The 72089-nt window shown below is 41.4% G+C and overlaps 1 protein-coding gene and 1 non-coding gene across 2 annotated transcripts; both read right to left on the minus strand.

The window, feature by feature from the left end:
• Positions 1-3517: 3517 nt before the first annotated feature.
• Golga7 (golgin A7) lies at positions 3518-21980 on the minus strand. The gene is made up of 6 exons (XM_048330659.1): positions 21907-21980; positions 21559-21690; positions 15163-15315; positions 8599-8700; positions 7155-7217; positions 3518-4883 (listed from the first exon to the last, which is right to left on the minus strand). The coding sequence occupies exons 2-5, from the start codon at positions 21667-21669 to the stop codon at positions 7170-7172; spliced, it is 414 nt and encodes a 137-aa protein (XP_048186616.1). The 5' UTR covers positions 21670-21690; positions 21907-21980; the 3' UTR covers positions 3518-4883; positions 7155-7169.
• LOC125339763 lies at positions 19886-20016 on the minus strand. Its single transcript, XR_007208613.1, has one exon. It is a non-coding gene; the product is annotated as a small nucleolar RNA SNORA51 (small nucleolar RNA).
• Positions 21981-72089: the final 50109 nt, after the last annotated feature.

Below are 72089 nucleotides of genomic sequence, written 5' to 3' on the forward strand. Positions count from 1 at the left end.
AAGCTAAAGCCATTCCCTTTAAAATCAGGAGCAAGACAGGGATGTCCACTCTCTCCTCTCCTCTTCAACATAATACTAGAATTCCGAGCCAGAGCAATTGGGCAAGAAGAAAACACAAAGGGGATCCAAATAGGAAAAGACGAAGTTAAACTTTCTCTCTTTGCAGATGACATGATCCTATACCTAAAGAACCCCATAGACGCCACTCCCAAGCAACTAGAGCTGATCCAAAATTTTGGCAAAGTAGCAGGATCTAAAATAAACCCTCAAAAATGAATGGCTTCTCTATATGCCAATGACCTGACGACTAAGGCCGAAATCAGGAAAGCAAGTCGTTTTGCAATAGCCTCAAAAAACATAAAATACCTAGGAATAACCTTAACCAAAGAAGTGAAAGACTTCTATGATGAGAACTTTAAAAACATGAAAAACGAAATTAAGGCAGAACTAAGGAAATGAAAAAAAAACCCCATGCTCCTGGATTGGGAGGATTAATATAATCAAAATGGAAATGTTGCCAAAGGCTATCTACAAATTCAATGCAATACCCATTAATATCCCAACACCATTTTTTAATGAAATAGAGGAAGCAATCCAGAAATTCATATGGAACAATAAAAGACCTAGAATAGCAAAAACAATCCTAAGCAGAAAGAACAGTGCTAGAGGAATTACAATACCCAACTTCAAGCTGTATTATAAAGCTATAGTAATAAAAACAGCTTGGTATTGGCACCGGAACAGGCCTGAAGACCAATGGAACAGAACTGAAGACCCAGAAATGAACCCGCAGAACTATATCTACTTAATCTTTGATAAAGGAGCTAAAAAAATAGGATGGAAGATAGCCTCTTTAACAAATGGTGCTGGCAAAACTGGTTCAATACCTGCAACAAACTAAAACTAGATCCTTATATGTCACCCTACACCAAAATTAACTCCAAATGGATCAAAGACCTCGAAATAAAAAGGTACCTTGAAGACACTACAAGGAGGAGGAGAAACACTTGTTCTCCTTGGCACAGGACGAAACTTCCTTAATAAAGACCCAGAATTGCAACAAATCAAAGGTTGGACAAATGGGACTGCATCAAACTGCAGAGCTTCTGCACGGCAAAGGACATAACTCCCAAGATAAACAGAAAGCCCACAGATTGGGAAATGATCTTTACAGGCCATACAACAGACAAAGGACTCATATCTAAAATATACACAGAACTCAAAAAGTTAAATTCCTCCAAAACAAAACCTCAAAGAACCAGCAGCCCCCTCAACAAGTGGGCTGAAGACTTAAAAAGAGACTTCTCTGATGAGGAAATGAGAATGGCCAAGAGACATATGAAAAAGTACTCTACATCACTGGCCATAAAAGAAATGCAAATCGAAACAACATTGAGATTCTACTTCACCCCAGTAAGAATGTCCATTATCAAGAAAACTAACAATAACAAATGTTGGAGGGGATGTGGCCGAAAGGGAACCCTACTTCACTGTTGGTGGGAATGTAAACTGGTTCAGTCACTCTGGAAAGCAGTATGGAGATTTCTCAGAAGGCTAAACATAGAGCTCCCCTACCACCCAGCAGGCCCACTTTTGGGCATCTACCCAAGACTACAAACAAGAACACACTAGAGCCACCAGCACAACAATGTTCATCGCAGCACAATTTGCCATAGCTAAAATATGGAACCAACCCAGTTGATGAATGGATCAGTAGATGAATGGATCAGGAAAATGTGGTACATATACAGAATGGAATTTTATGCCTTTATCAGAAAGAATGACATTGTCCCATTTGTAAGGAAATGGAAGAACTTGGAAAAAAATTATACTAAGTGAGCCAGACCCAAAGAAACATGGACTCTCCCTCATAGGGAATAATTAGCACAGGTTTAGGCTAGTCACAGCAGAGGATGACAAGAGCCCAATAGCTATACCCTTATGAACACATAAGATGATTTTAAGTGAAATGAACTCCAAGTTATGAAAATGAGTGTTATATCACTGTTGTAATTATTTTTAACATGCCATGTGAAACCATAGCTTCTACTGTTGATGATCCTCTTGTATCCCCTTCCTATCGTTGTCCCTGCGCTATCACTGTATCTCATCTGAGTACCCTGGATACTGTATATACTGGTATTAGAACTAGGGAAGTGAAAGGGAATATCACAACTGAGAGACAAAGGATAAAAAGACAAACGACTCCAAAAGCAATACTTTCAAAACCAATTGGTGTAAACCAACTGAACAACTCATGGGGGGAGAGGGAAATGGGAAGAGGGGAGGGGGGAATGAAGGAGGGGGTAATGAACAGTACAAGAAACATACCCATGGCCTAACGTATGAAACTGTAATCTCTCTGTACATCACAAAAAAGAAAAAAGAAGCCAGGGACAGTGCTCAGGCCCTGAGTTTATGCCCCAGAACTGGAGAGCCTGGTTTTAAAGTCAGCCCAAGTAAAAAGCTATGGAGATCCTATCTCTACCCAAAAATCCTGTCATGGTGAAGCTGACTTGTGATTCCCGCTAACACAGGAGGCCCAAAGGAGGAAGACTGTGGTCTGAGGCCTGCTTTACAAAAACGAAAACATACAAAAAATACCAAACTGAGGCAGGGGCCTGTGGCTCACACCTGTAATCCTTGCTACTCAAGAGGCTGAGATCTGATAGTAGTTCAGTCCGCTTGGGCAGAAAAGTTCATGAGACTCTTACCTGCAATTAAGCACCAAAAGCCAGAAGTGGAGCAGTCTCTGACTTCAAGCCCCAGAATCTACCAAACAAACAAAAAACTAAAGCAAAAGGGCTGGAGGTGTGGCTCAGGTGGTAGAACATCTACCTAACAAGTGTGAGTTCCAAGTTTGGTATTACTACAAAAAAAAAAAAAAAAAAAAAAGAAAAAAGAAAACTTTTTTTTTTTTAAATCTACACGAACATATATCTATTTGTTCTTTTTTTGGCCAGTCCTGGGGCTTGAACTCAGGGCCTGAGCACTGTCCCTGGCCTCTTTTTGCTCAAGGCTAGCACTCTGCCACTTGAGCCACAGTGCCACTTCTGGCCATTTTCTATATATGTGGTGCTGAGGAATCGAACCCAGGGCTTCATATATATGAGGCAAGCACTCTTGCCACTAGGCCATATTCCCAGCCCCATGGCCTTTTCTACATATGTGGTGCTGAGGAATCGAACCCAGGGCTTCATGCATGCTAGGCAAGCACTCTACCACTAGGCCATATTCCCAGCCCCCTCTATCTGTTCTTAAAGCATGGAAATAACTGGAAGGTGTTTTAAAATCTTTCTCCATGGAAATAGTGCAGTGATTCAAGCACCAGGCTTGAGCAAAAAAGCTAAGCAACAGCATTCAAACCCTCTGAGTTTAAGCCCCAGAACTGGCACAGAAAATAAAACAAAACAAAAAATCCTACTGTACATTGTACCAGTTGTTACAGTATTTTTATCTGCCAAATGGAATGCCATATTATTTCATCAAGTCACACCAAGTATTTACACAGTGACAATTTGTTTAAGAAAAGTTTTACTAATATGTTATTTCAGCAAAGTTAGTTATTGCAACAGGTTTTAAAGGCAGACAGACAGACTATTACAGGCTATAAAGTAACAAATGAGTTTTATACAATTAAATATTACACAGTCAGATGGGATATATTAACTACCAGACTCAGAAATTAAATTTGTAAGACTAAATCCAGTATTAGCACCTACATTATCTTTGAAAGTTGGAACTTTTAAACTGCTTCATTCTCTAATATACTTAACTTTCTCCCAAATACAGTGCTCTCAAATCCTGAAAAAAAGAGGACATAAGAATCTCCAATACTAAGAACGTAGAGACAGAACTAGAAATCTTGACTGAAGACTTGAAAGTTTCACATGGAAGTCAGTTAGCTCACTTTACTTGAACCAAACTTAAAAGTTTCTGTGTACTGAATACTGTATATGAGGAGAATATGGATCAGAAAGTTTGTGAGTAGGATTAAAAATTAGCAATATACAGTATTATCCCTATCAACCTTTTTCTCATAAGTTATATTTATAACAAAACTATAATTAAAGTATTTATTATACCATGTATTACACATTCAGGAACAGAGCAGGGACATCTATGTATTTGACAGCTTGGCATCCATTTCATTGTGCTTACTTATTTGTGTAAAGGAACAAGCAACACATACCACATCTTCCCAACATCCAAAGGTAATGCAAATCAACCTAAATCTCCCAAGAAGAGAATGAACATTGCATTAAATACTGATTTAATTAGCAAGAACTGCTGTAATAAAACAAACAATATTATACTTTTTTTCTTTTTTCATTGAGCTTCGGCTTGAGAAACTGAACGGCAGAAATAAATCTTAAGATTTGAATCATGGCAGAAATGGTAGTTCTCTGAAATCTGGGAGATGCATTGGCAAAACCGCAGGCATAATACACCCCTCACCTAGAGAAAAGCTTTTCATCAATCTGAATTTTGGCTAAGATATGACTTCTTGAAGTTTTAACCTACTAGGGAAACTGGCTCAAGGAAATGGAAATTTCTTACCTGGTAGCAGGTAAGAAACAAACTTTGCATTAGGCCCTCTAACTGCAAACTTTATTAAATGACTGTGGATTAAAAAAGTGAACTGCTTCATTGTCTTTTCTCAGAAGTTAATCAAAAGATTACAGAATCCTACACAATTTGGAGCCACACAGTGGATGCTGAGCGAGGAGAAGTCACTCCAGGGGTGGAATTTAGAAAGTTAGTCCTTGGCGTAGGTGGCACCATGGCTCTGGCAGCAGATACAAAGGAATGACGCTCTGGAGAGGAGGTAGGGACACTGTGATCGCCCGAGGACAGAGGAGGGGTCCAGCCGGAGGTGGAATCTGTAATTAGAGGTGAAAAGTAAGTATTTTAGACCTCTAAAACGACACTTACTATGTCAAAATGTTAGGTTTGCCCTGGAGAAATGGCCCCCTCCCTCTGTTCTCCTCCAGTGCATGCCCTGGGGTAGTGGGTAGCCCCCCAGGCCCTGAGGCCCTTTCCCCATCCTCGGATAGGAAACTCCCACAGGGTTCAGGCAGAGGAGAGTGTATTAGAAGAGAGAGAACACAAGATGGAGGCACGAGGAGCAGGAAAGCTGATGGCGGGAAGAGGGAGATTATATAGGGAGGTTAGGGGGGTAGAGGTGGTGTGGCCACAGCAGATGAAGTGACTGCACAAGATGGGGAAATGACCTTAGTTGCTTGGGTTACAGGTGCTAGGTAGGGACTTCGAAGGGGCAGGGAAGAGAACAAAGGGAAGAGGCTATTTCTCCTGGGTGGACCTAACACAAATGATAACAGTTTATGCCAGGAATGTAAGCTATTGTCCCTTAACCCAACATTCTAAGAAAATTCTGGGATTTAGCTTAATAGTCTAAAACTCCAGTCATGTACATTGAAATTGCCAACACACCAGGAGAGGTTGTGCCAGCTATGGAGCGAGGATGCCTTGGTAGCTAGCTACCTACTAGCTGTTTAACCTTGGGCAAGTAGCTTCAGTTCTCTGTGCCTCAGCCTCATTTTAAAAAAGGAAGTAATAGGGGCTGGGGATACGGCCTAGTGGCAAGAGAGCTTGCCTCGTATACATGAGGCCCTGGGTTCGATTCCCCAGCACCACATATACAGAAAACGGCCAGAAGTGGCGCTGTGGCTCAAGTGGCAGAGTGCTAGCCTTGAGCAAAAGGAAGCCAGGGACAGTGCTCAGGCCCTGAGTCCAAGGCCCAGGACTGGCCGAAAAAAAAAAAAAAAAAAAAAAGGAGGTAATAGTATGTGTCTAGCATAGTTGTGGTGATTAGTCATTTAGTAGTGCTGGCACTAGTGCCACCAAGTTGGACATTTTTTATTATTGTTCACTACTATGTTCATCATTTCATTGTTTTATAAAGATAAGTCTTAAAAAGAAACATTATCAGCCTATCTAATAATATAGCTATGGCTACAGAGACCTGACTTTAAAAAGATAGAAGGGGAAATACTTTAAGAAATGCCTTGGTTTAAAACCTTTTTAAAATACAAAGGCCATGCCCATAGTTGGTATACATTTTAGTTAAATTGTTAATCCCAGTAACACATTTCAATCTGCAGACACCTGTAGACTTAAGAAAATAGGTAGAAATGAATGTTATTGTTACAGTCATCCATCCTCTGAGATCTCAGCCCACACTGGATGCTGGAACTCTGGAAACACGCAACACTGAAAACTAAACTGAGTTTAACAAAAATATTTGCATTCATGAAACTCTCCAGAAGTCCCTAATGTAAATCTTTCCCATTTCAAAGTTTCACAGTTGTTTGACTATTGATTGATTAGTCTCTGGTGTGTAATTGCTCAAAACACCAAACCACCTCTGAAACCATCCTACGAAGCAGCAATAGCTGCAGAATGAGTCATGACATATAGGCGTGCCAGTCACTGCAGCTGCAACGGATAAAACAAACTTATCCAATGTCACAGAATAAAACCACACAGTTCCTGGCTGCTCATCTGAGAAATAGCAGTTTAGAAATTGTATGTGAGAAAATATATGGACAAGTAAGCCTATGTGTTCTAAAACAAATGCTTTTTAAACAAAAATATGGCAGATGTCATGATTTAGATCTAAGAGAAGGTATTTTAGAATGTTGAGGATTCAGTAAATGAACATGGGAACAGAAACAATGTTTTAAAAACAGCTACTGAAAAAGTTGAGAAGGGAATAATCATCTCCCACACAGAGGAACTCTTTCTTTCTCTATGTTCCTCCCGCTGCTATAAACACCGAGAGGAAGGAAAAGGCTCAAAACAGGCCTTTTAAAAAAGCCTGGCACCAGTGGCTTGCACCTGTAATACTAGCTATCCAGGAGGCTGAGGTCTGAGGATCATGGTTCAAAGACAGCTGGGGCAGGAAAGTCCGCAAGACTCTGATTTCCAATTTAACACCAAAAAGCCAGAAGTGGAAATGTGGCTCAAGTGATAGAGTGCCAACGAACACAAAAGCTCAGGGGCAGCCCAGGCCCTGACTTCAAGCTGTAGGACTGGCACAAACAGCCAAACTTGTTAGCCAGCACTCTGGCTATTTAATGCCAATATAATGCAAGGAAAGCTGCCTATAAATCATGTGAACTTACATTTACCTTTAATTCTATGGCTTATCTTCCAGTGCTCAAACCTCTGTCTTCATAAATGGTAATTTCAATCTAAGCAGCATGTCTGTTAAGAAAATACACTCTAGAAAGATAATACATAAAAGGGAAAAGGGAAATACAGCCAGGTATGATGGTGCATGCTACAATCCCAGCATTCCAGAGGTAGAGACAGGATGATCACAAGTTCAAGGACAGCCTGAGCTATGCAGTATGAGACCCTATCTCAAAAATGCAAAGGACTGGGAATATATTGGTCTTGTGGTAGAGTGCTGGCCTCATACACATGAAGCCCTGGGTTTGACTCTACAGTACCACATATATAGAAAAAGCCAGAAGTGGTGCTGTGGCTCAAGTGGTAGAATGCTAGCCTTGAGCAAAAAGAAGCCAGGGACAGCTCAGGCCCTGAGTTCAAGGCCCAGGACTGGCAAAAAAAAAAAAAAAAAAAAAAAAAAAAAAAAAAAAAAAAAAAAAAAAAAGCAAAGCAATCAATCAAGAAACCACCATCAAAAAACTCCCAACCACCAGCACCAGACCAGCAATGTCTACAGATTTTGCTTTTAATCTGCCTTGCTTAGAATTATCAGAATGTTTTCCTATTTAAGCAAAATATGCTTTCTCTACTTAGTTAAAAAATTTAACAAGCAATTTTGTGTTATTCCATGCATAGTTCCTTCACAAGTATACAATTTTTTTAAAATCTGGAAGGATGCTTTATTTCTTATTTATTTCTTGACTGAGAATCCATAGAAGTAATGAAATTCAGAAACCCAAAAATGCCCTGAAATTTATGGAAACTGTCTCTTAGGAGAAGGTTCATGACCCCTAAAAGTTTAATGAAACTGCTGAAATTATTATCAACCGGAAGGTCCCAGTTTAAAAAAGAATTTATTTACTCATTACTTCAGTAATCAAGCTAAACTAGCCTTTTGCAATTTTATTTATGAATTCACTTAGTGATTTTCAAAGCTTATTGTCTCTGAAAACATGTATACTGTCAAAGTTAATGAAACGATTCATCTGGCAGCTGTAAGTGATTTCAGCTAGTCAGATGAACCCGGGGAACTGCAATTTATTTGGATGACAAGTCTCATGGGTTTATATGTTTCGAAGGGGCTTCAGGTTGTTTCTGCAGCTGAAATGCATTACTCAGACAACCCCCATTATTACTGCAAGATGCCCTCAGAACTGCCACCAAGAAAGATGGTAACCAGATACTAAACAATTCAGAGATCTGCACAATGCAAAGGATGGAGAAAAATGCTTTTAGAAAAATGCTGATGACAGGATGCTTATGGCATGTAGTTCACACAGAAACTTCCTAAGGCAAATGTAAGAGACTAGAGTTAAATTCTCTCTACCCAATGCCAAATGGTGACATCAAAATTTTCCTTTTATAAATATTTAGACTTTATGATCTGGACTAAAAAGATACAACTCGAAGTCCTCTCTCAATGGGGTCTGTCAGAAGGAGGCCTTGGGGAGCATATATCTTCTCATTCTGTTCTTGAATATATTTGGAGACTTTCTTCAGAACCTGACAGAAAGAAACCACAGCTTAGTTACAAATTTCATCTAATTTACCTTCAAGTACCAGACAGATAGATCTCAAAATACTCAGATGGTAGAGTAAGTTTTTAAGGCATGTTGTAACAACGCTGATTATCTGGGCTTATTCTGATGAATTGCAATGACCTATGGAGCCCCACAGAACAGTGTGATGTTCTTTTCAAATCAAAGCAGAGTAAATGCAAATGGATCTAAATGTATGATAAGGACCCAACTCCATTCCTTCTTACCTCCTGGTCTCAGTCTTGGAAACAGAGGAAATAAACAGATTGTATATACAATGGCTAGTGTTGCTTCTACAAAAATGTGGCTAGTTGCTGTGACCTCTTCTAATACCAAAGTTCTTGGCTTTGTCTTTTTAACACTTAAGAGCTGTTTCTTTCCTCCTTTGTATATTTTTAAAAATCTATTTTAAGCAATGACACAAGGTTGGCCTTTTAATAAGAGTGAGCTGAGCTCTCTTGGGTACAGTGGTGTATGCCTGTAACCCAGGAGGCAGAGATTAGGAAGACTGTGGTTTCAGGATAGGCTAGGGAAAATGTTAATAAGACCTCATCTCAACAAACAAGCTGGGTATGCATGCCTGAGGTCCTAGCTACACAGAAGGTCTAGGTAGAAGGCCCACTCCAAAATCAACTAAAGCAAAAAGGTCTGGAGCATAGGTCAAGTGGTAGAATACCCGCCTAGCAAGTGCACGTGTTGAGTACAATACCCAATACATAACCCCAAACAGCAGCAATCAACAACCACCCCACATAAAGCAAGTGAAACCAAACAACAAACCTGAAGAGAGCTTTGAAAATATAAACCTGAAAGTTTATTTCCTTTGCAAAAACATGCTAATTAGCTGTCGTGTAGTTTCTGATCACCACAAGTATCTTGCATCATTTCTATGTTTGTAATGTAGTGCTGTTCTGTAGTTTGCTCTTATTTCCTGGATAGAAACTCCAATGTACATATTTAGTATCAGCTTGTAAAAGTCAAAGCAAATGGTGACAAATACCAGATACAGAATAAAGAACTTCTGGAAACAGCCAAATCTACAGCTTTATTAAGGGCAATTCTGAGGCAGATAAGCTACAAGAAAATCTTAATAGCTTTATCCAGAAATGAAGAGTTACATGTTTTACTTCATTCTCCTTTGTCTTATCCCTTTTTCTGGCTCTAATGTATAAATTAGGCTTTGATTTAGCTCTTTAAATTATTATGTATCTCCTAAATTCACACTATCAGCAAATGACAAAGTCTCAAGTGTAATTGAAACATAAAGGAAAAAAACCAACTGTATGAAAATACAGTTGGTAGTTAAGCAAGGATGTAAAAGTGCATGATATACCAGGCTAAACTAAACAAGTAGGATGTTACAATTTAGATGACTGCTGTAATTGATTTAGAATTTAAATGCACTCTAAATAATTTTCTTAATGAAGGAAAATAAAGCTTACCCATTTTACATCTCTGGAGATGTAAAAACACAGTGATGTTACTGAACGAGCAATGTGCCTGGCTCTTTAATAAATTAAATACACTATTTCTGAAAAAAGATTTTTTTCCTACCAAATTACCTGATGCAATACCTATCACTGTCTCATTTTCAACTTTCAAAGAATCTGAACTATGCTTGGCATTAGGAGCAAAAACCTCCTTCGATCAGTGCACCTGCCAGGTGTCCTGAAGTAATGAACAAAAGGAAGCAGTTTAGAAGGATGTCCATCTTAGGATTCTCAATCTTCTGTCCAATTGCCTTCTCAGGCCAACTGCCAGAGTGTACAAGTGGAACTTCAATCTTCATTCACCTCAGTCCGTGAACACTGGAGGGCACACTTGGAAAAATGTGTGCATGCCTGGTTCTGAAGAAAGGCTTTCTGCAGAACAGTTTCCCCTTTCCTCTCCGTGGGCACAGGCTACTAGTAAGGCAACTTTGTCAGGCTAAGTTTTGTTGTTGTTGTTGTTTTTTTAAACTTAAGTAACATTCACACGTAGCTGAGTAACAGTTTAGAAGGAAAACTATTTTTTTTTTTCTTTTTGTATAAGCTCTTATGCTACTTTGGTAAAGGTAGGACTACCATAACTAAGATGCTTATAAACTTCCTGTCTCTTCAGCAACATGAACCATCAATATACTCATACTACAACCCCAAGCACCATCCGTACCACAAGGCACTTTTGGTTCATCTTTTACTCACATTTTATTATGCTTCACAAATCATTGTCAAAACAAAGCATAACATTTCACAGAAGTCCCTTAGTTATTCTCATCAGGCTCTCCATACAACCTGAATTTGTGTAATATTTACAAAATGAAACACAATCAGCCTCCAGAAAGAACATTAAACTGGAAGCAGTCTACTTGCTCTTCGAGAAAACCAACTCAGTGGGAGCTAAGCGCATCAGGAGCTAAGCATTTTCAGCAAATACTCTGTGTCCTCTTCTAATTGCTGGATTCATAGCTCATAGCACACAGGCAAAAGGGATGCTTTCTAGCTGACAAACAAGGGAGAGAGTTATTGAGGAGAACCTCTACAAGCTCATTTGTTCTCCAGTTATAATAGATGGCAACAACAGAACAAAACACTGCAGTCTTTATGTTCACTTCAAATCAATAGATAGCATACTATAGGGTAAAAACACACGATTGTTCCAGCAAGTTTTAAAAGGCCTATTTACAATTTCAAAAACTTTAACCCGGGGCTGGGAATATGGCCTAGTGGTAGATTGTTTGCCTCGTATACATGAAGCCCTGGGTTCGATTCCCCAGCATCACATATATGGAAAGAGCCGGAAGTGGCGCTGTGGCTCAAGTGGTAGAGTGCTAGCCCTGAGCAAAAAGAAGCCAGGGACAGTGCTCAGGCCCGGAGTGTAGTCCCCAGGACTGACAAAAAAAACAAAACCCCAAAACAACTTTAACCCATATGACAAAGTTTAAGTGTTATCTTATTTGGTGAACCATTTGTAGATGAGAAATTTTAGTATTTAAAACAATAGTAAATGACTCAACCCTGTTCTTTCATAAAATATTAAGTAGCACAGAAATTCCTAGAGAACAAACTGGGGAAAAGGGCTATTGTTCTCACTTTCCTATCATTTTATCAAAACTAAAGATACACACTTAAAGAGTTTTCTAGACCATATATTAATTATTTCAGTTATTAATTTTATATGATCTAGTAATTCACTTTCCATTCCTAAAAATAATAATCTATTAAAAAATGTGGTTAGGTTTTAAGTCTTGGTTTCTTAACTACTTTGCTTGCCTTATAATATATATTCCATAAAAAGAGATCTTTGAATAGAGCTATAAAAGAATGGCTTATATATTCTATAAACCCAAGTGTGTGTGTGTGTGTGTGTGTGTGTGTGTGTGTGTGTGTGTGTGCCAGGTGCTGGTGGCTCACACCTGTAATCCTAGCTACTCAGGAGGCTGATAGCTGAAACCACCAAAACGCTGGCAGTGGAGCTGGGACTCAAGTGGCAGAAGTCCACTTGAGTGAAAAAGTGGTAGAGCATTTGCCTAATGAGCAGGAGTCTAAGTTCAAACAAGAACAAAAAACCTTGTATGAGTTCACAAACACATGATTAAAATGGCCAGGCACTGGTGGCTCATGCCCAGGAGGCTGAGATCTGAGGATGGAGGTTTGGAGCCAGTCTGGGCAGGAAAGTTCGTGAAGTTCTTATCTCCAATTAAGCAACAAAAAAGTTGGAAGTAGAGCTATGGCTCAAGTGGTAGAGTGCTAGCCTTGAGCACAAAAGCTCAGAGAAAGCACCTAAGCCCCAAGTTCAAACCCCAGTACTGGCATGCATGCATACACACATGCATACACACACGCATACAGACAGACAGACAGACAGACAGACAGACAGACACACACACACACACACACACACACACACACACACACACACACAGAGGTGGAGCTGTGGCTTAAGAAACAGGGCTAGCATTAAGCAAAAAAGCTCAGGGATAGTGTCCTAGCCCTGGGTTTGAGCCCCAGGAGCAGCACAATAAACAAAAAAGGAACCTTCCATAGATGTAACTTCACTCCTCTGTTACTTATATTCAGCTCCTTCCCAAGTCTTGGTTTGATTATCAACATATCTCTTGAAATTATTTGCATTCTTCTATCCTCAGTGCCCTGTTTCTAGTTCAAGCAGTGATCTCCTTTGTTAGAACTTCTTGGGAACTTTCTAATTTGTTTCCCTATTTCCAGTCTTAAGCTTTTGTCCTACAGGGCAAAAAGATATAAAGGAGATCTTGTGCCTCTCTTGTGTAAAAAGCTTTGAGTAGCCTACCTTTGTACTAGAAACAAAATTTACATGTCTTTATGCATTCCTGTATGAAACAGTTCCTGCTTGCCTTTCCAAATCCATCTCTAGTCATTTTGCCCCTCCTTTACAGCTATCAGTTTTCAGTTCTAGGGAACCAGCATCCTTCTTGGGCCTTTGTATTCATTTCCCTCTCTGCATGAATTATACTGGGTGGCATGTTAAATGCCACCATCTTAAATGTATTTTCTGGTCACATAGTCTAAACCAATCCCCTCCTATTATCTTCTATTAAAGGCCAGTTTATTTCCTTCAATTCTCTTATTACAACTTAGGATTTAGATGGTTTTGCCAGGCACAGGGGGATCACAACTGTAAGTCTAGCTTCTCTGGAGGCTGAGAGCTGAGGACTGAGGTAGGAAAGACCGTGAGACTCTTACCTCTAATGAACTACCAAAAAGCCAGAAGTGCAGCTGTAGCCAGAGCACCAGCTTTTAGCAAAAAAGCTGAAGGACAAAATCCTGGCCTGAGTTCAAACCCAAGTACTAGCATGCACATGTGAGCGTGCGTGTACGCACGCACAAACAATTTTAATAGTTTTACTCCCTTCCTTGTTATTGCCAGTTTGTTACCATGAAGTTGCAAACTCTACAAGGTAGGTCAGCAACCATTTTTGCCTTATTTTGTTATGTCCAGACACACTGCTTGGCACATAGTAGGCTTTCAATAAATATTGATCAAATGAATGGGCCCCTTGGCATTCACTTACCAAATGTGCTATCAAGAGAAGATACTAAGATAAACAGACTTGAAAACTGAATCTAAGCCTTGTTAATGTCTGATTTTAGAAAGGTAAGTTAGCTGCTTCTCTATGTGATAGGACTTAAGCTACTTAGACCAAGAGGATGTACATCAGCAGGCTTCTTAACAAATACAGCAGAATTTTAGCCAATGGCTCACAGTATTTCAGGTGCAACTATACCTGCTCTCCATCCCAGAGTGTAAGACAATCACAGGATATTTCTATCAGGTGGGATACAATATAGATGGTATTCACAGTGCTTCATGTTTTAAACATTGTCAGAATTATTGGATATGTTTAGTTCACAGTGACCAACTTAAAGCCATTTATTCCACACATCCAAAGAGTACCTAATATACTCAATACATGGCTAGGTCATTGTCTATAGATGAACAACAAATAAGACAAGAACATAAACTGTTAAATTATACAGTAGAATATGACAAGCGTGAGAAAAGGGATGGAAATCAAATTTTATAAGGGATACAGAAGAGCGAAATAACTCTGATTAGAAGTCAAGAGAAGTTTGATGGAAATGGGAAATAAAAACTGGTAGCATTTGAATATGCCATTCTAAGTGGAAGAAAATCACAGAGGATATCTTTGGTGACTGATAAGTAATCAAATGTTTGCCAAAGAAAGAAGGGAGGGGAGACAGCTGGTAAGAAGTTAGACCTGACCTACCCACAGTAAGTGGAAAGGCAGGGAAGGCTTTGATCTAGCAGGAGTGGCAGGGGAAGGACAGGAGGAGACAGGTGGGAAATAGAGAAAGTAGGTAAGGAGGCAGAAGAGCACACGCCACCATTTACAGAGGAAATTGTGAAAAGTCAGAAGAGTACACACCACCATTTACAGAGAAAATTGTGAAAGGTTGGTGTCACTGACAAATATCTCCTCCCTTTATCTTTCATACCTAAAGATGGTGCTAAAAAGACAGGAGTGCTGTTGATCACAATGGGGAAGTGAGACACTTGAATTTTGGGCATTTCAAGTTGAGAAGCCAGCTTCTCTGGATCTGACAGGCAGATAGAAAGAGGAGAAAAATAAAATAAGCTCAGGTGGGAAGGTAAAGACTGATGACAGAAAGTTGGGGAAATGAAGCAAAAGGATTCTGAGAAAGCTGTAAAGAATGAGAACATACCTATTTTCTACAGCTACCATAAGTATAGGCCAATCTGAACACTGGTATGTCAACTCCAAGAGAACATACCAATGTGACCCATTTCTGGACACCTGGACTTGCTCCTAGGTGCTCTGGACATAGAACAACAAAATATTTATTGCTATTATAAATGCCCATATAGTTAATGGTTATGTAAACTTCAGTGATTTTAAGAGATTTTGTGAACAGAAATGTAACTGTACCTTCTCATAATGGGTTTCCATGCACAAGAAGATGGTATACGCTGTTAAACAAGCCAAACAGCCTTCAAGATATGACTGGCCCCCAAGCTTCTCTGCTTCTGCATACAGATTATTTAGAGTTCGAACTGTTTCTTCAAACTGCTGCCTATCAATCTGTAGAGAGGAAAGAATTTAAAATTAAGTCTTCAAAAAAGATCAGAAACTCACCAACATTTACTTTCATGCTGATTTGGGGGGGAGGGGAGGTGTAGCGCCCCTTCCCCCCTTTTAAAACCAACTTTGTGATTTTTATTGATGGGGGGGGGGCAACTTTAGTCTTAGGCATCACTACACTGGGCACAACTGGTACTGGCCCTTTTGGGGCTGGTTATTTTTGAGGTGGGATCTTGCTTTAGGCGCAAGGTGGCCTGAGCGCTCATACTCCTTAATTTTCCCATGTGGCCGAGGAAGATAGGCTTGCATCGCTGCACCCAGCCATCATGCTTCCCCCATAACTGGGATGACATGTGGGTACCACTAAACAGCCCTTGGATGAGACGGAGTCTACTGAACTTTATGTGTGGGCTGCCAACTACTTTTTAGGTGATTAAATCTGGGCCTAAACTAAGCTACTGAGACTGCATGGGGTTTAATTTTATCTATCTCATGAACAATGAATATCTTCAAGGCTTGATATGATACTTCTAGATTTCAAGTAACTTAAATTACACAATCTATTTGTAATTTGCAGTCATACAACTTTTTCAATTCACTTACACTCATTTTTAAAAATCAAATATCTACTAAAAGATACCATGATCAGCTTTAAAGATGCTGTCTCAATCCTCAAGAATTTAGTTATGTCAGCAGACAGATATGTATACATAAAAACACAATACACTGAGTATTATTAATAAAGGCATATATGAAGTACAATGGAGGCACAAAAAAGAGGAAGTTCTCTTTACTTGGTGAGAGTAAGGAATCTTACGGAAACACTTGAATTTACTAGTCCTTCCATTAACAAAGAGAGGGAAGGAATGGTATTTTAAACACTCATCAAAAGGATCAAGTTAACATTCTATTTGCTCAGTCTTCTACTTTTCTAACATAACTATTTTGTTATTAAAATCTACTGTTGTGCAAGGCAAAATCTCAAACTGACATGTAACTTTTTTTTCTGGTCCTGAGGCTTGCACTCAGGGCCTGGGTTCTGTCCCTGAGCCTCTCTGTACTCAAGGATAGCACTCTACCACGTGAGCCACAGCACCACTTCTGGCTTTTTCTGTTTATGTGGTACTGGGGAATTGAACCCAGGGCTCTATGCATGCTAGTTAAGCACTCTACCACTAAGCCACATCTCTAGCCCTGACACATAATTCTTTACACCAAGTCAGACCTATTACTTCTATTCAGTGACATTACTGTATGTTTAAGATATAGCCATTTGCTGCACAGTGATATTTGTCAAGACAGATTGCATATATAATGTATATAGCTGTGGTGCTGGGGAATTGAACCCAGGGCTTCATGTATATGAGTCAAGCACTCTTGCCACTAAGCCATATTCCCAGCCCCTAGTCATAACCTTTTACATTCTTCTTCTAGTAGTGTTTTATATATTTCAAATATCAATACTTTGAATTATTTATTTTTGGTGCTAGTCCTGGGGCTTGAACTCAAGGCCCTGAACTTCTGTGTTCAAAGCTAGTGCTCTGCCACTTGAGAAGGCACAGCTCCACTTACAGCTTTTTGGTGGCTAAATGGAGATGAGTTTCAGACTTTTCTGCTCAGGCTGGCTTTGAACTGTGATCCTCACATCTTTGCCTCCTGAGTAGCTAGAAGTTTTTTTATCTGGTTGTGTGGCTTGAACTCATAAGGGCCTGAAAGTTGTCTCTGGGGTTGTATGCTCAAGGCCAGTGCTCTGCCTCTTGAGCCATATTTTTGGTGGTTAACTGGAGTCAGACTTTCCTGCCCAGGCTGGCTGTAAACTGTGATCTTCAGATCTCAGCTTCCTGAGTAGCTAGGATTACAGGTGTGAGCCAGCAGTGCCAGGCTTATACTTGGAGAATTTTTAAGGCCCACTATTAAAGTTCTTTATCTAATTCTATCATTGTTGGTTTTTTTCTTTTAAGGCCCTAGCCAAATCATTGTAGAACTTCTGTCACACGCCTCCCTTATTCCTAAAACTGCAAACCTTCTGTCATATGCCTCCCTTATTCCTAAAACGAATAACTTTACTTGTGAGTTTTAGTTCTTCCATGAAATCCTTCTTTAACTATTCAGGAGGAAGCAAACAAATAAACAATAAAAAAAGACAAATCAATATATTAGGCAAAATGTTCCCAAAAGAAACTATGTGCATGTGTGTTGTTGGGAGATCAAACCTAGAGGCTCACACAAGCCAGGTAACTACTCTACCACTGGGCCACATCCAAGTTGAAGAACAAAATCCTGGAAAGCATAAAACAATTCATGATTCACTTTATTAAAATCTTTTAGTTAGAAGCTGTTATCATTTTTTGTCTTTAGTATGGAAAGTGTGGATAATTAAAACCTTTAGTATAGGTCTTAATTATCAAGTAGTATGAGAAAGTTTAATGTCACCCTTAAAAGTACTTTTAACTGTTTTCAAAAAGGAGCTTTGCAAATCCTGAGAAGCTAATATGATAGGTGTGAGCCACCAGAGTCCAGTATTTAGAGAATATTTTGAGTTTCAGACCGTGCTTTGAGGTATGGTGTCACAACTGTCATCTGGGGACCTAAGTCTCAGTTCTCCTTCCTTCGAACAGAGAATGGCTCAGAGAATAAATGTTAATGGCAAGTGTTGGATGTACCTGATAATGCCTACATTATTGCCCCTTGAGCATTGGTTAATCATGTTTGATAGCTCTGAATTATTTATGTTTTTAGTAATGAGAACTGAGCCCAGGGCCCTGAGCTAGAGCTACTCTCCCAGCATTATTATATTTTTAAGATAGGGTCTTGCTAACTTTGCCAGTTACAACTCTGTCAGGCTATACTTGGAGTCAGATCCTCCTGCGTCTGTCTCTTCAGAAGCTGTGATTGTAGGGTATGTGCTAGCACACATGGGTTAAGTTTCTTTAGGTAGGGGCTGGGGATATGGCCTAGTGGCAAGAGAGCTTGACTCAAATACATGAGGCCCTAGGTTCGATTCCCCAGCACCACATATACATAAAATGGCCAGAAGTGGCGCTGTGGCTCAAGTGGCAGAGTGCTAGCCTTGAGCAAGAAGAAGCCAGGGACAGTGCTCAGGCCCTGAGTCCAAGCCCCAGGACTGGCCAAAAAAAAAAAAAAAGTTTCTTTAGGTATGATTCAAAACCATAAGATCTAAACCAGGATGCTCTTTTTCTTTCACATTACAATTACTGTTTATACCAGGAACATTAATTCTTAAATTATTCTGAGATTGTAATACTTTATTAGTTGCAAGCAGACCAATTAGAAGAAAAAAGGAATAAAGCATTAAAAAGGAAAAACATTAAAAAGCTTCTGAGAGGCTAGGAATATGGCTCAGTGATAGCACTCAGTAGTTGAGTGTATGAAGCCCTGGGTCCAACCTTCAGCACCATTAGGAAATAGCAGTAACAACAAACAAAAAACAAACCGGGTAGTTTCTGAAAGGTTACTATAAAGGAGAACTTCCTTAAAAAATCATGGAGGGGCTGGGTGCCTGTGGCTCATGCCTGTAATCCTAGCCACTCAGGAGGCTGAGATCTGAGGATCATGGTTCAATGCTTGCCCAGGCAGAAAACCCTGTAAGACTCTTCTCTCCAATTAACTGCCAAAAATGTGGGACGTGGACAACATAAAACATTTATATATTATTTTTAAATTCTATTAAGTAGCCAAAAGGAAACCAGAGTACTCAGCAACATGTCTAGGGTAACTACTAAAGAAACAGAAACTTTCCACTTCCTTTCATACAAAGCAAGGAAAACAACTGTACCATTTATATTTAATCTCAACACAGGTAGGGGAAAAAAATCAAAGCTTTCCCAAGTACTTTTAAGTGCAAGCCAATGTTTTAACCCAATGTCTATAAGAAAATTCAAGGTCACAATTGAATAGTAACATATAATTCCCCATAATATTACCACAAGTGGCTCAAAGAAGTAAAAGCACACCAGAACTTAGCAATGTCAACTTCCTATAACTATCAGTGTTGTGTCTACATGGGCTTCTGTACTGAGACAATAAAAGAAATGTTCTATCACACACATAGTGGAAGACTATTTTCTGATTCTGCAATGTATGTTTGGTTCAACTGTGAGGTAGAACTCTGACTTTTAAACCTATAAACAATGGTATCTTGTAATGTGCACAATAAGTGTGGTGAAAAAGAATATTCACATGTTGATTTGAAAGAAAATAAATTGCACTAGTTTCCACTAGAGGCTTAGTAATAAAACATCTGATCCATTCATGTATGTCTTAACAAGTAAGTTACAAGTTGTGATGTTAAATTTTAAAATAACATTTGGTAGTTCTAGCTTACTGGCAACTTGTTCAATGTCTACCTCTTCAAACCACTGTTTATCCAACTACTGTCACAGATTTAACTCAGTATCACAGGACAAAATGCACTGTTCACATAGCATTTCACAAACAAGTACATCTAAACTTTTTTTTTTTTGAGACAAGGTCTTGCTATATATAGCAAGACTGGCCTTGGTATTGAATATATACATATATATGTATGTATGTATATATGTCTCCTAGCCTCTGTTTCCCCATTCACAATACAGACCAGGCACAGGATCTGGGCTGAGTGTAAATGGGGTAGGTTTACTCTGTCTCCTCTTTCAATACAGTAGGTGTAAGAACACAGACTGTGGTAAGCACCCGGAGGCCCATACACTGTATTTTAAAGGTGTATTTGATCTTTAATTTGTAGTTAAGGAAATATATTTGGATCATTAATCTAAGTACACTTATAAATTAAGCTGAAGGAAACTATAGACTACAGTTGATTTCCAACCTTGGCAATTAGGCAGAACCTACTTTGATATAAAACAACCATTTCTGGCACTAGAGATCAAACCCTGGGTCTCACACACACAGGAGCTACAAGCTACAGCCCCAGTCTACAAACCAACTTTAAATGGCTGCTACACATTTCTCCAGTAAAACTCATCTCCACCCACTTACTCTATGACCAGCATTTCTTAATTCCACACCCACTTCATGCCTAGTTCCCTCCCTGCCATCACTCAGCCTCCCTATCAAAGAGGAAACATTCACAAAACTTGCTTCCAGCTAGCCAGGAAACAGAATTTACATAGTATATGGCTCAACAACAAAAGAATTGCAGTATGGTTGGGTGTACACATACTGACACAAGAAAACATACAAACACATGACTCCATTGAACTTTTACAATGGGATACAAGTGCGGGTGTTAATTATGAAGAAACAGAAACAAGCCTCGGTCTTTAATTCCTATAGGAATTGTCCGATAGGAGTTGTCCAAAGGGGCTATATCTTGATGACAGTTTAGATATGTGAACCAAACAGGTCGCTCCTAGTAATGACAACAGGGAGTGACTGAGTTCAAGGCCAGTGCTGAGACATTTTCCTGTCCAGGCACACCTGACACTACGTGTTTCAGGTTCCAAGAAGGCCTGTCTGCCCGGCACAGCACTAATATGGGGCCGAGCTATTGCAGCCAGCACAGGGATCACAAATGCCAGTCATGAGAACGAAGCTGTTTTCTCTTGGTGTGGGAGGATGAGGCTTACAGCCTGCTGAGTGAGGTGGCTTGGAGCTCCAGGAATGCGCTCCTCAGAGGTGTCAATAGCCCAGGATTGGGGAGGGGGCAGCAGGGCAATTGGTCAGTTGGGCACAACAGGTTGCGGGCCCTGGTTGCCATCCAGTTCTGCGGACTACACCGAGGGATCTGGCCTCACTCTTCCCCAGATACTAGAGTGACGCTCTGGGCCGTGCTCCCCCTCCCTGTCCTCCCCAGCTCCCTCCGGGCCGTGCTCCCCCTCGTGTCCTCACCAGCTCCCTCCAGGCCATGCTCCCCCTCCTGTTCTCCCCAGATCACTCCGGGCGGTGCTCCTCCTCCTGTCCTCCCCAGATCACTCCCGGCCGTGCTTCTCCTGTCCTCCCCAGATCCCTCCCGGCCGTGCTCCCCCTCCTGTCCTCCTCAGATCTCTCCCGGCCGTCCTCCCCTCCTGTCCTCCTCAGATCCCTCCCGGCCGTGCTCCCCCTCCTGTCCTCCTCAGATCCCTCCCGGCCGTGCTCCCCCTCCTGCGCTCCCCAGATCTCTCCTGGCCGTGCTCCCCGTCCCTGTCACCCACCCCCCGCCCCGCCACCCCCGAACGTGCGGCCGGAAGTCGGCCCGCCCCACCTCCGGCCCCCGGACAGGTGCGGGGAAGCCGGGCCGCGTACCCGGTTCTCCAGCTCCGCGGGGAACTTGGTCTGGAACTGGCAGCGAGTGCCACTGCTGTAGTCGCGCTGGATGAACACCTTCCCGGACACCGGCGCCTGCTGCGGCCTCATGGCGAGGACAGGACCGCCGCCCTGCAAGTTCGGAGAGGAGGGCCACCGCGGTCAGACCCCGGCCCGGCCCCGGGGCTCCGGCCCGCCGGCCCGAGGACCCGCCCAGCCCCCAGAGAAGCCCAAGGCCTGCTCCTCGCCTCGCCCCTCCACCCATGCCGCGGCAGGGTGGCCTCAGCGACCGCCCCTGCCCAAACCCCGCGCCCCCGAACATCCAGGTTCGGTCCGGGAAACACGAACCCGCCTCTTCTGCCTCCAGCTGCTGTCGCGCCGCGCTCGCCGTCACTTACGTTCTGCCGCAAAAGCCTCTCCCCACCCTCCCGGTCTGAAGTCGGAGCTCCGCCCCCACTGTTGGCCGTAAAGCGACCCTGCCGCGGCTGCGCAGTGCAGTGCGGGGACGTCTGGGGCGGAGCCATGAAGAGCGCTGTGCGGGAGGGGTGGGCGGGGCCAGCTGCAGAGCCTTTAGCTGACCCAAGTGTCCCGGATGTACAGTGGCTCCCGTCTCTCACTGTAAAGGCTATTTTCATTTTCCTTCTTCCATTCATTCACAGATCATTTTATTATAAGAGCATTTAAAATATTTAAGATAATTTGCCTTTTGACATATGTATAAATATCTTACATTTGGGTTCAATACTTTTAGAATAATGTTTATGAAAGGATTTATGTGAAAATTATGATGATTAGAATATAGGCATTTTGCTGAAATCAGTGAGGAAAATAAATTTTATGAAATAAAAAATAAATGCAAAGTATGTCTGTATTACTAATTAACAATATAAACTATGTATAATACACTGCTCTTCTGACTTTAAGTTTTGAAATTTTGCTGACTTTGCCTTTTAAAAACCAGATTTACTCATTAATTTTTTTCTGTAACATTAAGAGAGGAGGAAGGAAATAAAATACATGAGATTAATTAACTAATTTTTTGGCTATTCGTCTTGGAGGTTGAACTCAGGGCCTGGACACTGCTCCTGAGTTTTTGTGCTCAAGGAAAGTGCTCTATTTCTTGACCACAGCTCTCCTTCCCGGTTCCTGGTGGTTAAATAGATTTTCCTGCCTAGGCTGGCATTGCCATCCTTAGATCTCAACCTACAGAGTAGCTAGGATTACAGGTGTGAGCATCCCCTTTGTCTGGATTTATGTAATATTTTAATAGTTATTTAATATTTATAACTTGTAAATGCTGGGATGATGGTTATGTGGAACTTCCTTTTCCCGTGGGAGGGTCTAAAAGAGGAATGGGTACAACTTTTATTATGGATTAAATGAAGACATGAGAGGAGAGTCTTAGGTCCAAGCTGGTGTTTGAACATGTGGCTGGAAAGTACAGCCCAAGCAGAACACCACAGTATTTATAATGGTAGATATAGTGCTAGAAGAAGTCAAGGGGGTCATAGTCATATGTGTTCATTCTTTTTTTTTCTAGTTCATTTAAAAAAATTTATTAATTAAATTTTTTTGACAAGGTGTTGTGCAGGGTACAGTTACATAATAGGGTAGCATGTACATTTCCTGTGGTATCTTATATGTGTTCATTCTTCACTGGACAAGGCAACTTACTTGTATGTTACACCACCTACCTCAAACACAGAAACCCAACAATTGCCTATCCTGAGATCTCCCAGACATGAAACAATTTACATATTTGTAGAACCAGAAAGCAGGCCATTTGAACCCCTGTATAAACAGGGCTCAAGGAAGAGAGGGTAATCTATGTGGGCCACATTTTCGAAGGCTCCTTCTCCAGCTCTTCCCTGAGGTGTTGTCTTTCTTTATCCCAAAGATTTGCATCCAGCACCTCAGCCCAGAGGACAAACAGTTCTGCTCTCCAGGGCACTCCCTTTCTTCTGGCTCTCTTTAAAAGACAGCAAGAGAAACCCCACTTTGTCTTTGTGTGGTGGTTCTTGGCTACTACACATGTTACCATCACTGTATATCCAGCCTTTTACATATTTAATTTTATACTCTTACTGCATTTCAAAAGGACATACAATAAATTGGTGTGTGTGTATACACACACCTATATCTATACATCTCATATATCTATACATCTCATATATAGTGGCATATAAATCTATGTATCACCATACATATATACAGATATATACATACCTATACACATAGGCATATATGCCTATGTATGTGTGTATATATGCAACACACATATATAGACATATATACCTATTTAAGTAAATACTAGCACACACATATATGCCTACACACAAATGTTTGCACACACACATATCTATTATATATACCTATGTATGTTTTTTGTTTGTCTTTGCCAGTCCTGGGGTTTGAACTCAGGGCCTGAGCACTGTCCCTGGCTTCTTTTTGCTCAAGGCTAGCACTCTACCACTTGAGCCACAGCACCACTTTTTCCTTTTCCTGTGTATGTGGTGCTGAGGAATCGAACCCAGGGCTTCATACATGCAAAGCAAGCACACTACCACTAAGCCACATTCCCAGCCTACCTATATATGTTTAAGTTTTTTCAGAAACTGGTACAGTTTTTCAAACTGATCCAAACATTTTACATTCTACTAGACTACTTGATAATCCCAGCTGGTCCCATCTTTGCCATGTGTGTGGTGATAATGCCTCTGGTGATAATTTTCAAGATTCTGTGTCTATAATTATTTTGGCATATTTGTAGGTACTTGTTATCTATATACCTCATCTTTGGTGAACTGACTATGCCCTCTATCACTGTAGAGAAATAGCTGACACGGACTACTTGTGAATTAGAAAGGTATTTATTTTGGTTCATGGTTCTGGAAATTCAAGTCCAACCTCAGGTGGCCCTAGTGGTTTGCACCTCTGGCAAGGACAACACACAGTGATGGAGAGCATGCCAAGTGTGTGCTCACATCTTAAATTGGTAAGCAAAGAGAGAGGACAGGTGGGGCCTGCAATTCACTTTAAGGACACACTTCTAGTGACAAGACTCTACCTTAGGTCCTTACCTCTTACGAGTCAATATCACCTCCCAATACTGTCACCATGAGGACCAAGCCTTGTTAATAGACCTTTGGAGATCATTATTCATATTAAAACCATAGTCATTTGTTGTTCTGTTATTGAGTTCAGACAGTTCTTTATATATTATAAATTCTTTATCAAATACATGATTTGTAAATATTTCCCCTAGTCTGTAGCTTCTCTTAAACAAAACGTTTATAGACTTGTGAAATTGGGGTGTGAAAATCTTGAAGATGTTGCTAATCTGCTAACCACAGATATAGATTGAAACTCCTTCACATCAATATGATGTATCTAATTGTTCTAGCACTATTTGTTGAAAAGACATTATTCTTCACTGAATTGCCTTTGTAGCTTTGTCTAAAACGTGTGTGTGTGTGTGTGTGTGTGTGTGTGTGTGTGGTTGTTTTAGACTTTCTATTCTGTTCTACCATCTGATCTTATTTTGCATTACATGTCTTCTATTTGCTGACTTGGTAAACTCTCCTGGGAATAGTTTTTCCACATATTCAACATTTGCAATTGAGAACACCCTCGAGAGGCAAAATAGACTCTACCCTAAAACTCTCAGTTTAATGACATAGACAAAGAAATGAAACATTTTTTCTATTTAGTCCAGGCTAGTCTTGAACTCACCATCCTCATATCTTTCCTTCTGTGTGGACAAAGGCCACTGGGAACCCAAGTGTGTGGCACAATGCCTGGCTTACAACAGTGTTTATACATTGTGTATTTGGTGGATTTCTCTATAGTGGTATCCACTAAGAGTAGGTGGTAAAATCAATTATTTTTGCTTCAGGAAATAGGTGGGTAAATATCACCTAATGAAAATTCTTTTGGTGTTTGGGAAGAGAATCCTGGGTGAAAGATGACTCAAAGGATAGTAAGATGTTCACTTAGTGACCCTCCTAATAAGACTTACTATCCTTTGAGTCACAGGATCACTAAGTGAACATTACACAATGCTTTACACATGCATAAGACAATACGGAGCTTGGTGGGGAGGTGCTGAGGACCATGGAGATGTCAAGAATAGCAGGACAGGGGCTGGGGATATAGCCTAGTGGCAAGAGTGCCTGCCTCGGATACACGAGGCCCTAGGTTCGATTCCCCAGCACCACATATACAGAAAACGGCCAGAAGCGGCGCTGTGGCTCAAGTGGCAGAGTGCTAGCCTTGAGCGGGAAGAAGCCAGGGACAGTGCTCAGGCCCTGAGTCCAAGGCCCAGGACTGGCAAAAAAAAAAAAAAAAAAAGAATAGCAGGACAGCAGTGTGTTCTCAAGGTTCAGGATCTAAGCTTCCTCTCTGGAAGCCAAAGTAACCTGGGTACTCCCTAGCTGGTGGACGAGAACCAGCACTAAGATGGTGCCTCTAAATGTCTTGTCATGTGATATGTGCCTGTGACTGGAGAAACCAGAGAACAGGAAACCCAGTAAGCTGGAAGAAGCTTGGGATGGGAATAGAGGCTGCAGAATACAAAGGCCTTGTGGCATGCTTGACAGTGTGATGCTCAAAGGAACTAGTAGGGAGGGACTTGCCACCTGTCAGTGACACAGGCTGCCCAGAGACTAGATACAGCTTCACTTCCTAGGGGAAGTAGGGGCTTATAATTGACTGAGCTTAAAATGTAAATTACAAACACTTGAAGGGAGCAGAGGTTGGTGGCTTGTGCCTGTAATCTTAGCTACTCAGGAGGCTGAGATCTGAGGATTGAGGTTTGAAGCCAGCATGGGCAGCAAAACTGGTGAGACTCTTACCTCCAATTAGCCATCAAAGAGCCAGAAGTAGAATTGTGGCTTAAGTGGTAGAGAGCCTTTAGTGGAGAAGCTCAGGGGCAGTGTTCAAGTTCTGAGTTCATGCCTCAGGACTGGCACACACATACACATACTTGGAAGGGAAGGGTTGTTTTTCCCTTCACTTCCTTTTCCTTCTTTATTTTCCCTTTCTATTCATTTGAGCATAGGTAACACATATTAAAGAAGCCTATTACTATAATATGGAAATGCTCTTGAAAATTTATTGAATGTTTTTTTCTGATAGTAGAAACTTCCACCATAGATTGGTCCCTTGGAAACTTTTATAAAGATCCTTGGAAGGATTTCATGAACCTTTCACACAGTGACTGCCCTTTTACTTAGTCTCTCCTCCCTCTGGATTTGGCTTGAACTAGGAGCTCCATTTTTTTCTTTGTACTAGAACTATGGCTTTAACTTAAAGCTTTGCATTCACTCTACCATTTGACTCTGATTTCCAGCCCTGCATTTTTTTTGTTGTTGTTGGTTAATTGGAGATGGTCTCTTGGACTTTTCTTCTAAGACTAGCTTTGAACAATGACCTTCTGATCTCCTCTCATCAGTAGCTAGGATTACAGAAGTGAGCCATCGGTGCCTAGCCTTAGATTATCTCTTTTTTATATTTTATTTTATTATTATTTATTTTTTTTTGGCCAGTCCTGGGCCTTGGACTCAGGGCCTGAGCACTGTCCCTGGCCTCTTCCCGCTCAAGGCTAGCACTCTGCTACCTGAGCCACAGCGCCCCTTCTGGCCGTTTTCCATATATGTGGTGCTGGGGAATCAAACTGAGAGCTTCATGTGTAGGAGGCAAGCACTCTTGCCACTAGGCCATATTCCCAGCCCTTAGATTATCTTTTTGTCTGTAAAGATTATTGCACCTGAAATTCTAGTCTCATAGCATTGATCCTAGGCATATCTTCCTGACATCTATTGGGTAAATCTTGGCATTAATCCTAGTAGCTTTACATAATTCAACGACATTCATTCCTAAAGTTCATTTGCTCATCAGATCTATCATGGTACTTATGCTATGCCATGTACTGTGCCAAGCGTTGGGATACAATTATGAATGACACACAAACCCTGGAGCTTCTTATAGGCTAGTTCATCAACAGCAATACTTCCTAAATGTATGGAATAAGTTCTATGATAGCAGAGAAATCCTCTTTAACTTAACTCTTTACCTTATGATATTTCCTTCCTTTTAATTCCTCTCAGTACTTATAAACATTTATAATACATTACATTGCCATCACTTCCATGATCTCTTGAGATTTTTTTCTTTTCTAAAACACATATGTTTCTGAAGTGTAGAGAATGACACAGTTATAGAAATAACAGATTTCCAGAGTGAGAAAGAAAATGATAGATGCTACCTACCTGGACTGGGCTGTTGGTTGAAGCCAGGCCTCTCCTTCTGTGAGTGGCTCACAGCTTTCCTCTGGCTATCCATCTGTCTGCTAGAACCCCTCTGTCTTTCTCTCATGTGTTATATTAAAAACTTACATTGTTATTATAAATGTAAGATGTGGGGCACTCCTGGAAGTCAACTAGCTGGCCCGGCTGTTTCTCAGTCTTGGGGCCACATGTGGCTAAGATGGCGGCGCCTTAACAACAACGCGCAGCTGCTACAAGTGTCTTTGGTTATAACCCCGAGGCGGTTCTGTGGGCTGTGATGCCCCTGCTCTTCCACCCTTGATGGACAGCTCATCCCTCCCCTTCCTGCTGATCTTAGACCTGATTGGCTCCTGTGCCTTATATTAGTGGCACGTACTTCCCCAATAAACGAAATCTTGCGCCGAGTTGACTCCCAGGCCGTCTGATTGTCCTCCGGTGAGGGAGGGCTGGGTGCGGGCAGCCTGCCGACCCTTTCCTATCTTGGTTTGTCTGGGTTTAGGCGTACCTTCCCCAGAGCATGGGGGGGCGTAGAGACCCCGACAGTAATATACAGAGGTGTCACAATTTATAAGTCAGGTAAAGAGTACATTTACTTTTGGACAGCATCACCTTCCATTGTTGTCATGGGTTAGATGAAGTTGACATTATTTGTTTTCCATTCTGTACAACCTCTGCTTAAATACTCATTTTAGTGATCTATGGATTGCAACTTTATGACCTGAATTTATTTTATATCTCAGAAAGACGAACTTATGCTGGCTGGAAACTCACCTGTCTATTGCTTCTGTAAAATCTGTAACTTTCTCAGAATCCCTTAATACCCTAAATGTTGAGAATAGTCTTTGGTACTGTACTTCCTGAAGTGATTGATGCTTGCTCACTTCTATGGACACATGTAGAACTTGTCCTATCAGCAACAGCTCATTGAACATCTCTCTACCAGTGTGTGAACCTTCTTTCTTAGAAGGAGTGCTGTGCATTTTCCTTAGCCTGAGTCTGCTGAGTTTGTTTCCAGTGTGTCTCCTGGGCTTTGAACACCCAGGTGCCTGAAGTGTTTAAAGGCTGGAGCTGCACCTTCAAGCCACCTCCTGGTGATCTTGTGAAGTGTTTAAAGGCTGGAGCTGAGTCTTCAGGGCCCCTCCTGGTGATCTTGTGAAGCAGCAGGATTGGAAGGAGTTGGTGGCTTTCTATATATTTTTTTCCTTTCATTTTTCCCTTACTGTGAAGCCGCTTTTTTTTTTCCCCCAGAACCAAATGTTGGCACTGAAGAGCCATGGGGTCTGTGTCAACTCCTCAGGGATCCCATGAGTGATAATAACCTCCTAGAGAGACACAGGGATTCTGGTAAAAGATGGTTGGGGTCAGGGGAAGACCATGTGCTGCCCATGGGAGGGGAGACCTAGTCTAAGCTAAGGGAGCTCAGCTTGACTCTTAGAGAAGCCCTATATCCTTACACAAAAGCGGTAACTGCAACTGAGAGCCAGGGTCTCATGTGTGTAATCCTAACTACTGGGGAGGCTGAGACTGGGAGAGTTGGGGTTCTAGGCCAGACCAGGAAGAAAAGTCTGTGAGACTCCATCTCGGTGGAAGAAGCTGGGTATTTTCATGTGCGACTTTCATCCTAGCTGTAAGGGGAAGTCAAAAATAGGAGGATTGTGTCTAGGCACACACCCAGGGAGGAAACAAGACCATATCTCAAAAACAAACAGCCAGGGTAAAAAATATGGCAGAAGGCATGGCTCAGTGCTAGAGCATCTGCCTAAGCATAAGGCTATTGTTCTATAGCAAATTATCCCAGAAGCCACATATTGAAGGATCCAATTTTGGAGTTTTTATTAGAGCATTAGCAGTCTGCAGGCCGTCAGTTGTTACAAAGGTCTGCAACCCATAAATACATGTAACAGTATTAGGAAACAGGTCAGAGAGGGAAGAAAGAACAAAAACAATACCAACAAACCAATTCAGCTCCAATGGAGAGCTGACTTGGGATGCCATGGTGACAAGAGAGCTAGAAGACAGGACAGGAACATGGAGACATGTGGCATGGCATAATGGCACCTGAGCTGATCTGACCCTAGATAGGGTCAGGTCAGGGGGCTGGGTCACAGGAAGCTCCCAGTTCCAGGCACTTGACTGACAGGTCAAGTGCCTACCCCTGTCTCTAGGAATTCAGGATCACCTGTCACCTGGGGATGGGACTTCCCTTTCTCTAGGAATTCAGGCACATCCATCAAGACAAGATGCCAGATAGTGCAACTCACCATGTGGCCAATGATGGTGCTGGCCAGACCTGACCTCCATATTACATTATTAGTTCCAACTGCAGGACAGCTAAATGAACAAGCAAACAGAAAAAAGAGGTACTTTACTTGCCCTTCTGCCCCCAAGAAGACATGGCTACCAGGCTAAAACCATATTCATCACCTTGCCTTTTCCTCTAGACTCCTCTTCTCTTGGATTTGTCCCTGAAAGGATCTGATATAGCTGGCCCCTCAAGGAAGGCAATGGAGGAAGAGTGGGACTGAGTGAGCAAGGCGGGGGAGGGAGGGGTAGGAGAAGGAGAGACAGATTAAGCCAACTTCACTTCTGCAGAATGTGCCTTTGTTGGCTCTGTTGGGAGAGGAGAAAAGCTTTAAGTGAATTTGGAGTGTTGATGTTACACCAGAAACACACACACACACACACACACACACACACACGTATATATTTGGTGGCAGTCCTGATGACTGAACTCAGAGCCTGGGCACTGTTCCTGAGCTTTTGTGTTCAATGCTAGCACTCTACCACTTGAGCCACAGCTTTGCTTCTGACTTGTTGGTAGTTAATAGGAGATAAGAGTCTCATAGACTTTCCTGCCCAGACCAACTTTGAACTTCACTCCTCAGCTCTCAGCCTGAAGAGCAAGGATTACAGGCATGAGCCAATGGCTTTCGACGAGATGTTTTAATTATTGAAATGGAACAGTATGGTTGATGGGGAGGGAACTTAAAGGTATAGGACTTTCTTTAGATTTCATCAAGTGAGGGAAATGATCAGGTATGAAGAGTAGACTGCAAGGGGCAGTGGGAGATTGATAGATGCTATTAAATAAAAGGATTTTTTTTGTGCCTGTTGCCTATAAAATGGACACACTTCTAACTGACACACCAGTCCCCTCATGTTCCTAAAGTAATACAGAATGGATCACTCATTGGACGTTTGATCAATCTTTTTGTTATTTAAGGCAGCTGACAGACCTATTCCCCTTAGTCAGATGAATGTTCCTGCTTTCTCATGTGGTACATCTTTGGTGTGACATTGCTAAGTGTATGTATATTTATATTCTTTTTTTGTCCATTGTGGGGCTTGAACTCTGGGCCTTGAGGCTGTCCCTGAGCTCTTGAGTTCAAGGCTAGTACTCTTCCACTGGAGCCACCGCACCACTTCTGGTTTTCTGGTGGTTAATTGCAGATAAGAGTCTCACAGACTTTCCTGCCCAGGCTGGCTTTGAACTTCAATCCTCAGATCTCAGCCTCCTGAGTAGCTAGGATTACAGACACTGGTGCATGGCTTATGTATATATATTCCATAGCAATGTACAACAGCACTGGAACCTCCTGGAGCCTGGGCACTGAACTCTTTAATATTTGTCATCACAAAGGTGATTCCTATTTAGACTAAAAATAAAACCGGCTTGATTTTCACATGACCTGCCTTTTTAAAAAAGTCAATTTCATTTATTTATTTATTCGTTCATTCATTTGATTAGTGCTGGGGATGAGCCTTAGTAACATGCACATGCAATGCTCCATCCTCAACATGTTTGTGTATTTAAAAAGAACTCGAGTGTCTTTTGTGTGTGTGTGTTTTTTTTTTTTTTTTTTGGCCAGTCCTGGGCCTTGGACTCAGGGCCTGAGCACTGTCCCTGGCTTCTTCCCGCTCAAGGCTAGCACTCCGCCACTTGAGCCACAGCGCCGCTTCTGGCTGTTTTCTGTATATGTGGTGCTGGGGAATCGAACCTAGGGCCTCGTGTATCCGAGGCAGGCACTCTTGCCACTAGGCTATATCTCCAGCCCCGTCTTTTGTGTTTTAAAATATATTATTTGATACTTTTCTTTCAGTATTTTGTATTTATAGAATGAATGGTCATGACCAATGAAAGTTTGTTTTATAGATCAAAAGATTTTGGATCATGCTTACTTAGAGTATCCTGGATCTCGATTCGGTCATCCATGATATTAGTCATCCTTCCTTCCTTGATTTCATTGCAAACAGTATTCAGGGTAATTGTTAAGAGGAAGGATGTGGTAGTGATCAGTGGAATGGAGCCAGATTCAACTGTCTTGAAATCCTGTCCCTGCCATCTTCTTTTTGGTTGGTTGTGGGGCTTGAACTCAGGACCTGGGTGTTGTCTCTGAGTCTCTTTGTGCTCAAGGCCAGCACTCTACCATTTGAGCAAAAGTGCCACTTCCAGATTTTTTTCTGAGTAGTCTATTGGAGATAAGAGTCTCATAGGCTTTTGTGTCCAGGCTGGCTCTGAATTGCAGTCCTCAGAACTCAGCCGCCTGCGCAGCTAAGACTACAAACATGCCCTATTTCAGCTACATACCCTCGGCACCTTTCTGTGCCTCAATTTCTTCATATGTGAAGTGGGGAACTAGTACTAATGCTCTATTGTTAAGGGAACCACCTATGTCCATTCGTTTTTCCTTCTTAAGAAACCACCTCAAAATTACAGCTTAAAGCAGCATGAATTTGTTTAGCTTACAATGATGAAGGCTGGGGGCTGGGGATATGGCCTAGTGGCAAGAGTGCTTGCCTCGTATACATGAGGCCCTGGGTTCAATTCCCCAGCACCACATATACAGAAAATGGCCAGAAGGGGCGCTGTGGCTCAGGTGGCAGAGTGCTAGCCTTAAGCAAAAAGAAGCCAGGGACAGTGCTCAGGCGCTGAGTCCAAGGCCCAGGACTGGCCAAAAAAAAAAAAAAAAAAAAAAAAAAGAAATGCCTCGTATACAATGATGAAGGCTGGCAGGCTGAACTGTGCTTTGTAGTCAGTTTTGCTGTTGTGAAGCATGGTGCCTCTGTCTGAGGGGAGCTGCAGTGACCAGGTATTGGTGCCTCTGAAGCTGTCAGTCATCAGTTGACACAACCCAGCTCACTGCTATTAGGTTAACCTAGGCTTGTGTTCATGGCACACAGAAAAAAGCACACAGTGCCGCTTGCAACCTAAGGCTTGCATCTGGAGCATTGTTTCTTCCACCTCTTTATTGGCCAACCAATGTCACAGGGCCAGGCCATATTGGGGACCAAAGAAAGATGCTACATTGCTTCCTTATAGGATAAGGTACAAATAGTTACAATTCAGGGTCGTGGGCAAAGGGAGATATGAAGGATTGGCACAGTTTTCCCGATTGGTCTTCACATGGACTCCCATAGGGTTGAGAAATATATGTGTTAATACACATAAGGTCCTTGAATAGAGCTTGGCACAGAATAAGCACTGCATAAAGATTAGCTATTATTGGCAATATTCACTAATTAGTGAACAGGATTTGGGACATGCTCCTTTGGGACAGTCGTGACACTCTGATACAGAAATGAAAGAATGAGTTAGACACAGCAGTGCACCCCTGTCACCCTGAATTTGATAGGCTGAGGCTGGAGAATTGTGAATTTGAGGCCTCCATATATAGTAGACCAAGTTTGAGAGAGAGAGAGAGAGAGAGAGAGAGAGAGAGAGAGAGAGAGAGAGAGAGAGAGAGAGAGAGACAGAGAGAGAGAGACAGAGAGAGACAGAGAGAGACAGAGACAGAGACAGAGAGACAGACAGAGACAGTAGAGACAGAGAGAGGAGAGAGTATGATTGGAGTAAGTATGAAAGTGTGCAGAAGTGTAACTAATATAAGCTAAACAGAAACAGCAAACAGAAATGGGCAAAAAAGAACAAGAAAAAGGAAAGAAAAAGAATGAGCAATGTCATTAGAAGGTGATTCAGATTGACTTTAATTTACTGATTAACATTCTGAGATGGCAGAAGATAACCAAACTATAAATCTGTAAACTTCTTTACATGTTAAGTACAGGAAATGAGACAGAATTTGCCTGGAAGTTCCTAGCTTTATCTTCATTGTAAATGAATACAGTATCAATTTTCTAGGGCTACCACAAAAACTCCTACAAATAGGATGTGCTAGAACAACAATAAAAACGCATCCTTTCTAGTTCTAGAAGCCAGAGATCCAAAAATCACACTGCCAGCAAGGCTGCATTTGCGCTGTGGGTTCTGGGAAGACCTGTCCTTGCCTTTTCCAGCTCCGGAACATTTCTTGCAAGCCTGAGATTTTCTTACTTTGCGGGAGCATAACTCTAACCTCTGCTTATGTCTGTGTCTCTCTTTTTCTTTTCCCTCCCTCCCTTTATTCCTCCCTTCTTCTCTCTCTCTCCTTCTTTCTCTCTTCATCTTTTCCTTCCTTTCCTCCCTCCCTTCTTCCTTCCTTCCCTCCCTCCCTCCCTTCCTCTTGTTCTTCCTTTTTTTTTTCTCTTTGTCTCAGTCCTGGGAACTTGAACTCAGGATCTCAGCACTGTCCCTGTGCCTTTGTGCTCAAGGCTAGCACTCTATTACTTGAGCCACAGCTCTGCTTCTGGCTTATTTGGTGGTTAATTAGAAATAAGAGTCTTAGCAGGCCTCAGATACCAAGTTTGAATCCCAGTCTCAGACAAAAAATAAAGTCTCACAGAAATGCCTGAGCTGGCTTTGAATTGTGACCCTAAGATCTCAGCCTCCTAAGTAGCAAAGATTATAGGCCTGAGCCTTGGTTAGCAACCTACTTTTTGCATCATTTATTCTTTATAGAAGAGATTCATGGATAAGCTCTCCCTAGCCCCCTTCCCCAGCTTCTGCAAAGGGTTGTGGCCTACAGACACCTTGATTTCAGACCTCTACCCTTCAGAATGATGAGAATAATCTCTGTGGTATAAGCTGCCTCCTTTATGATACTTGGTGTTGGCTGCTGTAGTAAATGAATACAAGTGTTTGTTTAGTTATTCATATAGCATCAAACTGTATGACTAATGAGATAAGAGAAAGCATTTGGAAGACAAATTTGGTTTTAAAACACGATTATCTAAGATATATAAAGATTCATAAAACTCAACAATAAACAAGTGAACAACTGTATTAAAAACTGAAAAAAGAAAGACTTAGGCCCACACTAAAAGAAGAAGTACTGGTGTCAATGAAATGTATGAAAAGATGCTCATACTAAAGTAAATTGAAACTATGTCATCACAAAAACTTGCATAGTAATGAGTATACTGGCTGTATTCACAATTGCTGAAACTTGGAAGCAACCAAGAAGTCTTCAGCAGGTGAATAGGGAAATAATTTGTGGTATTTCTAGACTATGAGAAATACTTAGCAACCCAAAATGAAATGCTAGCAAGTCATGGAAAGAGACAGAAGAATCTTGAATTTATATTAGTGAGAGCAACCAGTCTGAAAAGGCTAAAATGGTGTGTGGTCCCAACTATGTGACTTCCTGGATAAAGAAAAAAGACAGAAACAATAAAAAATATCAGTAGATTCTAGGAACTAGGAGAGAGCGTGATAATTAGGCAGAGCTCAAAGAATTTTTAGGGTAATGAAACTATTACATATAATACTGTATGGTGGATTTAAGTCATTATACATTTGTTGAAATGCATGGAACATACAACACCAACAGTGAGTCCAAATGCAGAGCTCATGTTTTGAATGATATTGTGTTAACATGGGTTTATTGATGGCAAGAAGTGTGCTATTTGAGTAAGGAAACTCTACTTTCTGCATGATTTTGCTCTGAATCAGGTGAAAACAAAATGAAGACCCAGACACATGTGCACATAGAATCAGGTGAGACTTGTCGTGTGCTCCACATTTCATGTGTCTTCCTCCCACTCCAGACGCCCATGGGTGATATTTCTCACTCTTTCTCCTATTTTACCTCAGGCTTCTGTTTTCTTCTTTTCCCTCCTTTTATCCTGTCCAGGTTCATGGGATGATGTTTTTGTTAACATCCAATTTCCACTGAAAATATTCTCTAACTTTTCTAATGTCTAAAAACTTTGACTCCCTCTAAGATCTTTCAACCCATGAGTTCTCATCACTTTCTGGTTTTCATTCGTCACTGGTTTAATTCTATTTAGTTGAGTCTGTTCATTGTGACTTGCCATATGGCTTCAATATGTTTGTTTTCAGTATCTCCTACTATGTTATCTCCTAGAGCATTTATAAAACACTGCAAATGGAATTTAATTAAAAACAGATGCACCCTCTTTGCAATGTTCCTTTATCAATTAACAATATCCAGCTGCCTCATTAATGCCATCCCAGAGTAGGTAGACAAATGCCATCTGGCTTTTTTTGCAGATGAAGAAACTGAGGCCTGGAGATGCTAGCATGATGGTAATTCTAAAGCTTAGCTTGTTCTTCATTTGTGATGTGTGGAGTGTGAGTAGACACCCCATCACTACTGTCCCGCCTCCCTACCCCGGTAGGGAGCTCCAATCACGTTTGCAATGGTAAAGTTTGCCTGAAGAAAAGTCTATTCATTTCTTGTTGGTCTTCTCTTCTTTCTGTCAGTTAGGAAAGGATTAAATATGGCTTTGAAGGTTGCATACATTGTCCTTAAAAAAATAAATAAAAAGGCCATTGCAGTAATAATGTAAGAATCTCACCCTACAGTATGACGCTTCAGAAAACTGAAGTCCTTAGGACTGGATTAATTTGTCGCACATCATACAGAGGGCAGTAAATCTGATATAAGAGCCCATTTTTCTCTCCCAACAGTGTCACGACTTGGTCTTACACAATCATTTTGTTTAGCAAGTGGCTGGAATGGGGGAGAAGGGTTGGGAGCTTCCGAGGAAGGCACTTAGGAAGGATTTAAAAATACACTGCTAATTAATTTTGTGTGAAAAGGATCCAATGCTTTGAAAAACCTGTCCCTGGGTCAGAGACAACCCGGCTGCCTGAACTGCTGGCAGGATGAAAAGCAGAAGTTTGTGTCAGTACATTCTTCTCCAGCTCAACAAAAAAGGAAAAATGTGTGTGTGTGTGTGTTTGTGTGTGTGTGTGTGTGTAAAGAAAGCATGGACTGTCAATCTCATGTGCTTTCCTAGGAATTTGAGACAGTGAGAACACACTGGCCTTTACCCACACATTATTTCTCAGTTTATGTTGCTGATAAGCATATTATCATTTCCAAGTCAATTAACCTTTGACCTCCAGCATCCTGCCTTCACAAGACACAAGCAAGGCCAAAGGTTATTTTGTTGAAACATAAGGAGGGTTGTTCAACTCTACTGCTTTAAGATGTAGTGTTTTATTCCCATTTTCAAGTATCTACTTTTTGCTAGACTTAATTTCCTTAAAGAAATAAAAATCCATCTGATTTTTTTCTTATAAAAAGAGGTTATGTTAAGTAGTTGTAAATTACTGTGAAATAATAACTTGAAGACATCTTGGGTCTTTATTATTTTTATTTGTTTTGAGACAGAGTCTCACTATATGACCCTAGGCGGGTCTTAAACTCTATCCCTCGTGCCTCAGCCTCCTGGGTGTTGGGATTATAGGTGTGTACCACCATGCTCACTTTGGTTCCTTTAACGGCCAGTTTAGTTCCTGTCTCCTCATTATTCTGATTTTAGTCTAAATTGAGTAATAATTATAGAACTTGGGAGAGTAGTAGAGGCTGAATTGTGTCATGCCCATGTTTGAATACTCCCAAGTCATGTTGAACTCACAGTGACTGAATTTGGAGAGTAGATCTTCGCAGAGGTAACTACATTAAAATGAGGCCTTCTGGGTGAGCATTACTCTACTAAGACTAGTGAACAGGTAAGAAACCTAGAGAAAAGGCTATGTGAAGACGTAGGAGTGGGTGGTCATTTGCAAGTCCAGTAGAAAAGGTGCAGTGGGAGCCAAGCTGCCGACACCTTGATCTGAGACTTTCAGCTGCTGGTTCTATGAGACAATAGATAGACGTGATTAAGTAAGCTAGCTGGGCAGTGATGGTTCATGTCCGTGTTGTAAGAAGTAGAGCTGACTCCATCTTGACTAGGGAAACATGGTGGGAAATGTTGGGGGCAGTAGAGCTGGCTCCACCTTGATTATTAGGTCAACCTGACCCCAAATTCTGCTTCTGTAAATGGCTTGCTTAACTTGTTTGTTGCTTGTTCTCCCCTCTGCACCAACCTCCCACATCTGTGCTACGCTTTTACCTTTATAAACCCAACTTGATGACTGTTAGTTGTCACAGTGTTAGCACCCCAGTCTGCACGGTGTCCCTGGCCAGTCAGTTCACTTTTTGCTTCCCCGATAAATCTATCTTTTTGTTTGAGACTGTCTCTGAGTGGTGGACTCTTGGAGGGATGTGGAATCTCCTCCCTTGAACCCCACAACAGTCTGTAATCTTGAATTCTCAGGAGAATGAGTCCAGAGGATTGTGGTTGAAAGGCAGACTGGGCAGAGAAGTCAATGAGATTCTGTTTCCAAAATATCCAGTAAAATGCTGGTTTGGAGGAGTGGCTCAAGTGATAGAGTATTAGCTAAGCAAGCAAGTTAGATGATCTTGAAATTACATACATACATACACACACACATACACACACACACACAAATTATTGTGGTACTTCGTTAGGGAAGCCTAGCAAACAAATACAAAAGGGTGCCTAAGGAGCAAAAACAAGTTTTTCTTTCTCTTGGTGTTTTCACTTATCTTACAGGCTGCCAGATAATATGTGATGGAATATGGGAAGGTGTAAATTACTGCTATCTTTCTACAAATACCAGAGACAATTAGCAATTTTGGTTCCTAGGTTTGGAGAAGTGTGTATGTGTGTGTGTATGTGTGTGTGTGCTTGCACGCGTGCATGTGCACCTGGCCTGTCACTTGAGCTGTGACCCCTTCCAGCATTTTGCCAGACACTTCGAGAAGGAGTCTCACAGACCTTCCTGCCTGAACTAGCTTTGAAACTTGATCTTTCCAGTCTCAGGCTCCAGAGTAGCTAGGATTATAGGTATGAGCCACCATTGCCCAGCAGTTTTGGAAATCCAGGAGGACTGGTCCAATTGCTCTTGGGCCTGTGGTGAGGTAGCATATCATGGGAGAGGGGTGTCTCATAGTGGGTGAAGCTTTCACCTCCTGGTGAGGAACGAGAGAGTAAGACAAAGGCATCCTTCAAACCCCTTTGAGGACATATCCCCAATTACCTGAAGATGTCTCATCAGGACAACCAAGATGACTTGAAGACCAAGTCTTTGGGGGAAAATTCTAGATCCAAACTTAAGCAAGCAAGTGTAGCTGTGCCTTTGATCTCTGGACAGCTCCATTCTCCTAGATTCTGAAGAATCCTGTAACTTACAGATATTTAACAAAACGTGCAGCAGATTCCATTGGGAAGTCACAGTTGGAAACCGCTGGATTAGATCACATCAACATTTCTGCCTATTGAAGCATTTTGTGGTTCTATGGAAAAGGTTTAATCCTTGATCACTGGGAAAGGCTGGAATCTGGAAGAAAATGAGCTATAGTCTCTCATATATCTATCACACACTGATGGCTCCTTTACTTTTATCTCGTACATATTTCCCTTTCAGTTTCTAGACATCCTGAAGCGTCCCAGGGCATCCTGGGCCATTGGAGCGGGGTGGGGATGGGCTGGCTGGAGAAGGGCTGAAGCTATCTCAGTAGGCAGAGATGTATCTGGTAATGGGCAGTGTATGCAGAGTAGTGTGAGGTTTAGGTAAAGGGATCAGAGATAGGTGAGAAAGCCTCTGTGAGGCCCAGGCTGTGTGGATTGAGTCGTGTTCTCAACGTTATGTACGGTTGTGTAGCCTTGTTTTAGATGGTTTGAGCTTTGGTTTAACCACTTGCAAAATGAATTTGTTCCTGTTTTGTTTTTTTTTTTTTACCTATGGAACTATTGTCCTGGGTCAACCAAGTGGGATATCAAAATGCTTTGAAAAATATAAATCTTTTCTACTAATTGTTGGTTGTATGATTAGAATACAGTTGAAAGTCTGTGAACAAAGGATGTGATAAAATGCAAAAGTTAAGCCGAACTTTATTTTGTGCCAAGCATCGAGAATGAAACTGACTGGCCAGGGCCACTTCAGAGTAGAAGCCACCACTCTACAACAAAACCATGACCCATGAGGTCTCAGTTGCTAAGGGCTGATCTTAATTGCTATTGGCTCATGCTAGGGGACATCCGGCCTGGGTCTTCATGATTGACTGTGACCTTCTACAGCTGTCTGTTCTGGTCCTGTTATCTGGTCCTGTTATGTGCCTGTGGCCACAAGGCACATAGCTGTCTGGAAACTGACCCTGATCACCACTGGTCAGGGACAAGGGGGAGACGTGTGCTTCTTGCTGATTGGGCGCCTCCACCTGTCCTGTACTTCTGGGCTCTGCTATCAGGAGACTGTCTGGTTTTCTATACTTGTTTGAACAGACTATAGAGCTGAGTTAATTCCGTCAGTTCTCTAAAGCAAGGGGTTGGCAAAATCTTAAATAACAAAATGGCTGCTAAGTTAAAGTGGAGCAGTTTTAGTTACAACGCCCCTTTCAGTAGTAACATTAATAATAATCTGGTTGCTGGGACAGGGATAAATTCAGGAGTGTAGATGAGATGCAGGATAGCTCTTTGGAAAGCTATGAAGGTGAAGTATGGTTTTAACTGCATATTTTGATGTATGTTTAAGCTGTATAGCTTTAGTTACAGTTCAGCTAAAACTTGTAATAAAGAAATGACATATGCTTGTAATCCTAGGTATTCAGGGGGCTGAGTTCTGAGGATCAGAGTTAGACGCCAACTCAGGCAGGAAAGTCTGCAAAGACTCTTCCCTCTAAGTAACCACCAAAAATCTGGAAGTACAGGAAAGGCAGAGTTTGGATCTGGGACTAGGTCCTGTCAATAGGAAGGGCAGATCTCAGGAAAGGGATTGTTCTAGCTCAAGCTGTCCAAGCCCATCCCTCTCGTGTAAGTCCTCAAGTCCCCTAATGGCCTTCAGATGACTGCAGAGCAGATAGAGAGAAGGAGAAAACTAGTTGGTTTACCTATTTGCATGGATGTGTATAGTATACAAATGAAAAATCATATGTGCGTGTGCGTGTGTGTATGTCTTTCCTTTGAGATGTTTCAACAACATTTTTTGTTGTACTGAGGTTTGAACTCATGGCTTTGTATTTGCTAGGCTCTACCTCTTGAACTGTGATCTTAGTTCCCACCCTCCTTTTTTCCCTTTAGTTATTTTTGGATAGTGTCCAGTTTTGTTTTGTTTTTTAATTATTTGGCTTGAGGCTAGCTTCCGAATGAAATCCTCTCACCTATGTCTCCTCCTGCGGAGCTGGGATGATGAGCTTGTGTTGCTCTGCTGGGCTTGTTTGCTGAACTGAGATCTTGCTAACTTTTTCCTAGGCACGCCTTGAAACACAATCCCAATTTTTGCTTCTGCTGGGGTTACAGGCACAATCAACTCTGTCTGACTTTGCAAACTGTTTTTGGACCAGGTTTAATAGAGATATAGGCTTGGTTAATCTATAGCAGTCCCAACAGTTTGCTCTATCTCTTCCTCCTGTTCTTCCTTTTCTCTCTCTTTCTCTTTCCTTCCTTCCTTCCTTCTTTTATTTCTTTCGTCCTCTTTTTTTTTTTTTTGCCAGCCCTGTGGCTATGTCAGCATTTTTTTTTTTGCTCACTACCACTTGAGCCACAGCTCCACTTCGGGTTTTTAGGTGATTAATTGGAGATAAGAGTCTCACAAAGAAATGTATCCAATGCCTAACGTATGAAAATGTATCCTCTCTGTACATCAGTTTGACAATAAAAATTTAAAAAATAATAAAATAAATAAATAAAATAAATTTTAAAAAAAGTATTTGTGGGGGGGGGAAGAGTCTCACAGACTTTCCTGCCTAGGCTGGCTTTGAACTGTGATCCTCAGATCTCAATCTTCTGAGTAGCTAGGATTACAGGAGTGAGCCACCAGCACCCAGCATCCTTTTCTCCCCCCACCCCCCACCTTGGTCAGGGGGCTTGAACTCAGGGCCTGGGCACTGTCCCTGACTTCTTTTGCTCAAGTCTAGTGCTCTACTACTTTAAGCCACAGCTTCACTTCTGATTTTTGAGTGATGATTGGAGATAAAGGTCTCATGGGAACTTTTCTGCCTGAGCTCGCTTTCAAATGTGATCCTCAGCCTGTCTTAGCCTCCTGAGTAGCTAGGGTTATAGGTGTGAGCCACTGGCACCTGGCTCATCTGGTTTTTTTTTTTTGTTTTTTTTTTGCGCCAGTCCTGGGCCTTGGACTCAGGGCCTGAGCACTGTCCCTGGCTTCTTCCCGCTCAAGGCTAGCACTCTGCCACGTGAGCCACAGCGCCGCTTCTGGCCGTTTTTTCTGTATATGTGGTGCTGGGGAATCGAACCTAGGGCCTCGTGTATCCGAGGCAGGCACTCTTGCCACTAGGCTATATCCCCAGCCCTCATCTGGTTTTTTTAATGTAGGCATTTACAGTTATAATGTTCTCCTTCGAACCATTTTCATTGTATACCATTAGTTATGGTCCGTTATGTTTTCTTTTTTCTCTAGGCATTAAAAAATTTTCCCTTTTTCCCCCAGCAACTCACAGATTATTCAAAGATGTATTTATTACTAGAAAATGGATTTTTAAAAATCCTTCCCAGGGGTTGGGAATATGGCCTAGTGGTAAAGTGCTTGCCTCGTATACAGGAAGCCCTGGGTTCGATTCCTCAGTACCACATATATAGAAAAAAGCCAGAAGTGGCGCTGTGGCTCAAGAGGTAGAGTGGTAGCCTTGCGCAAAAAGAAGCCAGGGACAGTGCTCAGGCCCTGAGTCCACGCCCCAGGACTGGTAACAAAAACAAAACAAATAAACAAAAAAAAAAAACCAACCCTTCCCAGTTTCTATGCAAAATCCCAGGTTGATCTCACAAGGAGAATCTCACAAAGTGGAGATTTTAGGAATAAGAAGGTTAAAATAGGGAAAAATAGAAGAGGAGAGAAAGGTTTTCTGCTCCCATGTAGGAAATGGGAGTTAAAGACTCACATGCAAGTTTCTCTCTGTAGCTTCTATACTTTCTGAATTGGGTTGATCCACTTGTTCATATTAGTCTATCAACTTGGGCAGGATGAATGAGGACTACCAAAAGAAAAGTAACTTTTCTTCCTCTCCCTCTCCTCCTTTTCCTTCTTCTCTTTCTTCTCATTCTCATTCTTTTCTTCCTTCTTTTTTTGGCTGGACCTGAGGTTTAAATTCAGGGAATTCAAATTTATTCAAATTCTTATTCTCAAGAAACCCTAGGTCTTTATTTTGCCAGATATGCCTTTCATTCTGCCTCATTCATGAAAATTCCCAGATTTAACCATTTCAAAAAAGAAGCCAGATTTAGTTAGCCCCTTTTAGATTTTCTAATCTCCTAATTTAACATTATAAAGGAGGCATATCTGCTTTTCTAGCTGATTTCACAGTTTTAATTTCTGAGTCTAGACCTTTTGATACTTGTAAAAATAATCATTTCCTTGTCTCCTCACCTGTCTACTGTACCTCATGTTGTCTAGTTTCCATGTGCTTATGTATTTTTTGTAGTGTCCTTGCTCCTGATTTCTAGTTTTATTGGTGTTCTGCACTCGGTCTGGCATGCCTGTGGCTAGGCTTGAGCCCGCATGTCCATCAGCCTCCCAGATGATGTTGCTTTTAGCTTTAGTATCACACTGAAGTAGATGCCTTCACAACAGCTTTCCAGCCTCTTACAGTACCGTTTCCCATGATCTTGTGGTAAATTTCCAGTCTGTGATTGAGTGAGGTGAAAACAACATCTGTAACAGGAAATAGCTTTGGCTGAGAGATAGTTGAGTTTGGAGATGGTTTATATAATGGTGAAATCCATATGCTATGGATAAATGGACTCTGAAACTAATGACATTATTTAGAAATAGTTTGCTAAATGAAAATGAGCAGTCAGCCCTGTGTGTGCCTTTTCCGGGGGTCCTGGAATGCTTCTGTTTAGTATAACAAGTGTTAACATGGCCTCCTTTTGGCCTCTGAGAAGGGATGGTGCCCTTTCAGCAAAAGAAAACATTAGAAAAATAGCAGGAAGGATATAAACAATTTCCAGCCTCAGATTTGAATCCCTCAAGTGTTGGTACTATAAAAACAAACTTTTCCCTAGCCTGGCCCGGGGGCCTGGGGTCTGTCAAATTCCTCACTGAATACTTTCCCATGTCATACTGGGAGGGTTGAGAAGGAATGAGAGGTGAGGCTAAGGTCCAAGACTTTTTGTTCTCTGATTCTGTTAAACCGGATCTGAGATGCTTACCTGCTTAGATACTGGTCTTATATTTTCTGCAGTGACTCTCACTTGTAACTACATGTTAAAATTATCTAGGGAAATTCAGATGAGGCTCAAGCCTAGGCCATAACTAGACTAGTTAAAAATAGGGTTTTCCCTCTTGGAGGACAGCCTTGAATAAGAGTATGCTCTAAATTTCTTTAGATAATTTTACATAGGCTATGTCGATATGCAGTTTGTAGTAAATTATATAATTTATTTCACACACATTTATAGAGTTCTTATTACATGAGTCTTTGTCCACTTTGGGCTCTATAACAAAATACACAGAAAGGTCATGGTTATATACAATAGATTTTTGTTTTGTTTTGTTTTGTTTTGCCAGTCCTGGGGCTTGAACTCAGAGCCTGAGCATTGTCCCTGGCCTCTTTTTGCTCAAGGCTAGCACTCTACCACTTGAGCCACAGAGCCACTTCTGGCTTTTTCTATATATGTGGTGCCGAGGAATCGAACCCAGGGCTTCATGTGTACGAGGCAAGCACTTTACCAATAGGCCATATTCCCAGCCCTAAGCAATAGATTTTATTTTTCCCAGTTCTGGAGGTTAGAAAGTCTAAGATGAGGGTGCTGGCAGGTTCAGTGTCTGGTGAAGAGCTGAATCCTAGTTCATCATTTCACTGTGTTTTCTTTTGGTACAAGAGAGCAGTTATATGGTTGCCCATCCCTTCCACAAGAGCTCTGTCTTCATGACCTCATCATCACCTAGCAGACCCACCTCCAAGGACCTGCACATTGGGCATAAAGATTCTATTTATGAATTTTAAATTGACACAGACATTCAAATGATGGCATTAAGGTATTGTCTCAGCATAGGAGACACCGAAGAAAATAAAATGATTAGAACAGAAACTCGGATGGGTCATTAGGCCCACCCCTTACCCAGGGCAGCCTGACTCCTTATCATTGAATGGATGGATGTTCATCTCCCCCTGTGGTGGGTTGTTTTGCGTTGCTATATAGACAACAAGTCTACTCTCCTTAGACATGAATATTTCTGAGATATCTCAAATGTACAAAAGTGAAGAGAACAGTTACAATTTTGGTTATAAATGTCACCTAAAGACTTGCATGCTCAAGGCTTGCTTACCAGTCTGTGTCACTATAGGGATACTGTACTCAGACATTTAAGAGGTAGAACATAGTGGAATCAATTCAGGTCATTGGAGAAATTCTTTTGTACGGGATATTGAAATTTCACCCTTTCTTCTTTGACTTCTAGTTGCCATGTTCTGCCTTCTTGAGAGGTCTCAAGACAATGGATTGAGCTATAAACTGAAACCGCTGAATCTATCAGCCAAACTAAAGCTTGCATCTTCTTGTTTGTTAACTATCTTGTCACAGTAACAGGAAGCTGACTAGCATACAACCATGTACTTCCACTTGCTAAAATTAATTTACTATGTTGATTTTAGCATCTTGTTTGAAAATGAAATTGTTCCAAAGGCAGCTAATGCACTGCTTTTCTTTAGGTGTGTTTTAACTATTCTAGGCCTTTGCAATTTTATTCTATAAATTATAGAATAACATTGTCCTTTGAGTTTTAAAGCTAATCTCTAATTTTGGACACTTTTCTAAAAAATTTTACTTTGATGAATCAGGCAGTGATAAACATATCGCTTATAAATATTAACAATATAGCTTTAAAGTTTGTTTATTTTGCACTAGAATGTTAATATTTTGCTGTTAACTTATAAGTAGTCTCTATTTTTATACATGTTGCAGACCTTATTTTCATTCATTCATCTTTCCCTTTCATTTCTTCCTTAGTCTTTAGCATCAATTAGTTGTATAAGGGGTTTTATTTTGACCTCTCTCTCTCGCTCTCCAATTATCTTGATTGGGCTTACCCTATCCATCACTCTCCCTCCTTCCCTCTCCTCACTTCCCAAACCAATCTCAACAAGCTTCATTGTTCTATTTTCACACACGTATGTTGGGATCCTTAGACTTGATGGAGGGGCTTGACGCCCCTCCCCCAAGTCCTGGGGGAATGCGGAAGCAGGCTACCCTCTCTGGGTCCGCCCTTGCACCCAGCCCCCAACTCTCCAACCAGCCCAGGCGTCTCCCAGCCCCCGCCCTGGCTCGGCGCTCTCCAGTGATGTTAGCTCAGGGAGATCATGTGACAGCTTTCAGCCTATCGGCATCCTGGCCAATCCCCTTCTCTCGGAATCAACCCCCCGGTAACTTTGTCTTAATAAAGCAGTTGGTTCTTGAAGCTGACCCCGAGACTTGCGTATGCCTGACTTTGTCTATTGGTAAGGGGGTGGGCACGCTTTCTCGGATTGGCCACTCGCGCGGCAGGACAGTGCTGGCTCCCCACCCCACTCTAGCTTCATCTGCGGGCTGGGTGACTAGGGGAGAGGGCGTGAAAGGGAGCGTGAAAAGAAGAGTAGCTGAGCCTTGTTCCCTACGCCGGGAGAGGCTACCGAGCCCAACACATGTACCTAGAATATGTGGACCATATTTGCCCTCTTTCACTATCTGTCTGCTCTCCCTGCTCCCACTAATACCCACACCTCAGATGGGACATGTTTTACTCTCCTAATGTTCATTTTTGTGACAGTGCATGATACTTGTGCAAAAGGGCTTTACCACACTATGTCACACACACGTGTTTGACAAGATCTTTTATGTCCATTTTCCATTGGTGACACTATTTTTTCTCATTAATGAACGATAGACATAAAAGATCTTATTAACAACCTTTAATCCTTATCCTTCTCTTTCTGAACTTGGCTTACTTTGCTTAATGTGATGGTCTCCTGATATACCCATTTCCCTTCAGATGACTTAATTTCATTCTACATTATGGTTTAATAACACTCCATTTTGTGTGTATGTACATACACATGTACACATACATAAACACACTTGTATATACACATACATACTATGCAACATTTACTTGACCAATTCATCAGTTGTAGAGCATTTGGCCCATTTCCATAGTTTGAGTATTATATATAGTCCTGCAATGAACATGGATGTTATGTGCCTTTATCATATCCTGACATATACTTTCACATAAATGCTCAAGAGTTGTATTGTGGGATTGTATGATGATTATAATTTTTAGCTGCTCCTTCTTTTCCTCCTCCTTCCTCCTCCTCCTCCTCCTCCTTCCTCCTCCTTCTCCTCCTTCCTCCTCCTTCTGTCTCTCCCTCCTCCTTGCTCTTCCTCCTCCTTTCCCCTCCTCCTCCTTCCTCCTCCTCCTTCTTCCTCCTCCTTTCTTCCTCCTCCCCTTCTTCTTCTGGTGGTACTAGAATTTGAACTCAGGAATTTTCTTTGCTCAGCTTGCTTGCTCAACGTATGCTACAGCTGCTCCATGCTTTTGCTAGTTATTTGAGAGAGAGAGAGAGAGAGAGAGAGAGAGAGAGAGAGAGAGAGAGATTGAATCGAGTGGATTTTTCTGTCCAGGCTAGTTTCAAGCCGTGACCTTCTGGATCTCAGCCTCCTGAGTATTCTGGATTACAGACATGAGCTATTGACATCTAACTCTATTCCTAGTTTCTTTCTTCCTTTTTTTTTTTAAAGTTGGGATTTATTTTTTTTAATTTACTTTTATTGTCAAGGTCATGTACAGTTAACATGGTTAGGTAGTAAGTACATTTTTTGTCATACTTGTTACACCCTCCCTCATTTTTCTCTCACCTTCCCTCCCTCCCAGCCTGCTAGTTGTAAGTGTTCCTTTCCAACTTATTGTCTTATGAGTATCACTACTGCATTGGTTCACCCTTTATTCTTTGTCTCACCCTTCTGATATTCCTTTTCCCTTCCATAGTTCAGATAAACATATATACAATACCCAGTATACCAGAATCATATACAGTAACAACAGGGGATAAGCCATAGGAAATTCGCATAGTACATTATAGATAACAATAACAATAAAACCCTCTTGTTTCCATATCTTGGGATTCCTAGTTTCTTAAGGAGCCTCCGTGCTGATTTCCATAGTGGTTATATTAGTTTACATTCCTCCTAACTGTATTTGATGGGTCTTTCCCCCATGCATTCTCTCTAGCTCTTGTTGTTATTTGTACTCTTGATGATGGCCATCCTGATTGGAATGAGATGTAATCTCAACGTCTTTTTGTTTTGCATTTCCTTATGACCAGGGATCAGCACGAGGATGAGACTTCATTTAAAGAAGAAGAAGAAGGAGGAGAAGAAGAAGAGGGAGGAGGAGAAGAAGGAGGAGGAGGAGAAGGAGGAGGAGGAGGAGAAGGAGGAGGAGGAGGAAACTGAAAGCTCTCTCTTATCTCTTTTAGTTTTCCAGTAACACTGTTAATACTATCACAGTTAATAGTTGCTTCCTTTCTTTGGAAAGTACATTTTAACAATTTTGTGCATGTATGCATGCTTACATACGCGGAATCATGCTACACAACTTTTTATTCAACAATACGTTTGGAAGTTTTTCCATATGAATACACAACGTTCTAACTCATTTATCTGTAATACTTGCAATTGTCCACTGGATGGATACAGTGGATAGAGTATAATTGGTTTGGCTATCTCTAATTAAAAGCTACTTAGATTACTTTTAGTTTCTCATCAGCACAAATAATTGATAATTTTCTCCTGATGAATTTTAGATCACTTTTTCCTAGTGCAAAAATTTTGGAAGGGCATTAAATTTATGGAATAATTTATAGAAATACTTCTGTCTTTATTTTTGAGTCTATAACTAAGAGCAAGCCACATCCTTCCACTTACCTGAATTTCTTTTATTTATCTTAGTAAAGTTTTATGTTTTTTTTCCTACATGGAGTTTTCATATCTGAAAAATTATTTTGGGGATTTAATTTTCATTGCATTAGATTTTTAGAGTGGTAATATTGTTTTACTTTAAAATAGTTTTCTGTTTATACCAAATAAGTAGGTAAACATTACCTAATAAATAGACAAATGACTTCTTTTTTGCATGTTTATTTTAAGGTTTTTCATATTATCAACTAGTAACTATTAGAATTTTAGTGATTTTATTGTCATATAATAGTCCTACCTATACAAGTTATTTTTCTCTTTTCTGGTAATTTTATTTACTTTTATATAGAAAAATATAATACAGAAACTGCTAGTGATTCATTCTTGGGACAGGTCTAGTATATACCAAATGATATGGAGGGGCTGATTCCAATTCAATGAAAATCTTTCTAATATTTTGCTGTTGTCATTAATTCTTGATTTTATATAGATTAGCAAAACATGTTAGAGAAGCATCTAAAGATATATATATATATATATATATATATATATATATATATATCCATAGATACACCCATATACTAGAGCTGAGAATAGCTCAGTGGCAGTGTGCTTACTTAGCATATGCAAGGTCCTTGGTTCAATCTTAACATCCCTCAAAATGTATTTTTGCTTAGACATCAGCCTTTCTTAGGAAAGAAAAAAATTGAACATAGAAGATGGGTGTAGCTCAGTGGCAGAGTATATGCTTAACATGTGTGTGAGGTCCTGGGTTCGATACTCAGGGTGGGAGAAGGAAGGAAGCCGTGAGAAAGGAAAGAGGGAGAAAGAGAGACAGAGAAGCATAAAGAAACTGAAAGCGAGAGATTAAAGAAATTAAAACAAATAGAAAAATACTTTACTATTTGAGTTAATTCAGAGGAGGCTCATTGAATTATTTAAAAGCCTAACCACTAGACATTAAAAATAAACTTTCATTGAAACAGTAAAACAAATGGGTGTCTCCACACACCTCCATTCTTATTCAGAGCAGAATATATGACTTATCACTTCATAATCTTCTTAGAATCTAAACCAGTATATAATACTGTACATTGTGGAGCTTCAGCAGGGGTTTGTAGAGGGGAAATACATAAATACGGATGTTTATGTATTCTCCAGAAGGATCTCTTAATTTTAACACTACTTAAAATGCACATCAATCAGAATCCTAGTTCCCACTACTTCTAAATTTTCTCTAAAATGGAAGCCAGATACGAAAGATCTTAATAGACATTTCCATAAAAGATACAGCAGAAGATCACAACAGCTCAATAGCTATGTGCATATGAACACATAAGATGATGCTAAGCGAAATGAACTCCAAATTATGGAAATAAGTGGCTTAATTGTTGTTGTTATGTTCAATGTACCATGTGAAATGATGCCATTCTTTTTTTTTTTTTTTTTGGCCAGTCCTGGGCCTTGGACTCAGGGCCTGAGCACTGTCCCTGGCCTCTTCTTGCTCAAGGCTAGCACTCTGCCACTTGAGCTACAGCGCCCCTTCTGACCATTTTCCATATATATGGTGCTGGGGAATCGAACCAAGAGCTTCATGTGTAGGAGGCAAGCACTCTTGCCACTAGGCCATACTCCCAGCCCAAATGATGCCATTTCTTTTGTCTTTCTTCCCCAGGGTTTTACCCCTGATATCACTGTAACTGATTTTGGTACCATGGGTATTGTGTATATGTTTATCAGAACTAGGGAAGAGAAAGGAAACATCAAAATGGAGAGATAAAGGGTAAAAGGTGAACCAATGCAGCAGCAATATTTACAAATCTATATGGTGTAAACTAAGTGTACAACTCGGGGAGGGGAGGGAATAGGGAGAGGGCAAGGTGGGAGAAAAATGAGGAAGGAGGTTAACAAGCTTGATAAAAAATGTACTCACTTCCTTATGTCTGAAACTGTAACCCTCTGTATATCACTTTGACAATAAATAAATCAATTAAAATGTATTAAGAAAAAAAGACATAGGACATAATAAATGTTTGTTAACTATTTAAAAAGGTACACAATTGGCCACTAAACACATGAGAAGAGGTTCATTAGGTATTAGGGAAATGAAGATGGAATAACACCTCATATCCATTAAGAATCTAGAGTAAAGAAGATAGAGATAGGGCTGGGGATATGGCCTAGTGGCAAGAGTGCTCGCCTCATATACAGGAGGTCCTAGGTTCAATTCCCCAGCACCACATGTACAGAAAATGGCCAGAAGTGGCGCTGTGCCTCAAGTGGCAGAATGCTAGCCTTGAGCAAAAACAAGCCAGGGACAGTGCTCAGGCCCTGAGTCCAAAGCCCAGGACTGGCAAAAAAAAAAAAAAAAAAAAGAAGATAGAGATAGAAAGTGTTGGTAAGGGTGTGGAGGTAGTAGGATACTTCTGTTTTCCTGGTAAGAATGTGAAATGGGGCAGTTATAAAAAAAACAAAACCCACAAAAAAACCCAAGCTGCAAGCTTCTCAAAAAGTTGGAAAAGTCTGCAAGACCCTAATCTCCATTTAACCACTGAAAAAAGCCAGAAATGAAGCTGTTGCTCAAATGGTAGAGCCTCTAGCCTTGAGCACAAAAGCTTGGGGACAGTGGTCAGGCCCTGAGTTCAAGCCCCAGTACTACTGTGCAATCACAGTGCTTGCACACACACACATACACACATTAAATATAGAGTTACCATATGTTCCAACAATTCTAAGTACACATATGAGAAATGAAAACATATGACCATATAACAAATTGCACAAGAGCATCCATAGTCACATTAGTCAGTATAACCCAAAGTGGATAAACCTGAGTCCATCAATAATGAAAGAATAAATATGTGTTATAACCGGACAGTGAAATACTATTGTACACCACAAAGAATTGAAGAACTAATATGCACTACTACATGGTTGATCCTTGAAAACATTAATTATGCTAAATGACTGAAGTCTGTCACAAAGAAGCGTATATTATATGATCCCATTACAGGAAATGTCTAGAACTAAGTGAAGTGAGCCAGACCCAAAGAAACATAGATTCTATGGTTTCCCTCATTGGTAATAATTAGTACATGTCTAGGATAGTCCTAGCAGATGATCACAATGGCTCAATAGCTATGTACATATGGTCACATAAGAGGATGCTAAGTGAAATGAACTCCAATATATGGATAGGTGTGGGCATATGATTAAATGTGACCAATGGAATATAGCACTAAGTATCAAATAGTACTTATCCAAAGTGTCTCTTAGGAGGCTGGGAATATGGTCTAGTGGCAAGAGTGCTTGCCTCATATACATGAAGCCCTGGGTTCGATTCCCCAGCACTACATATATAGAAAACGGCCAGAAGTGGTGCTGTGGCTCAAGTGGTAGAGTGCTAGCCTTGAGCAAAAGGAAGCCAGGGACAGTGCTCAGGCCCTGAGTCCAAGGCCCAGGACTGGCAAAAAAACAACAACAAAAAACAAAAAACAACAAAGTTTCTTTTAGGCAGGCAGGCAAGCTTTATTTCTCTTTCTTTATAGAAAAGATGGCTGGAGCTCAAGTATCAATATTGGACTATGGATTAGAAGTTACTTGAAACAAGACAATAGTGCAATGAAAAATGAAGCCTGAATTAAGCCAAGATAGAAGGAATCAGGGTAAAAGAAATAATCTCAGTCCTGATGACCTATTAGCCACTATATATAGCTGTGCTTACAACTCAAAGCATCTCTCTCTCTCTCTCTCTTTTTTCTCTCCCTCCTCCTCCTTCTGTCCCTCTATTTGTCCATCTGTCTGCCTGTCTCTATCTGTTTGTACTGGTACTGGGGCTTGAACTCAGGGATTTGTGCTCTTACCTGGATTTTTTACTCAAGGCTGATGTTTTTCCAGTTGAGCCATATTTCTACTTCCATCTTTTTGCTGATTAACTGGAGATGGGTATCTCATAGACTTTTCTGTATGGGCTGGCTTCAAACCACAATCCCCAGATCTCAGCCTCCTATGTAGCTATCGTAGCCTCTATTTTAACTAAATTAACCTAAAACTTATCTTTAAGTAATTGTACAAAGAGATTTGAATTCAAAGTATCAATTTATGAGTATAATGCATCCTGATCAATGTTATCCCTTCTATCTTTCTCCTCATCTTTCCCAACCCCCCATCCCCTCAAGTTACCTGCTCCATTTTCACATACATTGACTACTAAATCAACTTTGTCTGAACCAAGATCTTTTGTAGCTAAAGCAGTCCTATATGATACAAACCATTAAACTACTTGTTCAAACCAATTCCTACTCCAAACCCCAATCATTTTCAGTAAACACTTCAGCTTAAACAGGATAAGGGGATGGCGCTTGGTCTTGCCCAGGAATTCTTATTTTTCACCCAGCACCATCAAAAAACCACTAACTATATGAGCCTATGATTCTGTGAAAGAATACTGCTAATTCTGGATGTTATCTCCAGAACAAAGTCTTTCTGCACTCTTAGAATCACTACAAAGCCAGTCACTGTATTATTACTACTTTAACATTTTATTTCTCCCTTGTTAGTAATGTTAATACAGAAAAGAATGGCCTTTTTTTTTGTTGTTGTTGTTGTTTGTTTGTTTTTGCCAGTCCTGGGCCTTGGACTCAGGGCCTGAGCACTGTCCCTGGCTTCTTTATGCTCAAGGCTAGCACTCTGCCACTTGAGCCACAGCGCCACTTCTGGCCGTTTTCTATATATGTGGTGCTGGGGAATTGAACCCTGGGCTTCATGTACAGGAGGCAAGCACTCTTGCCACTAGGCCACATTCCCAGCCCGAGTGGCCTTGTTAAAACAAGTCAGTTCTTACTTATTTCAACATATTCAGTATGTGATGCTCATTCTTAATAAAGACCTGGAAGTCAGAATAAGTTTTTAGGTCTATTGCACAATGTGGTGAATATCGTCAGTAATAGTATTTTGTACATTTCAAAGTTTCTAAGAATAAACTCCAAATATTCTCACACAAAATGACAAACATTAGTATTAATCTGTTTTACATTACTATAATAAAAAACTTGAGGCTAGGTAACTTTTTAAAGGACAGAGGCTTACTTGACTTATAGTTCTTGAATCTCAATGTAGAGGGGTTGCATCTGGTGATAGTTTCTTGTTGCAGTCTCAAGATAGAAACTATATGGCAAGAAACACATGTGCATATGTGTCATTTAGTCTCTCTTAAAGGTCCCCAGGATTCAACTATGGAGGGAAACCCTGGTAACCTTAACTTCTCAGAGTTCCTCCTTAAAAAAACATTATTGGATTAAATTTCTACCCTCTCAACACCTCCCAATGAGAATAAAATGTCCACATATAAATATTGGGGATACCCTCAGACCTCATCTCATCCAAGTCATAGTACCATACCCAAAGTGATGAGTATGCTAATGAATTTTATTTAATTATATAACTACATAAATCCTAGCATTGGATCTTTAGCCATAAATGGTTCATTTATATTTTTAACTTGTGTCTAAGATTAGTTAGGTTCATAGAACCCTTGGCTTTCCTCTGCATAATTCAGCTATCATTTGGGATTGGTTTAGTTGGTGGATCCTTGGAATCCAGTTTAATTTGTGACTGTTTGGTGAGGTGTTGAAAGGAGGTTGATTTAAAAACTGGACCCCTAGTATCTATTGTTTCAGGAGACTGGGGGTCAGAGGACCCCTGTGGGAGGAGGAGGAGGACCACTGTGGGAGGAGGAGGACCTGCCTGCCTCAGCATCTCTGGAGGTGCTGTTCACCAGCCACACTGGCCCTCTTAGTCATGAGGAGGGGAGTGTGTTCCTTGACTCCGCCCAGCATAGGACTTTAGTCTGTTACAATGTTGAATTCTACATTAGTCATGTATATATGACTGTAACAAATCCCTGAGCTAATAAACTTGAGAAAAACAGTTACTTTGACTAAAAGTGTTGGGTATTTCAGTCCATAGTGTGTTGGCTCCATTCCTCTTGGTCTTATGCTGAAGACACACATCTTGGTGGTGGTCAGGACAAAACCACTCTCCTCAAAGTTAGGGAACAAAGAGGAAGAGGAAGTGGTTAGGCCTCCCACCAGCTCCCCCCACTCTTTCTCCCTCAGCTCCCAGCTTAGGTTCCACCTCCTCCTAATACACTCAGTACACAAACTGTAGCAATGTCCTTTGCCAGTGTAGTGAACATTTCTTGACAAGTATTGTAGCTTCAAAGGTTCCATTCTGGGAAGAGAAGAGTTGAAATCTTACTTCAGCTTTTGCTGCAAGCCACACCCTCTTGAGAAGCTCAGAAGCCCTGGGATCTGGCTTCAGGAAAGAAGGCCCAGCCCCCATAACCTGTTCATGACCTTCTTTGGCACTGTGTGAACACTGCTGCTTACTCAGAGACTGTAGGGAATGGTACACAGCATCAGACCAAGGCTCAGCATTCTCCAGAGCTGATGCTCATAAAGATGGTGCTCATAAAAGAAATGCAAATCAAAACAACATTGAGATTCCACCTCACACTGGTTTGAATGGCCATTATCAAGAAATCTAATAACAACAGATACCAACAGGGATGTAGCCAAAGGGAAATGCTACTACACTGTTGGTGGAAATGCAAACTGGTACAACCACTGTGGAAAGCAGTATGGAGGTTCCACAAAAGACTAAACATAGAGCTCCCCTATGACCCAGCAATTCCACTCCTGGGCATTTACCCAAATGACCATAAATAAGACCATACTAAAGTTACCAGCACAACCATGTTCATTGCAGTATTATTTGCCATAGCTAAGATATGGAACAAATCCAGATGCCCCTTAGTAGATGAATGAATTAAGAAGATGTGGTACATATACACAATAGAGTTCTATGCCTCCATCAGAAAGAATGATATTGCTCCATTCATAAGGAAATGGAAAGACCTAAAACAATTATATTAAGTAAAGCAAGCCAAAGCCCAAGCAAAGTAGGTTGCCTGGTTTCCTTCATTTAAGAACTAGAATATGTCTATGGTATTCTTAACAGGGGATCTTAACAATCCAATTCTTAATACACAGAACCATATATAATGAGGCATACCAACATGAACTCCAAGATATGGAAGCAAGAAGCTCTTATTATGTCCTGTATGTAGTTTTTAATTTTTCTTTTTCATCCTTCTTAGTTTTCTGTACCTTGTGTCTTGTATATAAGATTATTAGACCAGGGAAAGGAAAAGGAATCACGGAAACAGCGGGTCAATGGATGAACTAATGCAACAATGACACTCATTTGACACTAGGTTGGATATCAATCTTACAACTTGGTAGGGAGAGGAGTAAGGAGGGGTAAGCAGGAGAAAATGAAGGGTGGGGTAACACTGTTTAAAAACAAATGTAATTATGTAAGGTAATGATCATATTTGCTTATCACCTTTTCAATAAAGATAATAAAAAAAAGACAGCACTGTGACATCTGAAATACCATGTATGGAAAGGGGCAAAACCAGACAGCATAAATGCACTTTCCTCAAAGGTAGGTATAGGAGGTTTGTATTTCCAACAACTTTCCAAATGTCTGTACAACATTTTGTTCTGTTGATGTCTATATAGGCATTTATGGGGCAGCTCTTTTGTGCCTGGAGCTTCTGGGTAAGGAAGCTTCTGGAAGGGCTGAGGATGGTTTGCCTGCTGTGGAGCCCCGTGCTTTTTGGGGATGGGGAGTTTATGGGATCTGGAGTGTTCATGAGCCCCAGACTCAGGTGGGTGCCCAGAAGAAGGAAGGATTTTTGGTGTGCAAGTAGTGAAGCGAGGTTCAAATGTCTCAAAGTCTCGTGTCTTAGAATGGAGTTCTCCCTAAGTTCTTCATATTTCTGAATAAAGGTTTGCTAGCTACAGCCGAAATTTCAATGTTATCAGAACAGTCTCTGCCTCCCCAGTAGTAGTGCCTTCCATTTTGAACTCAGGGCCTTGTGTTCACTGTGCTTGCTAGTTTATAGCTGGTATTATACCAAATGAGCTATGCTTCTAGCCCAAGAACAGGGCTTTTATTGCATTTCTTCACAATGTGGTCTTCTGTGCCCAGTGAGTTGCCTGAGAAATGTGGACAGAGAACAAACATTGGCTAAATGGAAGAACTGACAAGACACTGAAACAGTCACCAGCACCCCTCTCCTCCTTTCCCATGGCTTCCTTTGCATTCATTTCTGACCAAGCTTTGGGAGGAGGAGGGTCTCTTCCTGTCCAGTGTTGATGTACCCAGCTTCTTCAAATGTGTTCCCAAATCCTCTGTCCTGGGTTGCTCCTCAGCAGGACCTTGTGAGAGCTTTCCAGAAGCATATGCAAGAAGCCCAAAGTCTGCTTATCTTAGGGAAGTGTATATATTTCCGTCTGTAGTCTCTGATGACTGTTATCTAAAAACTGTCTAGACTTCAGATTCCAACTGGGCTAAGGGAATGATCATGAAATATACTTTGCTTGAGGTTGGGGGTGAACACTATGAAATATTTGCCTCGTGACCTCTGGGGCTGACTCTCTGGAGTCAGCTAGAGGCCTCACATCTCCGGGATTGGGATTTGTCAGTGTCAGTAATGTCTCATTACAAGGAGACTATATATTGCTTGGCTTGCACAGAGTGTTTTTGCAATAAACTTTTCCACTTGAGTGAAAGGGAGCAGGAAAAGCCTTTAATCTTGCTTTATGCATGGCATCTGAGCTGGGGCTGGGATGATTGCTCCCAACTGCTAAGGGAGCATTTTGGTGGGATGCTGTGGGGTGGATTCCAGCCTCACTTTGGATTCATGTCTAATTTTAAAAAAAGAAAAGAAAATCCTCTCCTTTTATCTTAAGCTCACCATTCTAATATCCAGCCAAGAATACATTGTTTTCTTTCAGTTTCTGAAACATGTAGTCCCTTAGATCTCCTATTAAAATCTATCTCCTGTAAGAACCATTTGGAAGCAGCTATTACCTCCTAATTATTCTAGTTTGATTCTGCTGTTTGCAAATGGCACCTCTAACTTTCCAGTTGCAGTGAGAGAATCTCCTTAGGGGAACAGGGAGCAGCTCTTGATCTGTTGCCTATTAGGGCCTGAGTGACAAAAACTGACTTTCCTTTCATCTGTGTGTGTGTGTGTGTGTGTGTGTGTGTGTGTGTGTGTGTTGATACTGAGACTTGAACTCGGAGCCAGGGTGCTATCCCTTAGCTTTTTCACTCAAGAGCCACAGATTTACTTTTTCTTCTTTTTTTCAGGGCGGGGGAGGGTGGCTAATTGGAGATAAGAGTCTCAGACTTTCCTGCCCAGGCTAGCTTCAAACCACAGTTCTCAGATCTCAGCCTCCTGAGTAGCTAGGATTACATGTGTGAGCCACCAATGCCTGTCCCTTTGTTCACTTCTGAGTACCTGCTGTTTGTTTCACTGAACAGCTTGTTTGGGGAAGTGTACAGGAAGTGGAGGTTCAGCTAAATCAAACCTTACTCAGAAGCAAGTAGATCTGATTAACAGCTATTTCAGACCCAGAGGGGTTCTCCAGGCTGCGTAGCGTCCTTCTCCATCTCTAGCCTTCCACGGTATCTTATTCTCATGCATTGCCCTCTGCCCCAATGGCTGGAATGGCTCAGTTAATTTAAATCATCCCTCCCTAGGGAAGAACAGGGACATGGATCTAAGAGGAGACCTATGAGTACAAATGCTCCCAAATAAATGGCCAACTTTCCATATCGGTGGGATCAACTTAACAGGAGCAAAGGTTTAGGCCTCAATGGAAGAATATAAAATTTTGCAAACTGACATTAGGGTGCTCTTTGGATTTCCTCAATTTCTGCCTCCCATGTTCTATTCTACTCATGTTCCTTCTCCTTACTAAGTTTGCACTGAACCGATTAAGAGTTAAAAGAGAAGGAGGTGGCTGGGGATATGGCCTAGTGGCAAGAGTGCTTGCCTTGTATACATGAGGCCCTGGGTTCAATTCCCCAGCACCACATAAACAGAAAACGGCCAGAGCTGGTGCTGTGGCTCAAGTGGTAGAGTGCTAGCCTTGAGCAAAAAGAAGCCAGGGACAGTGCTCAGACCTTGATTCCAAGCCCCAGGACTGGCCAAATAAATAAATAAATAAATAAATAAATAAATAAATAAATAAATAAATAAATAAATAAATAAAGTTGTTGTTATTTAAAAAAAAAAAGAAAGAAGGAGGAACATTTCCTCACAGCTGCTCATTTCAGTGGCACTTGAGACTCCAGATGTTGGTGGTAGACATATTTGTTCCCCCTGGCTGCTGCATGGAGAAATGCCCGAGGTTTCTGGATCCCATGTCCTATTTTCATCCTTAGTGAGGCCACCTGGAACACTGAGCAGGCAGCTGCTCGGCTGGGACCAGGTTTTCAGAAGGAGTCCTTCTAGCTTCTCCTCCAGAGAGCTGGCTGTGATCCTTAGTTGACTTCAACTAACTCTGCTTTTTAAAGATGAGACAATGCTTCAGTTGGGAGGAAGTTATGGAGGTCATGTGAAAGAATCCTGGCCATAAGAGACCAGCTGTACAAAGCTTGTACTAAAATGTGGGTCTTGAAAAAACAAAACCAAAGAAAACCCCTGGAGAAACATAGTTTTAAGAAGGCTAAACTTCCAGAGACCTTGGAAGTTCTCTAACTCTATCTCCTCTCATGCAGACACTAGAAACCTCTAGCTGAAGGAAGTGATCCACAGCCTTTGAGGAAAACTCACCCACTGTTCTCCTCTCTCCCCAAATGGCATTAAATTATATTGTTTTAGCTTTTTTTTTTTTTTTTTTTGGCCAGTCCTGGGCCTTGGACTCAGGGCCTGACCACTGTCCCTGGCTTCTTCCCGCTCAAGGCTAGCACTCCGCCACTTGAGCCACAGCGCCGCTTCTGGCCATTTTCTGTATATGTGGTGCTGGGGAATCGAACCTAGGGCCTCGTGTATCACGAGGCAGGCACTCTTGCCACTAGGCTATATCCCCAGCCCAAATTATATTGTTTTAAATTGTTTATGTTTTCAGGCTTCTGAATCTTGTCTTCCCAGTTAACCTATTTCAACTGGTCTCTTTCTCAGTGTAGCTGCTTTATGATTCTTTTTGCAGACCTGCTGGATTCTGTCTTGGGACCAAGGGGGACTCAAGTCTGTGGTACCCTGTGACTCTCTAATGGGGGCTTGGAGAGTCTCAGGGTCTCCAGCAACCCACACAGGCTCCATGGCCACAGTAGGCTGCCTGCTGTCACTGGACTTTGTCCACTGAGGTGAGGCTGACCTTGTGCCTCACTTGTTCACAAGCTCACTGCAATGCATGCTCATTCCTGCCAATTCCCTACTGTACTGAAGTACAGTTCTGGTCTTTTAGCCCTGACCTCCACAGGCCTTCCCTCCCATGATTATGCTCTTGCTTGATGCTGAGAAATCCTGTGGATTGGGGGGTGTCTTCTCACTCCATAATTCTATAGGAATCCCAAACAAGGGTAACAACTTGACCCAAATCTACCACAAAATGATGTCTGATGGACTTCGTGATTCTGACTCCAGCCCACCTTGGCAAGGGGCAGACTTCTCATGCTAGCTGGACCTTTCCTCATCCTTGGTTCTTTCTTGAGCCCCCCCCCCCCCAGAGCTCTGAGCACTGTCCCAGGTGCCATATCTATGTAAGCAGCATAGATATTCTTATTCTTATTCGTAATGGTTCTAGAGTAGTGCTGAGAACTCAGCAATACTCATGAAATTAAACTAATATCAAACCAAATGTGATTGTTTTCAGAATTAGACAACATTGATAGACACAGAGATAGAGAGTTACCTTGGAAGAATCTCAGATGGAGTCTTAAAACCAGTGATGTGATAAAAGCAGAGCAGAGAGGGAGGAGCTGGTGGTCATTTGTCCTCCTAAGCAGGCTGACACTTGCAGACAGGAAGGCATCTGGCTTGCTTGTGTTGTGACAATCAGCAACGAAACATTACTTGGGGCTTATCTTAATCAAGAGTTTTTCAGAGCCACACAACCAGTGGGAGACACTAAGGTAGGAATTGACTCACACAGTTAAGGAGGCCAAGGAGGCAGAAGTCCTACAGTCTGTTTCTGTATCCTGGAGAACCAAGAATACTCACAAATTCAATTCTAGCCTGGTGGCCTGGAAAAAAACAACAAATAACCCGAAGAAACTATGAAAGTAGAAGTAATAAAAGCAAAATCTAAAATTAAGAAAATAGGAACAAGTAGTAGACAGGATAAAGAAAAATTTCAAAAAGTTGGTTGCTTACAAATATGATATAATAGGCAAACTTCTTACAAGTCTATCAACGCCAAGAAAAGGAGGAAAAATCAGATGCAAACAAGAGTGAAATTATAAGAAATTAGAACATGCTGCTTTATGGTAACAGAAGTGAAACCAACAGGAAAGGAAAACTGAAAAATTTATCCAAGAAAAATGGAAAACTTGAATAAATCCATTCCTTAAAAAGGTATTGGAAGAGGCAGGGCAAGATGGTAAGCCACTGTTACCGCATAAATAAGAACAATCTGGTGTCAATGCTTAGAGAGGAGGAGACTTGAAATCAACAAAAGAACTGCCAAGGAGTGAGAAGACTTCAAAAAACCAAAACTAAATGAAACAAAAGAGCCGCAAACAGTGAGAAGAGGCATTGTGTCTGGTGCTGTCTCCCGGAGGAGAAACAGAAGGACTTTTAAAGATAAGATGTGGTGAAGAGCACTAGGGTCCTGCTGATTGCCTGTCCCCGGCAGGGAAAGCCCAGGCAGACTGCAAACTTGAAACCTGCTACCGGGATCAGAGCACTGTGGGGCAGCAGTTGTTCTGGCATAAGAAGTCAGAATCCGGGATCAATTGTGATATGTAGCTCACCACATCCAGAAGACAGGAAAGCAGTTACCATTTTGACTCTAAACTTGCTCTTGGGTCTGAATTCTGTGTGAGATAAACAGCTGGATGACTGTCAAGACATTTGGCCATAAAACTCAGGTATAAGTCAATCAAAATCCACAGGACAATTGCAATTTCCTCTTTCCCTGCTAGGACACACTCAGCAAGGTCTTCACTCTACGGGTGGACATTTTCCACCTGGAAGAGCTACAGTGGAGATGCATTAAACCCAGCGGGAGGGCTGGGAATGTGGCCTAGTGGTAAAGTGCTTGCCTAGCATAATGAAGTCCTGGGTTCGATTCCTCAGCACCACATATACAGTGGAGCTGTGGCTCAAATGGTAGAGTGCTGGCCGCGAGCAAAAAGAATCCAGGAACAGTGCTCAGGCCCTGAGTTCAAACTCCAGCACTGGCAACCCCCCCCCAAAAAAAAACCCCAACCAGCTTAAACAAGAAAACCCAGCAGAAGGTATCTTTCCAAACATTGGAAACTCAAAGAAGTAGCCACTTCAGACATCTGGCAATGAAGGAAGCTGGAGAGACTCGGCTCAGCTGTCCTATCTGGGAGCTACTTGTCTGTAAAGGGAGGAGTGAGCCAATTCTTCATAACACCACCCTCATGGCCTAGGAGAGATTTGAATGGCAGAAGGGAGGCTAGGGTGGTTTTGAAACCTTGAATGGGAGGCCTGCAAAATTCTCTCTGGCCTGAGACTGCCTACTGGCTCTAATAACAGAATTCTGAGGAAGACAGTGCTCGCACTCAGCTCTAAAGAATGAGACACGTACATCTTCCTGTACCGTGTGTGTGTGTGTGTGTGTGTGTGTGTGTGTGTGTGTGTGTGTGTGTGTATGTATGTATTCACATACACACATATATCAGAACAATAAAAATGCATTCTTGGGCTGGGAATATGGCCTAGTGGTAGAGTGCTCGCCTTGTAAAAATGCATTCTTAGTATTACGTAAGACTGTGCTTGTGTTGGTTTGATCATTTTTATTGCTGTTTCTGCTTTATTCTATATTTATTTATCTAGTCTTTGTTATCTCACACCCCTCCTCCCTCTTTCTCATTTTTACTTATATACCCAATATAGGCCACTTGCTTCTTAGTTACTAACTTTCAGTGTACATTGTTTACCTCTCCCATCAAACTTCTTTATTTAGCTTCTTTGTCTGACTTTCCCCAGTCCTTCCTCTTTTCCTCCAAACTCATCACATCCGTACCCCAACACCACCATATCCTCCTACCTGCAGGCAGAAAGCTTCTCTTGTCCATGTGTCTCCCCACTACAAAGCCCTCCTCATTCCCTACCATCTTAGCAGATAGTGAGATTGCCTGAACATTGTATGATTAAACACTTGTACTTTCTCAAGTTTGTTGTTTTGAGATCTTGTCTGACTGTTTCTCCTTTGTCACTGCTGTGATTGTAGTTGAGGTATCTTCTGTTTTTCTCTTAGTTGGCTTATCCTCATTTGTTGTTATTTGAAATTTTCTGTGGGCAGGGTAAGCCAGTTCACATATTCAGTTCTCTCCATATTGCTGCCCTCTCCCTACTCTATTATACACCTAATTCTACTTAATGCTAGTGTCTCATTAGACTCTATCCTCTTTGTTACCACCCTGGTTAACTAGCATCTTTTAAGATCACAAAGTCCATCCTCATGGCTACAGTCACCTGAAGAAATTAGAGCAGTACAGGTGGCTACTCTTCATTAAGAATTGGCACATTCTTGTTAGAACTGGTTTTGCTGTGTCCCAAAGATTCTGATAGGTTGTGTTTTTTTTAATATATTCACTGTTATTTAAAAAATTTTTATTGTCAAGGCGTTGTACAGAGGGGTTACGGTTACATACATAAGATACTAAATATATTTCTTGTGAAACTTGTTACCTCCTCCTTCATTTACCTGACACATTCCCTCCTCCCCTTATTACCACCCTCGCCTCTACCCCTGAGTGAGTTGTGCAGTTCATTTACAACATATTATCTTGTAAGTATTGGTGTGACATTGGTTTACTTTTTACCCTTTTTCTCACCATTCTGATGTTCTCCTTCCCTTCTCTAATTCAGATAAATGTATATACAATACCCAGGGTACCAAAATCAAATATAGTGACAACAGGGGCTAAATCATTGGGAAGATAAACAAAAGAAATAATTTCACATAGTATGTTAAAAATAACAACAATGATAAACCACTTGTTTCTTGGTGTCCATTTTCCTTAGCAATCAAAACAACATTGAGGTTCCATCTCACTCCAGGATCTTAATATACTGTTGGTGAGAATGTAAAGTAATGCAACCATATGGAAGTCAGTATGGAGATTCATCACATACAGAACTATCCTATGATCCAATGATACCACTTCTGGGCCTTGAGCAGAAAGATTGCACAACAGGGACAGGATACAACAATAGCACCCACACAGATATGTTCACTGCACTACTATTCACCAGAGCCAAGTTATGGAAATAGTCCAGATACCCTGTAATGGATGAATGGATATAAGAAAGGTCACACACACACACACACACACACACACACACACGTTATGCAGTCCTCAGGAAATTGAAATTATTCCATTTTCAAGGAAATGGGTGGATCTAGTAATATCATACTGAATGTGGTAAGGTTGGTCCAGAACAACAAAGGGACCCAAAAGGCAACTTCCATGTAAATGCACACAAGGACACATGCGTATGTACACAATCAGTTGGCTACAGTGTATTATATGCTTAAGTAAAACTCAATAGAGCAATCCTTTGAACAATTAACAGACAGTTTAACAAAATTATCAAGAAATGGAGAAATAATTTAAATGTGAGGGGCCAGTAGGAGGGCAGTGAGTGAGTGGAAAAGGAAGTGGGTTATAGGTATTGTCATGCCCTAACAGGTGATAAATGTGAGAAACAAGACAAGTGTCAAAGAGTCGGGAGATGAGGGAACGATGAAAGTGGTGGTTCTGACCAAGTAAGACCGGAAAAATACATGGCCATGTCTACAACCATTTGAAGATTTTAAGAAAAGATATTGGGAAGACATTTAAAGGTTTACTTTAAAAAGTAAAAATCTGGGCTGGGAATATGGCCTAGTGGCAAGAGTGCTTGCCTCCTATACATGAAGCCCTGGGTTCAATTCCCCAGCACCACATATATAGATAAACAGCCAGAAGTGGTGCTGTGGTTCAAGTGGCAGAGTGCTAGCCTTGAGCAAAGAGAAGTCAGGGACAGTGCTCAGGCCCTGAGTCCAAGCCTAGAACTAGCAAAAAAAAAAAAAAAAAAAAATATATATATATATATATATATATAAAATAAAATAAAAAGTAAAAATCTCTTTATTTTTCAGTTATTTAAATTTACGTAATTTTAATGTTTTTGTTTCTTTTGTGTGTGTATGTGTGCCAGTACTGGGGCTTGAACTCAGGGTCATGGACTCTCCCATAGTTTTCCTGATCAAGATTGGTACTCTATCATTCAAGTCACACCCACCTCTGAGACTTCCAGTCTTTTCTGGTTAACTGGAGACAATAACCTCACAGAGTAGCTAGGATTACAGTTGTGAGCCACTAGATCCTGGCTTCAATGTTTTTCATTACATACATATATTTTTTACACACTGGATTTTAAGTCAGGGCCTTGCTTTCTAAGCAGGTGCTCTACTATTGGGCCTTGTTTTTTGCTGATTATTTTAAAGATAGGGTCTTACTTCTGGTGGAGGGATTGATATCCACCTACTTTAAAACTTTTAAAATTGTTATTACAAAGGTGATGTATAGAGGGATGTTGGGGCTGTTTCTCTGACCCGGCTCAGATGCTTATTTCTTTCTCTCTTATTACCCTCCGTATTGTCCTCTCCCCTAACCCTCGGCCTGCAGGTACATTAGGGTGAGACGTAGGGGTGACTCCGGCCTGGCGTGCACGCGACCTACGTGGTAATGTGGCCGCTATCCTTCCCTGGGAGCTAGCGTACATAGACCACGGAGTAGGCTTCTGAGAGCGAACTAACTTTATTGAGGGAAGGTCAAGGGGAGATGATTCCGAAGGGAGGGGGTTGGCCAGGATTCCCATAGGCTAAGCGGCTGTCACCTGAGTCCCAAGGGGCTGGTCACTTGACCCCCAAGGGGCTACGTCACTCTGAGCGCGCCAAACCAGGGCGGGGCTGGTAGGCGCCAGGCTGGCTGCCAGCTAAGTCGGGGGTCTATTTGCCCAACCGGTTTCTCCGGATTCCAATGTAGAGAGGATGGAAGGGCCGCATTCCCCAGCTGGGGGAGGTGCCTCAAGCCCCTTCCATCCAGGGGAGAAAGATGGACCCCAACAGAGGGATTACAGTTATATAAGTCAGGTAAAGAGTACATTTTTGGAAAATGTCACCCCTGTTTTTCTCTCTCCCAGTTTTTCATATCCTCCTACTTCAGGCTTCATATAGTTTCTGGGATGACATTTATACACAACTATGTTTATATCTCCTGCTTTGAGATGTACTCCTTTGGAATTTTTAGCCTGGACTTAACTGGAACCACGATCCATACAATCTCAGCTTTTCTTTTCTTTTTTTTTTTTGGCCAGTCCTGGGGCGTGGACTCAGGGCCTGAGCACTGTCCCTGGCTTCTTTTTGCTCAAGGCTAGCACTCTGCCACTTGAGCCACAGCGCCACTTCTGGCCATTTTCTGTATATGTGGTGTTGGGGAATTGAACCCAGGGCCTCATGTATACGAGGCAAGCCACTAGGCCACTAGGCCATATTCCCCGGCCCCACAATCTCAGCTTTTCATGTAGCTTATGGCAATAGGCACGTGTCACTTGCCTAGCTATGGGTTGCAAAGAGGAACTTGTAAACTTTTCTGCTCAGACTGGACTTCATCTACAATCCTAATCTCAACCTTCCAAATAGGTAGGATTACACAATACATTCTCACCTGCTTGCTCTGCTTCACACGCAGAGGTTGTGTGTGGGAGGGGCAGGGGTACAAGGATAAGAGAGAGACTTTTTTGAGCTGAAGGCCTTCCACTTGCTGAGCCTGCTTGCTCATGGCTGGCTTTCTATTATTTGATACATGCCTCTTCCCATCTTTTGGTTGGTTAACTGGAAATGGAGTCTTGAGAATATTTTGGTCTCCACTGGCTTTGAACCTTGATTCTCTGGACCTTAGTCTCCTGAGGTGCTAGAATTACAAGGGCAAGTTATCAGTGCCTGCCACTAAAGGTTATGCTCGTCTCCAGCCAATTCTTGGCTTCTGTCAGAGGTTACAACTGTATGGAAGTTTTCCCCCCTAGACGAGGTTTGCATGCTACTGAACTTTGTATGCAGATGGAACCATAGACTACACACTTGTGTAAAGTTTCTTTCACTCACATAATAGTTTTGAGATTTACTGCATACTGTTTTCAGGGTTGACTATGAAGACCTAAGTTCTTATGACATTTATTTTTGTGTCTCATTGCAGAGTCTTAGTGGGTACAGGTTTAATCTGACAAGAAATTGCTAGGCATTTTCTTGATGTAGCTCTACATGTTTTATATCCCCTTCATCTCTTAGGAGTTCTAGTTATACCACATAATTTCCAACATTTAGTATCGTCACTCCTTTACATTTTAGCCATTTACTTTTAGCATGAAACCTACATCATCTTGGTTTTACCTTGTGTTTCCTTATTTCTGACACTGAGCACATTTTCATGTGCTTATTGACATTTATATATGTATTTGTATAAAACATAAATTTAAAAAGTGACTCAAAGCAACGTGTTTTTTTGTTAAATGGTTTCATTACATAGCCCCTCTGGCCTCGAACTTGGAATCCTTTTGCCTCTGCCTCTCAAGTGCTAGTGTTACAGGCATGCTCTGTAATCTAGCTGTTCAAAATTTTACTCATATTTATATTTGAATTGCTTGTCACTAGTTGAGGAGCAGGGGTTCTTCATATATCCCAGATATCAGTTTTATTTCAGATATTTGCGTTGTGACTGTTTTCTCATTGAGGGTGGCTTGTCTATTTGTTTTTGTTTTATTTTTTTTTTCTTTTCTGGTATGGCAGACACAACCAGGGCCTGTGCACACCAGGCAAGTGTTCTACATGGAGTCTGTGCACGCCAGGCAAGTGCTCTACCATGAGGCCTGTGCACACCAGGCAAGTGCTCTACCACGGGGCCTGTGCACGCCAGGCAAGTGTTCTGATGTGGAGCTGGTCTCTTGCCTGTCCTTTTTATTCTCTTAACTGTGAGATTTGATGAGTAAATATTGTAAAGTCTGGCAAGTTCAAACTCCAGGACCAGCCAAAAAAAACAAAAAAAGTATATCTTACCAGCGTCGGATGGCTTGTGCTTATAATCTTAGCTAATCTGAGGATCATATTTCTAAGCCAGGGCAGGAAAGTTTGGGAGACACATATCTCCAGTTAGCCAGCTTAGTGAAGCTGTGAATCAAGTGTTAGGACACCAGCTTTGAGTGAAAAAGCTAAAGGACAAAACCCAGACCTTGAGTTCAAGCCCCTGTAATGGTGCCAAAGGGGAAAAAGTATATTCTGAGGGCAGAATTCTGAGTCTAGTCAGGGGCATGTAACTACACAGCAAATTGGACAGAGAAAGTTTAATGGGACAACTATTAACCATAACTAAGGATTGGAATAAAGACTGGCTAGTTAAAAAACAATTCTAGAGAGTGTAGAATAGCAATTGCAAGGAGCAGTTCTAGGCTTCAGATACTCAAACAAGAGCCTGTCTGCTTGGGCCAGGAGCCAGGACTTCCTTAGGCACAGCCATGGCTCTCTGGAGAGCAGGGAAATCCCAGCAAACCCATCTAGGAGCTAGGAAAGCTGTCCCCAGAGAGGCAACCCACAGGTACTTGACACAACTCAGTCTAAGTGCCTGCGAAAGCTGGGGCTTGCAAAAGCTACAGGCGCTTGGCCACGGAGAGAGGCGAAGCGGAGTGCCAGGGAAGAGGCTGCTAACTACTCCACTGCGACGGGCACTGGAAAAGCTGCCTGAGGTTAGGACGCCGTCCAGCAGCGGCCCTAGGAGCAGGAAGGAAACCTTTCCCCATCATGTCTCTCCAGTGCCCTCTACTGACAAAATTTCTGTGCCAACTGCAACAAGGAAACAATATTCGTTTATTTGCTACTGATAATTCTGAGGAAAATTTAATTTTCAAAGAACATCATAATTACTTAATGACTTCATTTGCATGACCCAGTTTAAATAATTTAATAATGTGCATGTTATAGAGGAATTTCCACACACTACTATGGTATTATACATATTAATTAGGAGAACAATATTTATGAGGTCCAGATTTATTCTCACAAAGCAGACTATGAGGATGAGTTTGGAACTCAGAATAGCAGCTCAATCTATAACACATATGCTATCGCATTGCTAAATTCACTTACTGGTTTCAGTTTTTCTTTTGTAGATAGAGCCTTGGGGATTTTATATAACAATTCCATTTGCAGACGGATAGAATTTGCAATTAGATATGTGCTAAGGTCTCATGCTATCTACAAATCTATTCCTGGGCTCCGAGTCTTAGTGAACTTTCAGAGAACTAGTGATTGGCAAAGTCATTAGCTTGGAGCTTCCTGAGGGGTCTTAAATTTCATGTGTTGGGGTCATTTTGGTCTCTAAGGAATTTCCTTAAACTCTTGGCAACTCAGTGATAATTTCTAAAAAGGTATTTGATATTCTCCAAAGTTTTATGCATTTTGCATTAGGAGGCCTTTTAGTTCATGTGGCCTACCATATGACTAGAAACAGCAGCATTATGGAGTATTTAGGGTGGCAGGGGTTTTAGGATTCATCTAGCCTGATGCTTTTATTGCTTAACTCAAGGCCTCAGGAGTCCATGTGAGCTGGTCTTCCCTGCCTCAGGCTTTGCAGCATGCAGACAGCAGCAGTTCTCTAACCTAGGATTCTCATGCTACATCTCAGTCACACAGCAAGGCTCGGGAGCAACGGCCAGATCGTCCATTTGGTTTACTTGTCAGCAGATGATAGGGCTCAAAGGAGGAATGATATTTCATGATATGTAAGTTCTATGAAATTCACAACTAGTCTTACCCGAACAAAGCCATACTCACTCATTTACACATCATCTGTAGCTGCTTTTGTGCTGCAATGGCAGAGTTTAGTAGTTGTGACTGATTCTGTATGGCCTACAAAGTCTAAAATGCGGCCAATCATGCTGTCTTTATTCTGCATGAGATTAAGCAGTACGTTCTTCTTTCAACCTTTAGGGGGCAGACGTTGAGGTGGGTCTCCTACCAAATGGGATGTTTCCATTGATTCCTGTGTGCAGCTTCCTGTGTTATAAAAGGCTTAGCTATGTACATCCAAAGGTCTTATAACTCAACATGAAGTGTATAGGCAAAATGAGAGGACTCAGTAGGACATAATGCAAACGCATCCAACACCCGGCAAAACCCACTAAGACAATTAACAGCACCCTGCACTGCTGCCAGACAAATGAGGAGAAAAGGAGGTGCTGGGCTTGGGTTGTTACTGATGGGTGGTTTGTAGAATATCAGCACCAGATTTTGAAGATTAGGAATGTAAAGGCCCATGGGAACTCTTCTATCTCTCGAGTTAAAGTTGTCTCTGCCACGTCAATATTTTGTCATCTTAAACACCCACACTAATTCTCTGAGTCGAATTTCTCACATAAATAATATTATATATTTAAATACCATACTGAACATAAGATGATTTTCTAAAAATGCAATAAATACATGCATTTATTTCATTTTTTTCTAAAAATGTAGTAAGTACATTTTTAAAGGGGAAGTGTGAGGTGTCTACTACATGTTTCATTTATTGATTTAATGCTACACATTTAAAATCTCACATATACCATGCCCAGATACATTAATTCAGGAGTATTTTATTTGATTCTCATCTTTCCAGAGATAATTTTATTTATTTATTATTTATTTATTGTGTGCTGGTCCTGGGGCTTGAACTTAGAGCCTGGGTGTTATCCTTGAGCAGGCAACTTGATGTAAAATAAAACTTCAATATTAAATTAAATCTGGGGAGATCATGAGATGACTTGGTTGAAATGGAAGGATGGCCTCAGATACATAGGAGGAATCAGGCTGAGGACCAAGTGATGCAAGAATGATGAGTACAGGTGACTGCTCTCTGGGCAGTGTTCATACTGGGTTTACCCAATAAGCTGGACTGTGACAAGGCCTGGAGGAATTACTTAGCATACACCTGTGGGACTTTGAGGAGTCTTATTATTTTACTCCTAAAATGAGGTAAGATCACTTCCCTGGAAGGACTCCTTGGAGAGATTGCTCTGCAGGTCCAGCGGAGAGAAGGTAGACTAAGCTTTGTTCTACTCTACTTCTACTTTAATCACAGCAAATCCTTTTTACTGGTTTTACACACTGAGCCCTGGGTAAGATTTAGCCTTGTGAAAAGTATCTTTTAAGAAAATTAAAAAAGAACCCATTTAAAGTAAGCGATCTAGTCCTGATTTACTGAAGCCCAGGGTAGTGAAGCCATCTCTTCTGGCTACATTCACAAAGATGGGCTCAAGTGTCCTAGCAGCCAGTGTTTGGTTCAGTAGGTGTTTGGCAAGCTGTCTTCCCCCTGGTCCTGGGGGCATGAATCAGGGCTTGGGTGCTGTCCCTGATCCTCTTTGTGCTCAAGGCTAGCACTCTATCACTTGAACCAGAGTGCCACTTCTGAATTTTTTTTTTTTAGTAGTTTATTCGAGATAAGGGTCTCACATCCTTTCCTGCTTGGGCTGGCTTTGAAACACAATCCTCCTATCTCAGCCTCCTGAGGAGCTAGGATTACAGGTGTGAGCTGCCAGTGCTTGGCTGGCAAGCTGATCTTTATACCAAGGTTAATGGGCTACAACAGGTAATCACAGTTTGCATTTATTGGTCACATATTGTGTGCCAAAAACGATTTATAGTATTGTCCTCACATTTCTTATCACTGTATCATCAATGCTTGGATACCATTTTTAGCTAGTATTATCCTTGACAGCAGGCAACCTCTATACCCAATGGTAACTTGGATTCAGTGAAGCACGATAAACAGCTACTATTGTTATTATGTTTAGAGATGAGATGTGAGTGGCACAGAGTTTAATAAGCTTGCTCAAGGTCACACTTATAAGTGGCATGTAACAGTTACTGCTGGGGCACAGGATCACTACTGTCAAGGCTTTACATAGCCTAGGATGACTTTTCATCATACTGGGGATGGCTGTGACGTCATACAGGATGATGTCCTACATGGGGATGATGATACAGCACAGGCATCTTACATGTGGAAGATTCC

The sequence above is a fragment of the Perognathus longimembris genome, chromosome 21 (genome assembly GCF_023159225.1).
Source record: "Perognathus longimembris pacificus isolate PPM17 chromosome 21, ASM2315922v1, whole genome shotgun sequence".
Lineage (NCBI taxonomy): Eukaryota > Metazoa > Chordata > Mammalia > Rodentia > Heteromyidae > Perognathus > Perognathus longimembris.

What these genes read in the sequence shown, in the direction of transcription:
- Golga7 (XM_048330659.1), bottom strand. Translation starts at nt 21,669, where the DNA reads ATGAGGCCGCAGCAGGCGCCGGTGTCCGGGAAGGTGTTCATCCAGCGC. An exon ending in CCGCGGAGCTGGAGAACCGG is followed by an intron (nt 15,316 to 21,558) that starts GTACGCGGCCCG and finishes TCCTCTCTACAG; the next exon opens with ATTGATAGGCAGCAGTTTGA. An exon ending in TTGAGAGAGGACTTCGAGTT is followed by an intron (nt 7,218 to 8,598) that starts GTATCTTTTTAG and finishes CATGCTGCTTAG; the next exon opens with ATTGAAATTACCATTTATGA.